This window comes from Pleurodeles waltl, chromosome 4_2 (genome assembly GCF_031143425.1).
Source record: "Pleurodeles waltl isolate 20211129_DDA chromosome 4_2, aPleWal1.hap1.20221129, whole genome shotgun sequence".
Taxonomy (NCBI): domain Eukaryota; kingdom Metazoa; phylum Chordata; class Amphibia; order Caudata; family Salamandridae; genus Pleurodeles; species Pleurodeles waltl.
This window is the reverse complement of record NC_090443.1, coordinates 112,936,480-113,008,568: the sequence shown is the minus strand read 5'-3', so window position 1 is coordinate 113,008,568 and position 72,089 is coordinate 112,936,480. Positions and strand designations below refer to the sequence as shown.

Here is a 72,089-nt window from a genome sequence, read left to right as displayed (position 1 = left end):
TGTTGTGGAGCACCATGTTTGCTAAACTCTTAATCAAGCCGAGTCTCTCCCCGATTGGCTAAGATGCTCTGAGAAGATGGCTGTGTAGAGGGAGCTCAACTTTCCCAGGCCTGATATCTCAAGTGCATCTCTGGGTTGTTTTTTCCCATGCCATGGAGGGAATAGAGCAGTGACACAGGAATGGCATTCTAGTCACGCATAAGATCAACTGGATGTCGGACAAATTCCAAGAGAGTCTTGATGTAGAAGTTACCATGGTTAGGAATTTGGGGCCTCATTACTAGTGGTGGCGGCGATGGTCCGACTGCCATCGGCTTGGTGGCCGGACCACAGTATTATGATGCTGGCGGTCCCATAGAGGAAAGTACGGGTCCAGACAGGCAGTGCAGACCGCCACAGTGGCGAGGCAGGCCAAACAGGCCGATGGAGCCAGGGTTCCCATCAGACACATTATGATGTTGCACACTGCCAACATGACTGTGGTGGTCCAACCACCATATCCCAGCAGGCAGAAACGGAGAGTATAAAGGAAGTAACTCACCTCCAGGGAGCGTTACACAATCTGTGCCACCATGGAGCTCATCACACACATTCTACCACTGCTGCTGCTCTTCGATGGAACCCAAAATCCACACCACCATGCATGCAACCGGCGATAGGAATACACACCCACCTGTTTCTTTGAGCTCAACACAGATCATTGTGCCGTCATCCACATGATGTGGGGCTCACACTACAGGCACCAAGCACACTTGTCATTGTGTCTACAGTTGGAGTCACTCACAAAGAATGAAACATTCACAGCTATCAAACACCTTCTTTGGGCAGGTCAGATATTGCACCGCCACACTCCACAAAAACACACATCTGCCCATCTCAGGCACAGGGACAGTAAAGTGTACAGAACATTGTGTCACACAACAGCAACATCACAGCAACATCACATCTACCAATTCAACTGACACCCTCACATCCCTGGGGCTGTTTTCAAATTGGTGACACATATATGGATGTGACATGGAACACAAATATCACTTCCATGAAAAATCCCTGTAATGGACACACACATTTCACACACATTGCAACTCAATGGAAGGTAATTGGGATGCACAATAGTTTGTGAAACAAATATCCAAAGCTTACAATGCAAGCAATACATGCACAATAAGGGTGGTGTCATTAGGAGCACTCATGGAAGGATGCTGCCCTGGGTCACGTTTCACTTTGCACATGCCCCTAAAACACCATTTGCACAGAAACGGGCCCTTCATGTATCTCAGGGACAAACAATATTTGAGCCAAGTGACATGCCTATCTGCCAAATGTGTAACTGCAAGTCAAGAAAACATATAATACAGCAACAGCATGGGTCATACATGTAGATGAAGCAGCTGCAAGGTACACACATCAACATGGACACATAGTCAGTCAAATGCAAAAGAAGTTAGCACAGCTGAACACCCTCCATGTGTAGAAAAACAAATCTCTAGTTCCCGCACATGAGATGAATGTACAATCCATATCAGGGGGACACACAGTGCTGACATTGGCCAACACAAGATGAAACACTTACCCTTGCAAACATAACACAACGCAATGATGCCCCAATTGGGTCTGTAGGTTGTGAGCTGTTGTCTGGTGGGTGTGGTAGATGTATCACTGGGTGTTGTGGTGGTGTCTGTGGGTATGGTGGATGTAGAGTGAGTCGGTGAGGGTGGTGGGGGTGTCTATTGAAATGGTGGCTGATGTGGTGTCCATGGGTAAAAGTTGAGTGCCTGCATGCTAGTGTGTCTTGTGGTGTTTGTGTCTATGTGTTCTGCATGTGTGTGTGTGCAGATGTGTCTGTGTGCTTGGGACAGGCAGGGGAATAGGGAATTTGGACTGGGAAGAGGGAGGTGGTGGGGGATGAATTGTGGAGGGTGGATGGCTGCCGACATTGAGGAGGCCAGAGCCTGAAAATATCTCTGTAGGGTAGAAATGTCACTATGAATGCCTTCCAGCAAAGCATTTGTCTGCTGAAGTTGGCTTGCCATCTCCTGGATGGCATTCACAATAGTAGTCTGCCCCACAAAGATACTTCTCAGGAGGTCAATTGCCCCTTCGCTCAGGGCATCAGGGATAACAGGGGCTGGGGCTGAGATGCCTGGGGCAAAGAAGATGCCCACTTTCCTGGGTGAGCGGGCACAGCCAACTGGGTGGGAAACAACTGGGAGGGTGGCTGTAGAACTGGGGGGGTGGGACAAGGATGGTACAGGAGCAGGTCCTGATGGGTCCGCCACCACTAAGGAGTGGCCACTGGAGGTAAAATGCAAAGATGATGAGGTTGATCCTGTGCCCTCTGTGGCACTCCTCTCACCCTCTGGGCCAGTGGGTTCCTTCGTGTCGGTGGTGTCATGACCGGAAGTACCGTGGCCAGATGCTTCCCCACTTGGTTGCACCCTATTTCCTTCACTTGTCTGGGATGATGCTGTAAAGACAAAGAGGAAAAGGGTCACCACATGTTCCTTATCACACTTAAAAAACAGCTGCGATTAGCACACATTACCATGACATCAAATAGGCCACAGCAACAAACTACATCAAAGTGGCTCCTACATGTACCATACCACATGCATGTATACCACATGAACTGTCAGCAGCTGCCCACAGGAAAAACATGATCTCAGACAACTCTGATTGCATGGGTGAAGTTGTGCAATGACAGTAACCATTGAACAAGTAGGAGACCACATCATCTTCAATGCTTTGCCTCATGGAACATACCTCAGTTACTTGTTGTCATAAATAGTAGGCCAGTGCCAAGTTCATTGTCACAGATCCCACACAAAGTCATGCAGACATCTATTTGTCACATACAATATAAAAGAACAATAAGAAATGATGCTCCAAACTCCTGCCATTTTGCTGAAAGCAGTACAGTATCTTGAAGAAGGTGACTAGGAAATATTCAGATCACACAAGAAACATATCAGAAATGCACCCTTCACCATGTGTAAATTGTCCAAATGGAGTCACGGAGGTAGTACTAATGTTGCTCAGATATACCACACATCTGGCACGGAAATGAACATTGTAGACAAAATGTGCACATTGTCAGGGAGCTATATCTCTAAAACCCACAACAAAATGAATCAGCTAGCCCCAGAGAAATCACCACTACTTTATGACAACCCTTACAATGACATACTCTGATTGTATAAGTAGAAGCCATTCACATTGGTATGCTGGAGAGGCCCAGGGATTTGCAAGTACTTGTAGAAGGCCCTCAACATGTTGCCCAATGGGACGCTACATTACTGTCTTCCTTTTGGTCCTGCAAACCCAAATGTCAGTGGATGAATAGATGTACCCAAACACATATGATTCCAACATAATTGCAAGTCAATCCATGATGCATGCCAACAGTCAGGTAACAAACCTTTCCCATTTCATACGTGCAGTGCACTTTGCCACATGATGCCGCAGCAATGGCATGGAAATGCACACTGTGTGTAAAATTACTAGTCCTACCTGCCATGTCCCTCATTGCTACTGCAGTTGCACATGCCAAATGATATGCAATGATGGATGAGGGTATATGTGAGCCACCCATAAATGGTGGTACACTCTGCCTGTGGCACCACATGAAATGTAGCCCCATTACATATGCCCAATTCCAAACACAGGTTTCCATTCTCATATATGTGAGGGAATACAGAAATCATCCCATGAACACAGGTAGACCAAGCATTAAACAAGTGTACACATTTTGTCAAAAGAGAAAGGGACACATGCAAACATGTCGGCAGAAGGAATGGTGGTAACAGTGATGGGTTATAAATCACTTACCAGGGGAAAGTATTGATATGTAGCTGCACCCAAAAAACAATGTATGCTCTGTCACATGTATGATGACCACCTTCATATGATGGACAGTAGTGAGGCATCAGCCCTTGTCACACACTGAAAACAAGTGTCCTCTGAGGGGCAGATGCCAGTTTACTCACTTGAGCAGACACATGGCTGAGGACAGTGATCCATCACTTCATTTTCTTTGGGCTGTAACACTCAGGAGTAGTAGTCTGCTGCACAGAATTTAGACCTACTACAGCAACAAACATTACTTGATTGACCAATATACACAGCCATGTGTTGTCCCTGGAGAACAATTGTTTGTGGATTGTATTCAGTTGTGTCCTAGGTCCCTGGGCAAGTAGGCAAAGCACATCAGTATGCATCAAATTACATAACTAGACAAACAGTTACTCATTTTGTGTGTCAGTCATTGCCCATCCCTAATCGTCAGGGGGAGATGGCCGAAACCTGACACATCAATTTTGCTATGTGAAAGGCAGGAATATGTGGCTGCTGTGCTCCCCTTAAACGTCCATCAAGGTCTGGGCACTCCAGCACCAGAATGCAGGCCATTAGGGGGTCATGCTCCAATGTGCGCCCCACCCACTTTGGGAGGACAGCCCCTGCTAGACCTGCAATCTTCCAGGCCTAGCATCTCAGGTTCTCCTACCTCTTGAGACAGTGGGCTCTCCACTGCCTATTGACCCACAGGGTCCACACCTTCTGGGCAATTGCTCTCCAAATCTCCTTCTTCTGATGGGCGTTTACCTGTATGGATGCAAGATACAAATCAAGTGATTACAAACACAAGTGTCTGCCCAAATGGTTGCGCCACACACGTCAGAAACACTAGACACACAATGGGCAATTTGTCAACACATCACAAGTATAAAGCAAACATGCCAATAAGTAAAGGGACATGACTACACACTTTTGGATTCATCTGCAGACTAGCACACTACCCTGCTAATGGCCTACAATGACTAAGCAAGCCTACTGACATCAGGTAGCCCATGCTCCAGCAACATGTACAATGAAACAACGCCAATGTGGCTTCTAAAGGGAAAACTCCTTAGGCCTGACTGGACAAACACATTTACAATCTGCAAGATTTACTCAATGCATACATTTCCTACAGGAAACTACCTTAGTACAGACTTCACCCTTACACTTGGGTGACAATAAAAGGGCGGGCATGGTGGGTACGGAAAGTGTCTTCCTTGTGCATGTGTGGACATGTGGCCTACCAAATGCAGACTCATGCCATTTCAGCGTGGGTTTCTGTGGTATGTACCTGTACCATAGAACACACCTTTGAACATGTTTCTAACTTACCTGGTATCAAAATACAAAGGTATGCATTGTACAATTTCTGCTATGTAACCAAGCTACTGAGTCATATGTCATGGCCTCTCAGGAACCTATACACTGCCTGCACTGTGGGCCTATCATTTGTGCATTAAGCCTGTACAGGACACATATGACTTCTGTAAAGGTGACAACAGAGCTGTGGGAGTAAGGGACCTGCCATGAGTCAAAGACACACATTGACAATAATACAAAATACACATATGGACTAGTTCTGAGATTTACCTCAGTACCCATTCTTAATCTAATCAATAAACAGAGGCATTCATGGCAGGCTTTGCCACTAGAGCCTCATATTGGCCACATGATAGGATCTGCAGGTCAACAGGGAGTGGGCAAAGTGCCACCGCGACTCTCCAAGAGCCTGGACTATGTCCCCATACTGGAAGATACATTTGATAGGCCCTGGTCTCTGCAGGCTGAGAAAACAGAACTTACATGACACTCACATTTTCCTCACTTCCTTGCATGACAGTACATCATGTACCTATCAGCAATGTGGCTTGCGGTTTGTGTGGCAACCTGAAGGACACAGTGAGCCATGCATGATGTGCCTTCCAGACAACAGTTTGGCAAGGCCAGATGTGTGGTGAAAGATCTTTAGCACAATACACAATACTTACAAGATCCTCAAATGACTGAGAAAAGATGCATACACAGCTTGTGCTGTCATGCACATACATGTTGTCTAACATTTACAACGATCATAAACAAAGAAATGTCATTGGATGGCAGTAAAGTGTCCTTGCCTAGTTATGTGCATCCAACACAAGGAGGATCTAGGGCCAAAAAACATCATACATCACAATGTGAATGAACACAACATATTGGGGCTGATTCTAACCCCGGCGGTCTTCGACCGCCGGGGCGAGGGTCGGCGGGAGCACCGCCGACAGGCCGGCGGTGCCCCGCAGGGCATTCTGACCGCGGCGCTTTGGCCGTGGTCAGAAAGGGTAAACCGGCGGTCTCCCGCCGGTTTACCGCTGCCCTCTGCGCCGCCATGGGGGATTCTGACCCCCCCTACCGCCATCCTGTTCATGGTGGGAAAGCCGCCATGAACAGGATGGCGGTAGGGGGGGTCGCGGGGCCCCTGGGGGCCCCTGCCGTGCCCATGCCAATGGCATGGGCACGGCAGGGGCCCCCGTAAGAGGGCCCCGCAAGGTATTTCAGTGTCTGCCTTGCAGACACTGAAATACGCGACGGGTGCTACTGCACCCGTCGCACCTTCCCACTCCGCCGGCTCGATTACGAGCCGGCATCTTCGTGGGAAGGGAGTTTTTCCCTGGGCTGGCGGGCGGTCTTTTGGAGACCGCCCGCCAGCCCAGGGAAAAACTCATAATACCCTCTGCGGTCTTCTGACCGCGGAGCGGTATTATGGGGGCGGAATTCTGGCGGGCGGCCTCCGCCGCCCGCCAGAATTAGAATCACCCCCATAGTACTGGTCTCCAATACCTGCACTATGTACATCCCATTAATGCCACACAGCCTGCAACAACAGGCACACAAGACATCTAACTGGCACACGAGCACATTGTAACCTTTGAAGAGGGAAAGGATGCTGTTGAACAGAATCAATTGTGCCTATGAGGTACTTACCTGCTCCTCTGGTGGGCCACAGAGCTGACCATACAGGTTAAGGACTTCGCTCACAAGCCTTTTGGGGCCCTTTCACCTGATGGACATAGAATTATTGCTCCCAGAGGCAGCCCACAGCAGCTGAAGTGGTGGAGGTGTTGATGGCAGCAGGGTCAGGAGTCAAGTGACTTATTTTGCACAACGCGGTATACACGTATGCCACATATGCGGTCATCACTGCCGACGGACACGGCCATTGGGCCGTGACTGCCACAGGCCTATGGCTGGGTCTGCAGCTGTTGGAAACACCTACTGTGTGGATGACTTCCGCTGTCGGCAGCAGGTGGTTCCTGATGTTCAGTGGATTAGGTCAGGCATCCGTCATTTTGGCAGCTTGAAAGACTGTATATGGCTTTGTTATATGCGTCACAAAGTCAATATAAGTGTATAATCATCATAAATATCCTCAATCTGTCTTGTTGTGTAGGTCCGACTACACAACCACCAGTGTAGTGTGTTGCAGGACACAGATGGCATATGATGGTGGTGCACAGGCCAACACCGCTGACGCTATTTTTGGTACTCGGAAAATACAGTCACATTTCAAGAGGCAATTGTGTAGCAGATAGTTGGGTGTTGCCCAAATCCATGTTGTGGACACATGTTCACAACCATGGGGCTATATTTGACCCTAGTGTAGTTGCGAGCTGTGATGTGTACTGGGTGTTATGTATATCCAGTCAGAAATGCTTTGTCACATGATATTGTTGCATGGATCAAATATTGCTGTGGTACCAGCAACTATTGTTCCAAATCTTGTCTTTCACTTACATGTACCCTGGGAGAGGGAGGATGCGCTCCCTACTGTCTACTGTCCATTGGAAGACCTTTAGACCATGGAGGAATGCAGCGCCATTCAGCTCTACCGTCTGAATAGTCAAACAATAGTGGATTTATGACATCATTTTGAGCCTGATCAGATGCCAGCTAACAGTAATCCATACTGCATAACACTGATTGTACAAGTAATGCCAGTATTGCACTTCCTGGCAACAGGGTTCTTTCAATATACAGTTGCCCTATCTGGTGCTATGCCCCGACCTTTGTTCAGTCTGGTGTTGAAAGATTTTCTATCAGCAATGTTGAAACACATTGACAGCTATGTCAGGTTCTCTCGACGTGAGGATTTAGCCAATGTGAAGGTTGACTTTTATGGTTTTGGCTGCATCCCACATGTGGTGGGGGCCATTGATGGCACACATGTTGGCTTGGAGCCACCACAGACCACTGAGCAAGTCTATTGCACCAAATAAAAGCTTCCATCCCATCATCTCTACGTCTCAAATGTGTGTGCTTGCTTTCCTGGATCAGCCCATGATTCCTTTATAATGTGGAACAGCACCAAGCCCAGCTGATGTCACAACTGCAACCAGAGAGGGCCTGGCTGGTTGGTAAGTCACATCTGTACTGATTGTGTGTGAGCAATGTCAGGTGCTACATCATGAAGTGAGTGACTCATTGTTGCACTTATGTCCATTCCTTAACAGGAGACTCAGCATATCGTAAGTGTCCTTGGTTATTGATGCCGCTGAGAAATCCAAATATGCCAGGGAAAGTCTGCTTCAATGGGGCCCATGGAAGAACATGGTGGGCAGTGTAGTCGGCTTTTGGGCCCCTCAAGGCCAGATTTTGCTGTCTGGACAGGACTGGTGGAGCCCTCCTCTACTCACCTGGGAAAGTGTGTCAGACCAATGTGGCATGCTGCATGCTCCACAACATTGCCCTGCAGAGGAATATACCATAGAGCCTACAGTGGCACCTGGTGAGAATCCTGAAATGCCAACTGAAGATGAAAGTGATGAAGGGGAAGTAGCAGACTTGCGAGAAGATGTGATGTCATGACTGTGGATGCACAATAAAGTGTAGTTGTGAGAATGTGTGGAGTTTAGTGTTTTCAAAACAGTGAGGGCGCTGATACTCTGCAAAAATCAGCCAAAGACTGATTCATTAAAAAGCTTTTGATACATCCCCACATTGATGATGTTGCTTTGCTTGTGTCAGAATTGTTGCAATGTACTTGGTTTTACTGATGCTTGTTCTATGACTTTTGTCATATGTATGGTTTCAAGCCTATACTCCTTTATTGTTCTTTGTACAGGTACCCTCACCATGACATCTTCATGTGGGCATTGGCATGTATGTGATGCTGTTATAATATACAAAGTGGACATGGATGGTTACATAGTTTGGGTGTATGAGACTTGTGCCAAGACAGCTTGCACAGTGTTTGGATGGGAGTTCAGAAGTGCCCATTTGACTTGTTTTGTGTTCTGTGGTGGGCCTGATGCATCATGTGTGTCATCATGTGGTCATAAAATATGTAGTCCTAGCACACAAGCAAGTCAGTTTCCATTCACATTGGCTAAACACTATTTTTGCATGACATGTATATACCTGTAGATGTGTTTCATCATTGTAGGCCACAATGCCTGTGCCAAAACACTGACACGTTTGTGTCATACCACCATAATCATGAGCATTGAATTATAAGGGCCCTGTGATCAGGAACTGTTATATTGCCATCTGTCTGAATCTTGGATTATGTGATGTTGGAATACTTTGTGTGGTATGTAATAAGGATAAAAGCTAGTGACTTCAACCACTTCCATGTTTGCCTATTCTATAGGACAAGGTCTGACAAATTTCTTCCTTCCGTCGTCTGGAGGTTTGTACCTGTGAATATGTTCATTTACTCAGTATGAGTCAAATATTTATGATTTCCAATAGTTCAGACATATTGATAGCCTATGTCCCAGGCACCTCCGTGCTTTCTTACACCTGGGGACACTCGCGGGCGCTACAAAGCACACCGTGCAACACCGCTGCCTCTCGCTAGTGCCTGGTGGGACTCCAAAGTCCCAGGCACCTCCGTGCATTCTTACACCTGGGGACATTCGTGGGCGCTACAAAGCGCACCGTGCAACGCCGCTGCCGTTGCCTCTCGCTAGTGCCTGGTGGGACTCCAAGTCCCAGGCACCTCTGTGCTTTCTTACACCTGGGGACACTCGCTGGCGCTACAAAGCGCACCGCGCAACGCCGCTGCCGTTGCCTCTCGCTAGTGCCTGGTGGGACTCCAAGTCCCAGGTACCTCCGTGCTTTCTTACACCTGGGGACACTCGCGGGCGCTACAAAGCGCACCGCGCAACGCCACTGCCTTTTGCTAGTGCCTGGTGGGACTCCAAGTCCCAGGCACCTCCGTGCTTTCTTACACCTGGGGACACTCTCGGGCGCTACAAAGCGCACCGCCGCTGCCTCTTGCTAGTGCCTGGTGGGACTCCAAGTCCCAGGCACCTCCATGCTTTCTTACACTTGTGGACACTCGCGGGCGCTACAAAGCGCACCGCGCAATGCCGCTGCCGTTGCCTTTCGCTAGTGCCTGGTGGGACTCCAAGTCCCAGGTACCTCCGTGCTTTCTTACACCTGGGGACACTCGCGGGTGCTATAAAGAGCACCGCCGCTGCCTCTCGCTAGTGCCTGGTGGGACTCCATGTCCCAGGCACCTCTATGCTTTCTTACACTTGTGGACACTCGCGGGCGCTACAAAGCGCACCGCGCAATGCCGCTGCCGTTGCCTTTCGCTAGTGCCTGGTGGGACTCCAAGTCCCAGGCACCTCCGTGCTTTCTTACACCTGGGGACACTTGTAGGCACCACAAAGCGCACCGCGCAACGCCGCTGTGCGGGACGCGTGCGGGCCAAGGGCGGGCCCATCCTCCGCCCGTCAGCGACCGACTGAGGCCGGGCCGGGCCATCCTTCTTTAATCTTCGTTTGGGGGCCCTAGTCTTTTGGTTCTGGATACCACGCAGTCAGTAATGGGGAAGCGGAAGGCAGATGATGTTCCTGCGCCACACTCCGGTGCAAAAAACACAAGAAGAGAGCTAGTAGGAAAGCAGACGTTCCTCCTAAGCCCATTAGGAATCAATTTCAAGCTACTGACTCCTTGTTTGAGGAAGTAGAGGCAATATTGAGGAGTCCATCTATCACTGCCCCCCCCCCATTTCTGCCACTTTGACCCATAGAAAGATTCCGGATCTATTTAATAAGAAACTGCAGACACCTCACTTGTCTGTGAAAGTGGACCGCCATTCACCTCCCATATCCCAGGCTGCAATTCTTTCACCACCAATGAGGCATACTTTGAACGCTGAAGTTGTAGAATGTACCCAATCCAGGGACTCTCAGCACTCAGGCTCCAAGACTGTAATTTCTAGTGATATTCCCTGTTCAAACAGATTTCAACCCCTATCTACTTCTAGTGGGAGCCTAGGTTGCTCTCCACCTTTAATTCCAGTGGAACCTGATACAGAGGAATTGGACTGGCCGACCCAACGTAAAAGGTCACTTGAACTGGAAACTGTTTCCCAGAAGCTGGATGACTTAAAATCCTTGGTAATGGTAATTTTGGGTAACATTTCTGGACTATCTGATCAGAAGGTAATATGTAATTGTAAATTGCCCAGTACGAATGACCACATCCCTGAGCTGACCGGGGGGTCCAATGCGCTAGCAACATTAGACACTGGGGATAACTTAACTTCTTTTCCCAAATGCCTAAAGTTGGGGGCGAAGTCCACGAGCATGGCAACAAATAAAAAGGGGAGTTGTCTATTCTTTCCCGTCGACAACCCCATTGATACCGGCTGTATGCTTAATCCTGCCTCAAAAAATAATGATCAGCGTCTTCCCTGTATAAATCCCTTGTCCAAGGAAGCCAAGGACGGTAAGGGTGCACAGGTGCCTGTAAGTCCACTCAGAGTTTTACATCAAGGTCAACCTAGACTAACTCAGGCGACTGATTCAAAGGGGAGATATGACCAGAGTAGGAAGGATGCTTACATTTACATGACAGGGGTCCCCAGGTTGTATGATGGTCAGAGAGAGTCTCACGAATCTCTCATTAATAAAGTTATTTATTGGATTCGCATACAGAGGAAATGTCTGTCTGTTATCCGTTCTGATATTCAGGAGGTACGCAGACATGCCCAACCAGGCTCAGATTTTGATTATATTTCAATTCTTCTTTTCGATACCTCCATGGTCGATAATCTTATGGCTTTCAATTTATGGACCAGTTTTCTGAAATCTGGTAGAGACATCGGAATTGGCCTCTGTATGTATTCTCCGGGGGATGAGACATGAAGGATTGATAGACCATCTAATGTCCTTGTGGGAGGGGTCCAGGGTCCACTCAAGAGTAATCGACCAGTTTTGACCGAGATCCGTTCCCCCCGGTTATCTGATTTAGACTGACTAAATGCTGTTCCTCCCTCAGTGTTCCCCATTGCAGTTGCTACGGCCACAGAGGCAAACGACCAAGGGCTTTGAATTTCACTGTACCCCTGAGAGCAAGGCCCACATTTGTGCTTCCTGAACTTAACATTATGGGGGTCATTCCAACTCTGGCGGTCGGTGATAAAGCGGCGGCCAACCCGCCAACAGGCAGGCGGTCAAAAAAAAGGTATTCTGACCCTGGCGGGAACCGCCAACACAGCCCGCCACTTTAACACTCCGACCGCCAGGGCGGGACAGACAAACAGCGCGGCGGTCACCGCCAACAGGCAGGCGGCAGACAATGTACCGCCCACTCTATCACAACTCACCAATCCGCCACCTTTTCCGGGGCGGGAGCCCCGCCGATAAAAACACAGTGGAAACAAACTACGAACGGGAAAACGCTTACCCATACACACTCCACGAGGACGGAGAACAGCATGGAACCCGAATTAAACATCCTACCAGCTATTGTCTACCTGCTCATCTACCACGAGTACGAACGCCGGCGCAGACGACAATGGTGAGTACTGCACCTACGACACAGGGGAGGGGGGAGGAGGAAAGCTTACGGGCACACACATAAGCGCCCCCCCCCCCCCAACTATCTACACACCAATGCAGAGCACCAAGTCACAGTGACACCACCCAAACCCCCCAGAATAATGCAAAGACATAATTAAAGTGAGAAACAACATTTATGTATAAAAGAGGTTCTTTGAAGTCATGGTAAAATAGCAAAATGAATTGTAAAAAACAAGTAAGAACATTGCGAAACCGATAAACATAGGCAATAAGTCCTGCACAGTCACTTAAATTTCCACTGTCCGTGGGCCAAAGTGTATCAACACATGGGCAAAGCCCACACAGGAGACCTGAGTCCGTTGGAGAGAACACTGCTGGGGCATCAGATGACAAAACTACAGGCACCTCAGGGGGAAAGGAAGGGGGGGCACCTCAGCCACATGAGTCCACGACGCCAGATCCACGAAGGGTCCACCATGCCCACTGTGCCATCCTGGGGAGTGCAAAGCCACAGTCTCACAAGTCTCTACAGTGGGTGGTCTGCCCACTGTGCCATCCTGGGGAGTGCAGAGACACAGGCCATCAGGTGGATCACAGACTCCACAGGTAATGGAGGAGGCAGGGTGCCCCGAGTGCAGCGTGAACACTAGCTCGACACAGAACCGGCACTGTCAATGGGCCAGCGGTGCTTGACAGGAAGGGCCCAGCGGAGCGGTGCTTGACAGGAAGGGTCCAGCGGAGCGGTGCTTGACAGGAAGGGTCCAGCGGAGCGGTGCTTGACAGGAAGGGCCCAGCGGAGCGGTGCTTGAGACGGCGGGCCCAGCGGAGCGGTGCTTGAGACGGCGGGGCCCAGCGGAGCGGTGCTTGACAGGAAGGGCCCAGCGGAGCGGTGCTTGAGACGGCGGGGCCCAGCGGAGCGGTGCTTGACAGGAAGGGTCCAGCGGAGCGGTGCTTGACAGGAAGGGCCCAGCGGAGCGGTGCTTGAGATGGCGGGGCCCAGCGGAGCGGTGCGTGAGGCGGCGGGGCCCAGCGGAGCGGTGCTTGACAGGAAGGGCCCAGCGGAGCGGTGCGTGAGACGGCGGGCCCAGCGGAGCGGTGCTTGATAGGAAGGGCCCAGCGGAGCGGTGCTTGACAGGAAGGGCTCAGCGGAGCGGTGCTTGACAGGAAGGGCCCAGCGGAGCGGTGCTTGAGACAGCGGGGCCCAGCAGAGCGGTGCTTGAGACGGCGGGGCCCAGCGAGGCCCAGCGGAGCGGTGCTTGACAGGAAGGGCCCAGCGGAGCGGTGCCTTTCTGCACGGCGGGCCCTCTTCAGCGGTGACTTTCTGCACGGCGGGCCCTCTTCAGCGGTGTCTTTCTGCACGGCGGGGCCCTCTTCAGCGGTGCCTTTCTCCACGGTGGGGCCCTCTTCAGCGGTGCCTTTCTGCGCGGCGGGGCCCTCTTCAGCGGTGCTTGTCCAGTCATTCAAGGGAGCCAGACCTGGCCAGGACTCCCTGCTTAGTCGCCCTCCGACTGTGCAGTTGCTGGACCCTTCTGTGACGGAGTCCTGGGCCCGTGGGTGTCCTCCCTCACACCCGGGATGGGGCTTGTGGGGCCCTCCTAGTCCGCGCCCCTGCTGGCTGACTTCTCCGCCCTGCTGCCCTTGCCCTCCTTCGATGAGGCTCTCTGGCCCTTGCCTCCCCTGGATGTTGTGGCAGGTGACGGCCCAGGACTTTGCTCCTTGGGGGCAGCCGTGTCAGTCTTCTCGCGGCGGCCCTTGATTTTACAGGTCCTCTTTCCAGGGGGGGGCTGGCTGTCCCCTTGCTGCTGGCCGATGTATCAGTGCTGGGAAAGGGTGGACTCCAAAACCCGTGCACAATGGTGACACTTGAAGCAGGGCTGGTGGTGGCTGAGGTGCTCTTCGGACTCTTAGCAGATGGATGGGGTGGGTCAGGTGGGGCAAAGAGGTTAAGTTTGGAGAGGTAAAGTTTTTTAGGACCAATGTAAAGGGTAGGTGTACTGGGAATGGGAGTGGAGGAAGAGGATGTGGTTGTAGGAGAGTCAGGTGTGCTGTCTTTGGGTGCAGGTGCTTGTGACGTAGGCTGTCGTGAGGTGGTTGGCTGTTGGTTGGGTGGCTGCCTGCGTTTGTGTGTCTTGGGAGAGGGGGTGACAGACACAGTGGGAGAGGAGACAGGGGACGTGTAAATGGCAGTGGGGGTGGTGACTGCACGTGTGCGGACTGTACTGGAGGGTGTGCTGGTGATGGAAGTACTGGCTGATGGTGGTGTGCATGCAGGTGTGAGTGGAGACGTCACAGGGAGGGAGGAGGGAGACGAGGAGGAGGGGGACACAGGGGTGGTAGTGACTGTTGGCATGTCTGCATCTGGGTGTTGCTTGGGTGAATGCTTGTGTGATCTGTGGTGCTTATGTCTGGATGAGCTGCCCTTGGGTGTTGAGGTGTGTGCAGGCTGGTCTGATGGTGTGGATGGGATAGGCTGAGGAACAGGAGACAGAGACAGGGTGGAGGCAGTTAGAAGAGGGAGGCTGGAAACAGGGACAATGGCTGCCGTCAGTGCTGAGGCCAGAGCATTGAACGATCGTTAATGGGCAGCCTGACCCGAATGAATGCCCTCCAGGTACGCATTGCTCCGGTGCACCTCCCTCTCTACCCCCTGGATGGCATTCAAAAGGGTAGACTGCCCAACAATGTTGGTCTGTAGGAGGTCAATGACCTCCTCACTGAGGGCAGCAGGGCTAACATGGGCAGGGCCTCAGGTGTCTGGGGCGAAGGAGATGCCCACCTTCTTGGGCGAGCGGGCACGGAGCGAAGGCTGAGGGGCTGCTGGGAGGGCGGAGCTGGTGCGCTGGGTGGCGGCTGTACCTGTAGAGGCGGGGGGCCCGGATGTTTGCCGCCACCGCTAGGGAGCTCCCTTCCGAGGACGTGTCGGTGTCGCTGGTGTCACCACGGGTCCCCGTTGTGGTGCTCCCCTCGCCCTCCGTATCACTGGTGACCTCAGTGTCTGTACCATGGCCCACCGGGGCCTTGTGAGTTGCAGCTCCCTCGTGCTCCGTTGCCAATTCTCCTCCGCCTGATAATGCTAATGCACACATGCACAAGAAGATAAAGAAAAAGGGTGGGGGGAGAAATAAAAACAGGTTGAGTGCATGCATTGTCAACACCGTTGGCGGAGAGGACAGACACAGGAGCCTCATGCACTACGCCGCACAATCGGGGTACACTACTCAGTACTTGTGACTAGGCCAACAGGTCTATGGACAACAAATGCGCACATGGGTGATGCTGGACCATGGATTGCTGTACTTGGCACCCTACAGAGGTGGGGGGCGGGGGCACAGGGCCATGCCTAAAGGAGGGGACTACACTACAGAAAGCGCCCTGGCCTAATGTCACCCACAGCCCTCCTCCCCCACCCAGACGCCTCCACTGCGTGGAAAGATAGCAGAATGTGCTGGTACTCACCCCCTTGTGTCTGCTGTGATGTCCTCACGCGCCCATCCAAATCGGGGTAGGCCACCGCCAGGATTAGGGACATCAGGGGGGTCAAGGTACGACTGGCACCCCTCCTACGTTGGGAGGCCATCCCCAGCAGTGACTCGGCGGTCTTCCTGGTCCCGCGGCGGATGTCCTCCCACCTCTTTCGGCAGTGGGTGCCCAGTCTGTTGTGGACCCCCAGGTCCCGGACTTCCTTGGCGATGGCACGCCAAATGTCGACTTTCTGATGGGCGCTGACCTATTTGACATGCACAGGGTGGGAAAGGAAATTTCAAAAATGTTCTGCATGTTAGATGTGATTGCCCCCCCCTCCCCAACCCTGCCATGTGGCACATGCTCTCATCTGTCGTGCCTTGCACTCCTCATTCGCTCCCCACCCCACCATCTTACATCCACCATACACAACCCAGGCATAGCCCATTCAACGTGCACCCAGTGTACTTACCTGTTGGTCTGGAGGACCGTAGAGTAGTGCATACTGGGGCAGGACCCCATCCACAAGTTTCTCCAACTCTTCTGAAGTGAAGGCAGGGGCCCTTTCCCCAGTCGCAGCAGCCATTGTCTCTTCCAGACCGAGGTCACAGCAGCACTTGCAGTATAGGTCCTCTCCTGTGGATGATCAGGTCTCGAGTGATTAAGCAGATAGAAAATGGCGGTCACGCCCGCGGCGGTGCGTACCGCGACCGCCGGCACACATCGTCATTGGCTCCTGAGACCCATAGGGTTCAATGTTAACCAATGCTGCTTTGCGCCGCGGTCTTCGACCGCCTACCGCCACGGTGTGCCACGCCAGCGCAGTGACCTCACATCCCACTGTCACACTTCACAGGTCAGGCAGCCGCCATTTCAAGGGCCCACATGGCATGATTTCTACTGCGTCACACAGGCCTAGGCCTTGCATTGCCACTCATACAAGCCTTTCAATGCATAGCGATTCGTGTACTGTGCAAGCTGTGGGAACGAACCTGTGGGTGGCTTGACTCTGTGCTCCATGTTGTCCTTCCTAGGCACCGTCCGCTGGGACTTGCGAGGAGAAGGATGAATCCTCCCGTGTACCGACCGCTGGTGGACCTGTTGACAATGGAAGAACGACATATTATACTTCAATACCGACTTGACCGAGCCACTATACATGAACTGTGTGCCCAGCTGGAGCCAGACCTGATGTCCCCCATCCGCCAACCCACAGGGATTCCCCCTCTGGTGCAGGTTCTGTCAGTACTCCATTTTTTGGCAAGTGGGTCTTTTCAGACAACAGTGGCCATGTCATCAGGGATGTCTCAGCCTATGTTTTCTAAGGTTTTGTCCAGAGTGTTGTCTGCCCTGATGAAATACATGCAGAGATACATTGTTTTCCCTGAAGAGGGTGATTTGGCCCCTGTGAAGGGTGATTTCTATGCCCTTGGACATATCCCCAACATCATTGGTGCCATTGATGGGACCCATGTGGCTTTAGTACCCCCAAAAGACAATGAGCAGGTGTACAGAAATAGAAAGAATTACCATTCGATGAATGTCCAGGTGGTCTGTTTGGCTGACCAGTACATCTCCCATCTAAATGCCAAGTTCCCGGGGTCAGTGCATGACGCGTATGTCATGAGAAATAGCAGCATCCCTTATGTGATGGAACAGCTACAGAGACACCGTGTGTGGCTAATAGGTGACTCTGGTTACCCCAACCTGCCTTGGCTATTGACCCCAGTGAGGAATCCCCGGACCAGGGCAGAGGAACGGTACAATGAGGCACATGGGCGAACTAGGAGGATTATAGAACGGACCTTCGGGGGCCTGAAGGCCAGGTTTAGGTGCCTGCATATGACAGGGGGATCCCTCATGTACTCACCAAAGAAGGTGTGTCATATCATCGTGGCCTGCTGTATGCTTCACAATCTTGCATTCCGACGCCAGGTGCCTTTCCTGCAGGAGGATGGTGCAGATGGTGGTGTTGTAGCAGCTGTGGAGCCTGTGGAGAGTGAAGAGGAGGAAGACGACGGGGACGACACGGACAACAGGGACACAGTTATACAACAGTATTTTCAGTAGCACACAGGTAAGAATCACCCACGCCATTTTACATTTACTTCTGGCCTCCTGCATCTCTACTTTCTGTGTTTCCCCCCAGTTCCTTTTCACTGATTTTTGACTTTCCCTTCCCTTTTCAGAGCTGTATGACCCACAGCGTGACTTCTGCTTTGTTTGCCCATGGACTAATGCTTATTGACACTGGTATGTTGTCATCACAATGTAAATGAACATTATTGCACCGTTATGTGTAATACATTTGTAAAGAATACAAGCAGACTCCTGACATTTGAAGTGCAATTGGTGATTTATTTTAAGTGCTGCGTATAGGTCCATGGTAGTAAAACGGTGATGGGTGGGGGTGGAGTAATGTCCATGGTAGAGTCCAGTTCTCAGTAGCAGAGGTGCATTGCCCATATGCCTGTGGAAGGATGGAGCAGGGGCAGTTCAAGGTTGGACAGGGTGACAATGTGGGACAGTGGGATGACATCAGGGGGTATCGTTTGCTGGCGGGGGTCTTGGCATCCTACTCTGTCTTCTTGTGTGATCTCAGGTTCCACTTGCGGGGTGGTTGATCTTCAGCAGGAGGTGGGGTTCTGGTGGCCTGTCGTGGTGTGGGGGCCTCCTGTCCACTTGCGCCGGCGGAGGTGGTAGGCTGTTCGTCGTCCGGGCTGGTGACAGGGGCCCTTTGGGGTGCCACATGGTCCCGCAATGTGGTGACTATCTGGTTGAGGGCCAGGACGATGGTCCCCATTGCGGTACCGATGTTCCTGAGTTCGTCTCTGAACCCCATGTACTGTTCCTCCTGCTGTGCCTGGATCTCCTGGAACCTGGCCAGTACCGTCGCCATCGTCTCCTGGGAGCGGTGGTATGCTCCCATGATGGTGGTGAGGGCCTCTTGGAGAGTGGGTTCCCTGGGCCGGTCAACCCCCTCTCGCACAGCAGCCCTCCCAGTTGCCCTGTTTCCCCGGGCCTCTGTCCCCTGGACGGTGTGCCCACTACCACTGCCCCCAGGTCCCTGTTGTTGTTGGGGTGGTGGGTCAGCCTGGGTGCCCTGTAGTGGCGGACACACCGCTGATTGACGCGTCCTGGAGACAGAGGCATGGGCCCGCTGGGTGGGAGCTGTGCTGGTATTCCCAGAGGGGGTTGGGTCTGCTGTGGCCTGTGTCTGTGTGTGGGGAACCGACTGTCCAGAGGTCCCCGATGGTCCGGGCTGGTCATCAGGTTCTAGGTCGACAGAGCTGCTGTCATCACTGGGGGCCTGTTCTGGGGGCGGGATGGACAAATCTGGACCCTCCTGGCCGGTGTGTTAGCGTTCGGGCCCTGCAGGGGTAAAAGAGTATGGTTATTGCTTCTGTGTGTGCCATGGCGTGCGATTTGTGGGTGCCCTTGTCCCCCAGTGCTGGCATTCCCTGGTGGGAGGAGTTGTGAGGGTGGTTTGTGGGGGGGGATGGGTATGTGCAGTGGTCATGCTTGGGTGATGGGTGTCCATGGTTTGTGTTGGCATTCAGGGATTGGTGTTGTGTTGGGTGGGTTGTGCTGGTGAGACATTGGCAGGGAGGATGTGTGCTGGGGGGTTGGGGGTGAGGGTGGGGGTGAAGTAGTTGGGATTCGACTTACCAGAGTCCATTCCTCCGCCTACTCCAGCGAGGCCCTCAGGATGCAGGATGTTCAAGACCTCTTGCTCCCATGCTGTGAATTCGGGTGGAGTGGGTGGGGGTCCGCCGCCAGTCTTCTGCACAGCGATGTTGTGTCTTGACACCATCGACCGCACCTTCCCCCGTAGGTCGTTCCAGCGCTTTCGGATGTCTTCCCGGTTTCTGGGATGCTGTTCCACAGCGTTGACCCTGTAGACGATCCTTTGCCATAGCTCCGCCTTCCTGGCTATTGTGGTGTGCTGCACCTGTTTGCCGAATAGCTGGGGCTCTACCCTAATTATTTCCTCCACCATTACCCTGAGTTCTTGGTCCGAGAACCTGGGGTGTCTTTGGGGTGCCATGGGGTGGTGTTTGTGGTGATGAGTGTGGTGTGTGTGGTGGTGTGTGGTGTTTTGTGCGTGGATGTAGTGTGGGTGTTGATGTTGTGTTCCTCTGTGTGTTGGGGTTTTCGATAGCTGTGCTCTCTCTCTCTCTCTCTCGCCTTCTCTCCGAATTTCTAGTAGTGGGGGTTTGTGGGTGATGTGGGTGTGTGTTTTATAGTTGATTGGATGTGTGGGTGTGGTGTGTGTATGTGTATCAGGTGTGTGTATTTCGAATTGTCCAATGTGGCTGTGTTTTGTAAAGGTGTGTGTATTTTGACTGCAGCGGTGTGTACCGCCAATGGAATACCGCGGTTCAAAGACCGCCGCGTGGATTCGTGGGTCGTAATGGCATGGGCGTGTTTGTGTTGGCGTGACGGTGGAGGTTTGGTCATCTCCAGTTTATCGCTGTCCGCTGATGAGGCGGCCTTCCGTGGATGTCGGGTTTTTGGCGGTTTGGCAGTTGTGGGTCAGAATGACCGTGGCGGTTTACCGCGGCCGCGGCGGTAGAATGGTGGACTTCTGACCGGCGGTAAGAGCCTTTTAACGCCGAGGTCAGAATGACACCCTATGTCTTGGAATGTGGCTGGAATAGAGAAAAAGATGGGAGATCCCGGATGGGTCAACCTTATCACTAAGCAAGATGTATGTCTTTTTCAGGAAACCTGGGCAGAAGAGATAATATTTGTTGAGGGGTTTACAACATATTTTGTCGCAGCTCAACCTGCCTCTGTAGGCTTTGGTAGACCTATGGGTGGGCTCATGATTTTAGTGAACAAGAAATTGCAATGCAACCATTCTGCACTATCTCTTAACTTGTTAGATTTATTGGGTGTTAGACTTACATTTCAGCCTGGTTTTATTGTGATTGTGGTCAATATGTACGCGAGGTCCGTCCCCCGCAGCATGGAATCTAGGGTACTTGCTCAGCTAGCTGAGTATATGGAACTTTTGCATCCATCTAATCATCTGGTGATAGGGGGCAATATAAACTGTTCCTTCGTATTCAAGAACCTTATAGGCAATTTGACAACTGAAGAAGATGAATCTTGGGGTATTCCCCAAACGAAGGACGATACTCTCAGCATCGGTTCTTGTGTTGCCATGCAGATGGCCTCCCTCTGTTTACGTTTTGGACTCAGAGAATGTAATGGTCGCACTAGATCTGATCCAAATCGTGCCCCCACTTTTAAGCGTGGGTGTTCTTCCAGCATTATTGATTATTTTTTGGTCGACATTAGGCTCTGGTCAAACACTCTGGATATGAAGGTGGAACCCCGTTATGATAGCGACCACCACCCCATATGTCTTACTTTATCCAATAAAGCTTTTGGGAGAACCCAACATCTAGAGACCACTGATGTTCCGATACCTTGCCTGAACCTTAGGCAAACTCGCGTCAGTTGGCCAAAAGTTACATCTAATCCATTCCTGATCAAGCAAATTTATTCTTCCTTTCTACAGCTGTTCTCCAGTTTTGATGAGCAAGAGGTCGATAGTATTCCAATCTTGAAAATCCACGTCGAATTGACAAATATCCTACAGAACTTTTTCTATAAAGAAACCACTTTTAGGTATACTCTCGATACCATCCGATCTAGAGAATGGTTCAACAAAGATTGTGACCTTGCGAGGCTGCATCTCAAATTGGCACTCCATAATCACTCACAGGAGGAGATCAGGGCCGCAAGATTTAGTTCCACCAAGGCCCTGGATCTAGCAAAGAAAAATTGGGAATTTGAGATCTGGCAGAAGCTGCTGGAGGCAGTCAAAAATCGAGACGAGGGCTCTTTTTGGAGGTTGCTGACCAACAGGCATAGAGAGGGTAATGTCACTTTAAATCTCCATATCCAGCCCGAAAGATGGGTGGCTCATTTAGCCGAGATCTACACTCCATCCATACAGAAGGACCATGAGGACCATAGGGGCGATGAACGCAGACCTCTCATTGAAGGATCTACGGAGGACATTGTTTTGACAATTGCTGAAACCACAGCAGCTATTAGTTCTCTGAAATCCACTAAGGCTCCTGGTCCTGACAAGATACCGGGAGACCTGTTTAAGTCAGAACCCGTTATTTGGGCGTGGTATATAAATACATTATTGAATGCCATTGCAGCAGGTGGCCCTATTCCGGATTCATGGCTCGGGCTGAAATTATCCCTATCTATAAAAAAGGAGATGTGGGACTGCCCGTAAATTACCGCCCAATTAGTCTCATTGACAATCTACAAAAGATTTTCTCTAAGCAAGTCCTAGGCAGGCTTATGGACTGGGTCCAAGCCAACCAGGTCCTATCCCCCCTCCAGGCTGGTTTCCGTTCAAGAATTAGTACTATGGACCAAGTTTTTAGATTCTTCCTGCTACTCTGGAAATATGTTACTTTGGCTAAACAAAACTTGTATGTTGCTTTTGTTGACCTAAAGTCTGCTTTTGATCTCGTTCCAAGAGAGAAATTGTGGGAAGTCCTAAAAAAATTGGTGTCCCGAGGAATCTGGTGCACCTAATCCAAAGATTGCACAAGAACACCTATACTCGAGTAAGATGGGGTAGTCAGGGGCTGTGTCCTGGCACCCACTCTTTTTTCCTTGTTCATTAATGAGGTGGTGCAAGTTGTAACTGATTGCCAAAATGATGCCCCTTCATTGAACAATTTAAAAGTTCCAATTCTCTTATTTGCTGATGACTCCCTCTTGATCTCTAAAACACCCATGGGCCTTCAGGTTCTCCTGGATAGGTTCAGTGTGTTCTGTACAGACCATGGATTGGAGCTCAATTCTAGTAAAACTAAACTTATGATCTTTGGTCTTGGTCGCACCAAACGATGCAATATCTTATATAATGAGGTTCCTCTGAGCAAGGTATGTTCTATTGATTACCTAGGGGTGAGAATCAGCAATGACATGAACTGGCAGGCCCAGGTAGGAAAAAGTTTAGCTCTTTTAGCACATAAGTCAGGGGCAATTTTGCGTTTCCAAAAGTCTAATACTGTGAAAGTTGTTTCCCCAGCTATTAAAATGTATCTAGCAAAGGCTCAGAGCGCCGCGGTTTATGGCGCAGAGGTTTCGGGCTGTTTCAAAACTAGTAAGTTATCTGTGGGGGAAAACAACTTCGTAAGATCGCTCTTGGCAGGTCCTCGTAGTACCCCCTTGGTTCCAGTGTTTTTGGACTTAGGGTTCCCCCACATTTCTGATGTAATAGCCCTTAGGCCTCTAACTTTTTGGGTTCATATCTGGACCACCTCTCAATTAGTCCTTGCAAGATTTATTGGATAGACCGAACGTACTTTCTATCCCTTGGTTTAAGTACATTTCGGAATGGTTTCACACCCTGGGACTTAGTGACTTTTGGAGCCAGCTAAATAATTTAAGGAGGGCTCACAAGGATCATTTAAAATCAGTTCACTGGTCCCATGTTAGGAAAACATATCTGTTATGCACTTCATATGGTAGGTTGATGTCTCAATTTATTGATTTCAAGTGGTATCCCCACTTTGAACCCTTTTTAGATTTGATTACCGATCAACTAAGCAAAAGTTTATATGTTCGGTTCAGGTATGGATGCCTCCCCCTGAAGTCTTTTACTAGTTCATGGTGCTCTACTCCGCTAATCGATCCATTCCCAAGTTGTAACGGCTCTGCAGAAACTGTAGTGCACTTTATGTTTATTTGTCCTGCCTATGGCCTTGTCCGGCGGAAATGGCTCCGTCCCGCTTGCAGGAATACGGGGTTGAGAACGTGCAAAGATGCCCTAAGGTTGATGTTGAGAGACTGCTCCCCCTTCCTAACTTGTGCGGTCAGCAAGTTCCTTGCGTCCGCATGGCATATACGTACACATTTCTTAAAAAATCATAGTGATTTGCTATTAATTGAACCTTGATCTTAACTTATTTAATCTAATTAATGTTCATACGATAGTTTTAAACTCAATGAATTTTTTATCAAATTATCAATGAGGAAGTTAAAGGTAGCTAAAATTTGACGATTCCTCCTCATATATAGGATGGGAGACATATGTGAAGATTTATATCAACACCTTTTTGTACATTCGCAGATCTTTTATTTTATCCTCATTATTACTTTTAAACTTTTGTTATTATATATTTATTATGTACAGATCATGGTTTTATTGTTGTAAGTTATTGCTTTGATGGTTTAATTAGACCGAATAAAGCTTGTGTGACTGTGATAGCCTATGTGCTGAACACTGTAATATATTATTTTTTAAATATTTTTTTTGAGTTTGAGCAGACACTTCTATGTATGTGCGGGATAGTTGTAATCCTGAGCTGGAAGTTGTGTGCATGCAACATATTCCATCTTGAACAAGTACCCTGGACCATCATCGTATGGTTCACATAGTCTGACATATCTACATGGCTAAATATGAAAACAAAATCAACAGGCCAATGAGTCAGTGAGGGGTGACTTTATTGTGAAGCTAAGACTAACAGAAAATATAAGTGACATGAATCAACCAGAGAAAATATGTGAAGGGGGCAGTTATGATGAATGAAATCATTGGAGTAGATGATACAACATTGGAAGTCCAGAGTACTCATGCCATTGGAAAAGGAAGGTGGTTCTAGATCAGTCAACAAAGTGAATGTGTAACACACAAAAAAGGACCTTAAAGAAGAGGGTTATTACAGGCAGTAATGGGTATCTTGCCATCTGCACCTCCTGGATTCTTTGTTGGAAGTCACCGCTTGCGGGGAGATCAGCTGCTACAGATGCAGGGGTGTAGCTGACTGATTTCCCGGAGTTTGGTTGATACATGGCTCATCATGCCTTGGGACTCCCGAAAGACCCCTAAAGATATGACTGATGGTGCCTTGGCCAAGGGCAGCCCCAGTGGCCTAACCCCGCTGGTCCATAGCATCCCTACCTTCCACCCTACCCCACGGGCCTGTGCCCTTTACACACTTCACCTTCTCCAACTTGTTCTTGGACCCTCATTGTCCTAAGTGTTGCGCTGAAACTCAGGATCTAGGACTTGGGGCACAAGATGGTGGAAACTGTGCTAGGTATACAGATGGGAAGTGCAAATGATTTCCTGTGATGTTGAAGTAACATGGCTAGGAGGTGACGTTGTGGGAAGAGTGTGACTCACTGTTGCCATCTGACCAGGTTGCCCAGATGGGACAGACCCATTCCCGAAGTCCACAGGTCCAGGAGTGTTGCGGTCATTGAGGGGTTCATCCATGGGGTAGTGGTAGTCTGTTCTGTGGCCTCCGTGTGCCCAGCGGCAGAGCCACCTGTTGATGAAACGTACATTGGTACTAGTTGAATTGGTAAATCTACCTACAAAGGTTTTGTATTACAGTAAGCAGCAACCTTAAATAAAGTTATGTTGTAGGTAATCGAGTTGTGCCAAGTAACCATAGTATCGGGTGATTTGACATGATGTGTGAAGCATGGCAACCCAATATGACTCAAGCAGCTGATGAGACGTGCAGATCAGTTGCACTTTGGAAGATGGCCTGAAAATGACATTTTACCACAAGTGCAGCCAACACAGTGGAGAGGCAAGGAATGGCTATGACCATTTGGAGTCCTAGTTGAGTGGGATGCAGGCAAACCCAGGGCTTTGTTGTATATGTGACTGGAGTCGTCATGTGCACAATGCTGCTTCAATGTGTCTGCTGCCAATACCAATCTGATGATGCAACCGTAGGCCTTAGAAATACTTGCTGTACACACTGGGTAAGGTGTCATTCCTATCCTCAATAGATTCATCGTGGGTTAGGAAGTCAAGATAGAGCTAGGTAGACAGACGTCTCTGATTTGAGCATGATCTATATCTTGATCACTCCCAGGTGAGTAAACGGCAATTGAGAGTTCACAAACAAGGGTATTTGGACAAGTGAACATTGGGCTGGTGTTTGGAGTTATTGAAACAGTCCTTCTGGGTGTTTCAGTCAGTTCACTCTCTATACTACACACTATACAAATGGTATCCTCACGGTTGAGTACACTTCATTTGGGAGTTCATAAACAAGGGTATTTGGACAAGTGACAATTGGGCTGGTGTTTCGATTTGCTGAAACAGTGCCTCCTGGGAGTTGCAGTCCAGTCACTCCCTCTGCTACACACACTTTAACAAACTATACCCCTCTCCTAGGTGAGTAAACTTCAAATGAAAGTTCACAAACAAGGGTATTTTGACATGTGAACACAACCCTGGGCTGGTGTTTGGAGTTACTGGAATGGGGCCTATTCTGCTTTGCAGTCAGATCACTCTCTATACTGTACACACTATACAAATGGTTTCCTTTCAGGTGAGTACACTTCTATTGAGAGTTCACAAACAAGGGTATTTCACTGGGATGGTGTTTGGAGTTAGAGAAACAGGGCTTTCTAGGAGTTGTAATCAGGTCACTCTTTCAGGGAGTACGGAGCTGGGGTAGGTGCGACTGACAGGTCCGTTGCCTAACAAATGTCCGTTAATGACTGGACCACTGAAGTTCTCCGATATCTCTATGGGGCCCATCCTTTAATGTGTGGAGGGTTCCTGTATTACACTGATATTATAGCCCATTAGTGCAGTGAGGATTAGGTAGGTGATTTATAGTCCTGATGAATCGCACCAGATCTTTATTGACTATTTGAGCGAGAAACATGTTGACCTACTTGATGGCAGTATAGGGATGACCAATCCTGCCTTTAATAATTCCCCAGAATATAGGGTTTGTGGTCACTCGACATTGTATAGAAATAGGGCAGAATAGACATTACTCTATTTTCCCCGGACTCATTGTTTTTAACTACGACAGAGGGTTTCACTTTTTTCAATACATTATTTCATTTTGACCTCTCCATCTAGTCATTTTTAACAGTTTTCTTTACCAATCCCCACATTCTTGCATTCACTTACCGGCAACCATTTTTCAATAAAAGATCTCTGGCAAAGAACCCCCCTGAGGGACCTGTTGGGCATTGCAGCGCCAGCCCGACGAGGAGCAAAGCCCGATGATGAAGCATCTCACCAATTGGTGAGTGAGGGCTCTTGATCCAGAATTTGGATATTCACAGGGACCTGTTTTTCTCTTTCCTTGTTCCCTCATTTGGGCTTAATCTTCTTTTTTTCGTGGAACTGTGCATTTTTGGAGTTTTGCACTCTCTCTACTCCCCAACACTTGACAAATGTTTGGTATTACATATCTGTATGCAGGCTGCATTTAGGGTTAAGCCTAAGTTTACATTTTAGGAGATACCATGAACTCTGGAATGTGTTTTTGTTATTGTGAGATTTGATTTTGAGTCACCATGTGGACATATGGCACGTGATGGGCATTGGTAGCTCTGATGTTGGATCCAATTATACAATACAGTATTAAAGCTCCGATACTCTGGGTATTGAATGTGGGTGAGGTACATGAACAGGACAGTGGCAAAAGCTGAGCTGTAAACATGCATGACATTGAATTTTTGTGACAGTTGTTTTTGTGTTGTGACTCCACTCCCCCAGGTATTCTTGTCAAGCTCTCAGGATGGAGGACGGCCGAGACCTTCTCCTTCCAGGGAATGAATCTTAATAGGGCACTGGGGGGTGGGGGCACCGCCAGTCTTCTTGGCCTCCAGCTGCTGCTGGGAGACAAAGGAACAAATCTTGCCCCGAGGTCGTCCCACCTCTTTCTAATGTCCTCTTTTGTACGCAGGGTGGTGCCTACAACATTCACTCTTTCCACTATCCTGTCACACATATTAAGTTTCCTGCTGAGATGAATGTGCTGGACCTGGACTCCAAACAATTGTGGCTCTACGCCAATGATTTCATCCACCATGACTGTCAACTCATTCTCTGAGAATCATGGGTTTTTGGCTTGTGAAATACTGCAAATTAAAAGGGGGTGACAGTGACTAACTTAACCAGACATGTGAATATGAGTGAAAAATAGACGATGTGTTTAAAGGGTGTGAAATGAGATGGGGTAAAAAGGGCTGCCTTATGAAACAAAATGGATGAAATGATGTGTAGTCTGTCTTGCTGTGCTGCAGTGGAAATGCAAAGGATTTCAAAGGATTGTGGTCTGTGAAGGGGTGTGTTATATAGTGTTCTTTGCGGGTGTGTGCACTTGTAACATAACCTAAAAGCCCAGCTTGAAACAAAAGGAAAATGTGGATTTTTCTAAAAGAAACCCTCACCCACTAGGGTTACCCCTTGGTGGCATGCTTCATCATTGGGTCCATCCTGTTCCATTGCGGAACGAGGCATGCTGCGACCAACAAATTACGTGAGAGCACTTTTTTTAAATATAGGGACTACTTCACTAAGATGGAAGGAAATAGGATGGCAGTATGATTAAAAAGTGGGGTAAGTGGAAGTGGGGTATATATTATGTACCTGCTTTCCTGGTCTACATGTTTCAAAGCGTACCCCTAGGCTTATCATTGAATTAGGTGCTGCTCATTTTCTGAGACCCTTTAATTGGTCTTGACAGATTGACAGATTGATTTGATTACTGGCTATTAGGAGAAGACTGTGGGTCTGATTTAGAGTTTGGCAGATGGGGTTACTCCATCACAATCGTGACGGATATCTCAACCGCCATATTACTATCCCATTATATCATATGGGAATCGTAATACGGCGGACGGAATATCCGTCAGATTTGTGACAGAGTAACCCGTCCGCCAAACTCTAAATCAAGCTGTTACTGGAACTCTATGGAAACCTATGCTTTTTTCTTTGTTCTGATCATAAAACTAACATCCAGAAAGCACCCAATAGGGGTCAGCTGGACTGTGCATTGCCCAGCGGTTTTCAGCCAGTTGAAGGCGATTTTCTGTCAGACATTAGTTTTTAGGATTACCGGGTAAACACTTGACCTTTAGCCATCACTTTTCCTTAATTTTAGCTTTCATTTAGGTGTTGAGATGTTACTGACTCGTAAAACAAGTCCCTCTAATTTAGTTGGAGGATTGTGAGTCATTCTTTTGAAATATATTAATCACATTCAATTATCAGTAGTAATCGCCCATTGTTTGCACAAATTGTTTAATGCTTTCAACAGTTCTGTTACTGCAATATTGTGACATCCTGTTAAACTTCAGTGGATTATACTGGCATTCATTAACATCTAGCGACAACGACTATTATATAGTATATATAATTGTGGCCCCTGACTTTAATGCTGTATCATTTTAAATTATTTGTGTGTTGTTTTGCATGCTTACCACTTTCCTATACGTTTACTTTTTACGTTGCTTTGTTATCATTCAAGTGTTGAGGGCTCAGTACTCTAGTAGGTCACTCACATCCTTGTTGCAACATCTGATATTTGTTTTGTGCTGTACCTAGGCTTTCCCTACACCACCTCTCTAAATACTGTTAATATGTGTTAGTATGATGGATGTTTTGCTTTTTGTTCATAGCTACGGCTTATATGAATTTTAGGATCTTACAATGAAAATGTGCAGCGTTTGCAAAGACTGGTTTGCTAAAGCAGTAAGTATAGTGATTGATCCTTGCAAGAATCTCCCTACAACTCAATATTCTTATCAGAAAACACAATAGAAATTATTTGGCTGTTTCTGAGTCTGTCGTGCTATTTTTCAGCATTTGGAGCTGTTTTAGTTGATTTGGGGGCTCTTAACAATTTTCGGTGCCTGGAGCATCAGCAGAGCGTCCGTTACCGCTGTCGGCAAGTAGGAAAGAGGAAGAAATATGAGCTTGGCATCCCAGCCGGCAGAATAGCGAGTGCGGGGGTGCAGCGCCGTGAGGCCATGTTCCATGCAATCAGTCACCAGAGAGAGGTTTGAGTTAGCAATCACGTTGGCCCCTTCTGCCATCTTGTAACCTGGAAATAAATAAAATAAGAAGCTAAGAAGGCGGTACAGGGATGCTAAGCAGCATTTAATTTAATTGAAAGGCTACTTCATTTTTACAACATTTTCACTAAAGCACTGTTCATAGTTATAATAAGTGTATGCACAAATTGGATAACTAAAAAAATCGACAAAGATGATGGAGGAAAAAAAGTTCAAAACTGCCTGATTAAAACACATGTTGGAGGAACTAAAGATGGAGGTGGAGCAGACAAGTGAACAAAGGTGGATTGAAATTACAAGCTAGTACGTAGGACATAGCAAAGAAAGAAAGATGGCAGGAGCAAGATGGCATTAATTAACCACCACTGCCAAACTCAGGAAGGCTGGCTTATGTTAACTGTTTGCTATTTGTTGTAAATGCTGCATTAACAGATACTGCAATAACCCAGAGTAATATGAGTGCAGGCATCAAATGGCATAGTGACAGGCATCAGTGATTCAATATAGGGCAAGCATGGATAGGCTAAATAAGGAAACTAAGGGGCAGATTTCAGAACCCCTAGTGTCATTTTGTTTTATGCAAATGTGGCCCAACGAGGCCAAAATCGCAGCGCCAAATTGATAAAGTAGCGCAATGCATGCATTGTGCCACTTTGTAGCCCTTTGTGCTAGATTATGCCTGCGCCAGGCATAGGCGTTCCCCCGTACTTTTCATAAATCTGCTCCTATGTGCCCCCAAAGAAGTCTTACATTAATGGAGCTAGTAGAAGGGGGCATTAGCGGCCCCATACAATGCTTGCATCAAAGAGCCTAGGAGTGAATGTTACCTTTTTAATGAAAGTAGCTCTTTCTACATGAGTGTTCATGTGTGAAGGAAGCAGTTCGCAAGGGCTGTGTGAGGGGATCTTATAAACAGGTTCTCATGGCTTTTTGCAAGAAGAGCAGATCACAAGTGAGATGTACTGCAGAGCAAAAGGTTCAGAGTAGCTGCACTTCTAGCTGTGCAGCAGCAAAACGCATATGATAAGCAGGTACCCAGTGTCCAGGCAGGAAGGCACCATATGAAAGATGAGTAAGTCACGCACAGCTGCGTTACAGGGTATACAGCAGGGTATAGGTGAAAAATTAGCAGGTCCCTATGGCCATGTGCACTCCGACCAGGTAGCCAGCCCTCTCTGACTGATCATAGGCAAGAAGAGAATATCACCTGGGCCTTGTGCGGGCGATATCATGTCATCAGGGCATGTGCAACAAGTGATCAGGTGCGACCTGAGCAGTTCACCACGACCACAGACACATAAAGGTGCCCATTAGTACCATGTGCACCAGCTGGTCCGTAGATCAGTGCACATCATGAAATCAAGTGTAAGAAGAGATGGCCTACATAGCCATGTGCAGCAAATGAGCATTGGACAGGGGAGCAACTCACCTGCAAAGACCTTTTGCAAAAATAGCAAGTCACCACTGCTTTGGGCAACAGAGGATTGTGTTCACAATTACGCTAAGACCCTGTCCGACAAAAAAAATAATGATAAAAAGAGTAAGACAGCAGGGGCTTGTGCAGCAAGAGATCATGTGCAAGAGAAGCATGGCACCACGGTTTTGTGTGGAAAGTGCAATTCCTCAGAGTCTATGAAGTAGGATATTAGTTGCCAGTAAGAAAGTTACGATGACCACTTTCAGGTGCAGCAAATTAGCAGGTACGTATGACAGTAGGAAAAGACCACGTGCAGCAGGAGATTGCCGCAAGAACAGCTTTCCAGGCCATGTACAGGAAGAGCACGTGACCAGGGTTCTTTTCATCGAAAGAGCGTCTTTAGGAATAGCAGGTGACCACAGCGAAGTGAGGCATGAGCTCATCTGAAAGAGACATTATGCAAAGTGGAATTAAGAGGTCCACCGAACATTTTCGGAGAGAGGCCTCCGAAATTCCCACAACCCACCCCAGAAACGCCAGCAGTAGAAGACACTCAATCTGGTAATCTTATGGGGGAGGATGGAGGCTCAAGGTACTTCCCATGCACTGCAGGAGCTAATGTTGTGTCCCTGGCAAGAGCATGTCACCATGGCCCTGTAGCAGATCACGTGCAAGAGGATCAGATAATTGTCATGTACGGAGGTGCAACAGCACTCTTTTGCACTGCATTTATGCTCCTGTGGCTCAGTATAAAGTGAAGGGAGAAAGAATTACCCAACAGAGTAACCTGCAAACCAGCCTCCCCCAAGCTGACAGCGATGGTGCGCTGCTGCTGTTTCACACATGTGGGCCTTTTTGTGAAGGAAGTTTTGTATTACATATTGAATTGTATTATGGTATTTGTATAGCAAGTATGTGGGATGCTGAAACTCTTGTCCACATGGGTAACAAGCTAAACTGTGTGCTTATGTGGTTGGGAGAGTGTTGTCTTTGCTTTGAGACAATGCGTTAAGAACTGTGCATGATGACCACTGAGGTGTGGTTATCATGTTTTGGGATTCAGCATTTAACGGCCTGATGGATGAGGAAGTGTAATAGACAGATGTACATTTTTTTAATATGTGTCATGCTGGCATTTCTGGTTAGCTCTACAGGTCCCATTATTGTGTTGGTAGTTTAAATTTTAGGCTCTAAGTTTGATTTCCTATGCTGGCTGTTGCAGGATGTAAGCCATGTTTGGGCTCATGGCGAGGAGGGGGAGGAATCTGAGATATGCCTGACTAGACTTTGTTACAGTCTTCTTTTATATGTTTGCCATTATGATATGTCAGAGTGAAGTAATATTCCTTTAACAAGTTATGGAAATTCGATCACTGACTCATAATCTATCTCCAAACAGATTTGGATTTTTTTTCCATTCTAAGACAGAGGTCTTGCTGTAACCTCAGGGAAGGATCACGTGTAAACCATCTGTTTCTTAGCCAAGATTACTTGAGCAGGTTATCATTCAAGTTTTGCTTTTAATTTTAGTTAAAAAGAAGGAAATGTTTTTCAAAGAATGGGCTCTTATAGTTTGAAAACAATTTGAATGGTCTGGTCAGTTGATGAACTGAGGTTTTGCTTTGCATGTAAAGGGCAACTAGCTACTGAATGGCTTAGACATTCATCAATACACTTCATGCCAGGCATCTGGAGACAATGATACCCTGATCTGCATTATTTTGTTACGTAGATTTTCTAAATGTCCTTATATCAGTTTATCAAAATCCTCTCGCCATACACTGAGGCCCTCATTACGAGTGTAGTGTTCTGAAGACTGCCACACTCGCAGCAGCGGTCTTACCACCACCGGGCCAGGGGTGAAGACTGCTGTATTATGACTGTGGCGGTTTGGCCGAAGCCAAACCGCCACAACACCGCCAATACCGCTAGGGCAGTCAGACCGCCGGGCCAGAGGTGAGCACCTCTGGCCCAGCAGCAGCTGCAAAATTGCTGGCAGTATTACGAGTCAGCACACTGCCAGGCTTTTCGTGGCAGTCACACCACCATGAAAACCCTGGCGGTAACACCCCCGGTGACAGGAATCCCCATTCCTGTCACTGGCAAATTCACCCCCACACGTCCACACACTTGCAAACACCGCCCACCCATTCACACACTTGCAAACACCCCTACACCTGACCCCACCCATCCACACACTTTCAAACACCCCCTCACCTGTCCACACACTTGCAAACACACACACCCACCCGACCGCACACTTGCAAACACACACACCCACCCGACCACACGCATACAAACACCCCCACTCATCCGCACCCCTTCATTTACACACCTCCACTCATCTGCACACCTTCATACACGCACCCTCATTCATCAACACACTCCCTGACATACACCCCCACTCGCTCACATGCACCCATACAAACACCCCTACCTGCATGCATCCCAATACACACACCTACTCACTCGCACCCCGACACCCCCCTCCGTTTCCATTCAGACACACATCCTCCACACACACATACATACAGACACACACTCATGTACATCCATACCGCTACACATACACATACACGCACACAACACACACATGCAAACAACAACCCCCTTCCCCCTTTTGGACAGTCCACCTACCTGTTTGGGTGACGTGCCGTATTACGTCTCGTAATATGGCAGGCAAAGTCCTTTTGGCGTGGCGGTAGAACCGCCTCTCACCCACTGTCGGTCAGGCTGACGGTATCGGATTTTCACCCTTATATGGGTGGAAATCCTTGGGTGACTCCAAATATGGTGGTCTTTGGACCGCCAACATTGGCGGTCCTCGGTCGCCCGTGATTTTGGCGCGCTTTCAAAATGACCACCATAGTCGAAATGAGGGACTAAGGGGGTCATTCTGACCCCGGCCGGCGGCGGTAGCCGCTGGCCTGGCGGGGCCCGCCAGAATACCGCTGCGCGGTCAAAAGACCGCCGCGGGTATTCTGGGTTTCCCGCTGGGCTGGCGGGCGACCGCCAGAAGGCCGCCTGCCAGCCCAGCGGGAAACACCCTTCCATGAGGATGCCGGCTCCGAATGGAGCCGGCGGAGTGGAAGGGGTGCGACGGGTGCAGTTGCACCCGTCGCGATTTTCAGTGTCTGCATGGCAGACACTGAAAATCTTTGTGGGGCCCTGTTACGGGGGCCCCTGCAGTGCCCATGCCATTGGCATGGGCACTGCAGGGGCCCCACAACACCCCATACCGCCATTCTCTTCCTGGCAGCCAAAACCGCCAGGAACAGGATGGCGGTATGGTGCTCGGAATCCCCATGGCGGCGCAGCAAGCTGCGCCGCTATGGAGGATTCCCCAGGGCAGCGGGAAACCGGCGGTACACCGCCGGTTTTCCGTTTCTGACCACGGCTGTACCGCCGTGGTCAGAATGCCCATGGGAGCACCGCCAGCCTGTTGGCGGTGCTCCCGCGGTCGTTGGCCCTGGCGGATTTTACCGCCAGGGTCAGAATGACCCCCTAAGTCTGTGTGCTCGCTGTAATTTGTTTTTCAAGTAGAATATCCTTGTCACCCTCACCCCTTAACTTCAATCCCTAACAAATTTTCTGCAGCAGTTTCCAATGTCAAACAAGCAGTGGCAAAGCCAACAGCTCTTGCATTCAGGATCCCTTGTTTTTCAGTCATTTGTCACAACATCCTCGATGCTGCACAGCATATCAAAGATGAAAAAAAGGCTATGATGCGGTAAGCTGCATCCTTTTGTAGGCATGCAAGCAATGTACCTCCCTGCCTTCAAAATTATTCCAGCATTTTTTCCTCTTATTTACCGACCATAGTTGGATCGGTAAACAAAAAACAAAAAAGTACAACTAATATGAATAGTAATACCACTACTACTACTACAACGATGACTAAAAATAACAATTAGAATAGTAATGGCAAATAAAAATATACATAGATTTGTGATCATATTACTGATATGATGCACTAACAATGATACTGCATTTGTTGCTTCAATACAGTGCTTCCCTAGAGTGTTGTAATGAGCATAGCACAGGAGATACTATGCAGGGACCTATATTTATTTATTTTTATGTGACACCTCAGACAGCGCCTACACCTGTTGCGGCTCGCGGGGTGCGGAAGAGGCAGGGCAGCACACAGAGGAGGCATAGAGGGAATAAATATAATTTTTAAAAAACATTTATCTAAATGCCGCACGCTGCTCCGCTCCTCCATCTCCTCTGTCTCGTCACTGCACGCACAGGCTACCAGCCTGCCCTGCGGCCAATCCTGATTCTGCACACAGCAGCGTCAGGATTAGCTGGGAACACCCAGCCAGGGCGCTCCAAGGCACACTGGGAGCCTGTGCAGGCTCTCTCCAGCCGGGCAACTGTGTTGCTGGGTTGGAGAGAGCATACTGAGCATGTGTGTTTGGTTGGCCCAGACCATCCCTCTACCAGAAAACTATATTAAACTCAGTTTATTATCGTTTTCTGGTAAAGGTTTTGCAGTTGCTGCTGTTGGCAGTGGGGGCGAAGCTCCTCCACCCTAATGGGGGAGCTGTCCCTGGCCTACACATCAAGAAGTAATGCGGTTAATTCCATTGTGCCACTCACTGCAAACTGCAATGTTCCATTTGTGCACGAATACCCACCATAATGACAACTACAAACACAGCCATGTAAAGCTGTTTTTCTTGCACTCATTTTGCTGTGGGTGAGTTTGTGCTTTGATTACTCGTGACTGCTGTGGCAATGGGCTGGGTCTGTGTCTTTGTTGGCCAGCAGGTTGCATGAGTTGTGAGGACAGTTCTACAGCTAACTTGTGTGGGTCCGACTGCCTTTTTAGGGTCGAGCTTGCATCGCATGCGCTTGTGCATGTGTTTCGCTTGCAAGATGCTTTAGGAGTTAGAAAAGGGCTCGGAGCCCGGCCCTCGTCACGTCAGTGTCTTTCATTGGTTCATGGGCTTGCCTGTTAAAATCAGCTTGATTTCATTAGTGGAAGTCACGCATACGTCATGCCTTTTCCAGTGATTAGCCCTCCTCGAGCGCAGCACCCAAGTACTGAAAACATGCGAGGCTCGCTGTTTCCCATCAGGTTTGTGGACTACTTTTTCTCTTTTGTTTGCAGCACGATCTCGCTTGGCAGAAGTCGAGCGCTTTGCATGACATCGACCCTGTTACATAGTTAATTGCACTTTTGCCGGTTATGTAAATAATTGCACTTTTGGCGATAGGTTTCATTACGAGTGAACTGTAGCAGCGCGATTGTGCTTTTTTTTTTTTTTTAGATTGCCTTGGCTTGTGTTTGGAATGGTGTTTGTTGGCTTTCTAAAGCAAACGGGTGCAGCTGATGTTTTCAACCACAAGTATTTTTTTTTGGGTCAGTGGAAAAACACACTGGTTACTTGGATTGCCTTTGGCTGATGGCATTATTTATTTACAAACACACTGTACACGGTGTGACCCGGGGATCCTACTTAGAGCATTTCTTTGTTTCCTCTGAGATTAAATGTCAGACGTTTTCCGAGGGTGCCTGTTCCATGCACCAAACTCCTCCCAATTGTTTAACCTCTCGGGCTGGTTTTTCTTTGCCATTGTTTCTTGCTCATTCAGCGCTCATGGCTGCTCCTAGCTGCTCGTGACTTCTGTGACTGTTCATCTTACGGTTCACCCTTGGCCAGGGCACTGCTCCGAGTTCACTTAATCTCCCTGTGCAATTCCCATCCACCACTACCTCCCATTGTGTCTTGTTTCACTTGTTTTCTCAGTGGTATTGCCTCCGCTCTCTGTCTTGGAGATCCTCTACAGTTGCATATTGCCTGTGAATTCCCCACTACACTCCTTTACTAGATCATATAGTGACCCCCAGCAGCTTCTTTAATGTTGCCCGATTTAAAGCAAGCCTAAACCCAAGAGACTAGAGAGAGCTGAGTAGCCTAGTAAGAGGCAAAACAAAGGGTACTGAATGCCTGACGTTTATGAAAGGAGAAGGGAATAAATATCACATAATAATAAATGCAATACTAATTTCCTATTTCTGTTTGTTTTGACTTCGATGTCACCGTGTTCCAAAAGGGAAACTGGAAATCGCATTTCTGGGGCTCTGTAAGGTAACGAATACGTACTGCGTGATATTCAGCGCAGGCTGCAAAAATCGAATGTACAACCGAGAATATTCGCTGCACTAGGAACGACTGAAGATTCATACAGCTAAAAGATAGCAGCCCCAAGTGCAGTCTCCGTGATATACAACACACAAGATACAAAATACAAAGTCCCAGAATTACAGGCTCAGACACACAATACAAAGCAATCTTCACCAATTGTACTAGAGATCATGAACTATGCAAGTATGTTACGTGAACTGAATATATCTTTTCTTTTTATAATTAGAAATAATTTCTGCACATACTGTTGAAATGTGAAAAACATCTGGCTTTGCCAGTGCTTGTTTCTATAGCAAGCACATTCCTAGCCTTGTTGGTTGGTATTTATGGGAGGGTTTCATATCAAATTTAGTGTGTTACTTTTACTTTTTCACAAAACCTACATCTTTAAAATTGGAAACAGCGACTTTACAGGATCCTACCACATGTGATGCATTTATCTCATTAGTGAGTGTTTTCCTTCAAAACTCCTTTGATGACATGGGACTTTGTTGTCCCACCTTGGGGAGGGTTTGTAACCGCATTGGCTATCGCCCCTATTGCATGGCTAATTGCACTTTTGCTGAAAAGTTTGACTGAGAGTGAACTTCTTTTTCCTTTTGTGTCTCACCTTATAGCTGATGCTCATGGCGGCCGTGGCACTGTGAATCGGCTCGCTTATGTGAAACTGTCTTACTTTTGATTATCAAGTTATGTGGCAAGAAAAGTCTGGTTAGGAGTTTAGAATGCTGACAGCCCTAATTCGAGCAAAGGCGGGACCCATCTCATAGCAAATGCTCATTTATTTAGTGAAAATGGTCGTTTTATGGTACAGTGCTGCCAAAAAGTGCCCAAAAAGCTAAATAAACTTCTGCATGCTACAACCCAGATAATACTCCTTAGGGCAGCGTGGGAACAGCTGAACACAACCAAACAAAGCAAAGTCCATTGTGTAACGCGAACACAGCAAGCAGCCTCTGTCGCAGCTGAGAAGAAGGAACCTGGGAAGGGGCCATACTGCATACTGATCAGAGTTAGAGAGACCATTTTAAATTTACAAGGATATTAAGGTATCTCAGTACAGACTGGAAGCTGACACGGGGAAGCGCGAGCGACAGTGGAAAAAAATCTGCAAAAGAAGGAAAACTAAGGATTAAATTAATAATAATTTGGATGAGAGATATAGGATTCACAAAATGGGAGAAAAATAAAGCCTGTGAAACAGCTATGTTTTTATATACATTTCTGAGTTACATAAGCAAATACAAATGTGGGAAAGCGTGTTTTTTTCTTTTTTTAGCGATGGTGGATCAGCTTCAAAGGAAGGTTTGAAGCGAGGGGAGGGCAGGGTGAAGCACCAGAATAAGGCAGAGGAATAAGAAAAGGGAGCAGAGGATCACACAAGCAAGAGAGTGACACGATGCATGAGGGAGTTTGGAAATTTATATGGGCGACAACTGAAAATTACATGTTTTCTCATGGAGTGTTTCATGCAGAATAAAAATATAGTTTCTGGAGACCGAACACTCGTGAAAGAATACAGAGCTGCCAATAAGAGAGGTGGTAAACAAGCTATGCTCCACGGAGAGGGAGTGGTGGGGGGACAAACACAAGCTGCACTGGCTAAAACAAACAAAGGCAGCCAGCAGAACAGAAGCAAACCTGAATTGCAAAAGGCAAAGCAAATGGTAAGCAATGGGCGGAATATATATCTAGGCAAGCTTTCAGCATGTCTCCAATATGTCTTTCACAGCCAGACAGATGTGTTGTCTGGTAGGCTTCAACCTAAAAGGCTAAAATACCCAACTCTGCTGCTTCTTTGAAACAGTTATGTGTATTGAGTAGCACATGTTCTGAAGAATGCTACGGGACTGTCATGAATAACCTCCAACCAAAGAATTGTGCCAGGATGTTTCAAACACAGAGTTGCCACTCAAGTATGCTTTAAGCAAGAGGAACAGATGTAAAAGCCCAGAAGACCAAGAAGGGAGAAATATTAATTAATTTGAGACTGTAGCATTTTGGATCAGCTCTAGAGCCCTTCTTGAATATGGGTATGATAAGGGAGGTTGATCAATTAGGAGATACAAACCTGGCTCCTGCTGCATTAAGAACTTTGGTTAAGAAAGGGGCCCATAGATTCGGTTCAGCACTATATACATCCATTGGGACCCTGTCTGGTCCTAAAGCCTTCCCCTTCGGGCTGTTATTAATAGCCTTCACCACCTCATCTAAGGTTAATGTCATAAGGATGGGTTGTTCGGATGCCCATAAACAAAGGACTCCCTTATCTGGGTTGGGCTGGTAAAAGATTGAACCAAAGTAGTCACCCCATTGGGCTGGAGTAATCACAGAATCCAAGTCAGGGTCTATTCCCTTGGTCAAAAGAGGGGTATTTATGGTTCTCCAAAATAAATCACTGTCTTTGGTTTCAGCGGCCTGTATCAGGCTCACCCAGCCCTCCCCATGTAGGGTTTTCTTGCTTGATTTTATGGCATTATTCTAGTTTGCTCTAGCTGCCATGAATGCCTCTAGGTAGTTGGTTTAACATTTTAATCATGTGATTCCTGGGCTTAGTGCATTTGGTATCAAACCAATCCTTCCTCTACTTTCCACCCGGTTTAGGCCTCGTTGTCAACAATTGATCAATTGAGTTCAATATTATGATATGGGTATCTCTTTAGTTGGATTCTGGTGCCAACCCCACCAGGATTTGGTACAGGTTTTCTACCAAAACGTTCTTTGAGAAGTCTGTTGGATTAACCCCTGCCCATTTAATTTTGGCACCATTCTGACCTAAAGGAGCGATATTAGCAATTTTTCCTAAGGCCAGGTTCTTTGGGAGGTTAAGATTTCAATTTAATATCACTAGGTTATGATCACTAAAACAATAAGGACCTACCCATAAGTCTAGGACAATTCCCATGCTAGAGTCCCCAATAAGAATATGGTTGATAAAATTACTGCTACCTCTCCCGTAAATGTAGGTATATGGTGGAAATCACCAGAGCCACAGCATTTCACTAATTTCAGATTCCATTTGAGCATCAGATTATTAAGTGCTAAGCCATATGAACTATGTAAGAAATGTGCTAAAGTATTACCCTGGAGTTCATTGTATCTACATAAACGTTTGGACTTGCTAGGACACTCCGAAATATTAAAATCCCTTGACCAAATTATAAAAAATTCTGATTGACAAAAAGCTCCAAATCTGTTTCAAGTTAATTGAATACCTTCACTTTAGGAGAATAAATTAAAGTTCAGACCCATAATGGTCTTGGTACCAAGTGTAAAGGTGACAAATTGGTAGTAGGTAGACTTTAAAAAGCTCTTCTTAATTTGTGGGCCTAATCTAGTCGAAACAAGAGTCTACAAGACCCCTTTGAGCCTGATACTATCTGATGGGGCGGCAGGAGAATATAAAGCTACAAAGGCATCCTGATGAACACTATTTAATGGCCATGTTTCCTATAAGCACACACTGTGTGCAGATTACACATAGGTTGCCTAGTCCTCTGACTCCATTTTGCTGCCTATGCCAGCAGTGTTCCAAATAGCAACTATTGTCCCCAGGGCATCAAAGGCTCCTTGGCTATATTTGGGCCTTGAGTATCTGTAGTAGGATTATTGTTGTTTGGCAAAGATTGGCGGGGGGACTTGGTTAGGGAGTCAATCTTGAGAATCCGAGTCGAGAGAGAAATTGTTAAGTGTTGGCACTTGCAGAAGGGAGGTGGCAGGGGCAATAGACACAGCACTCTGCGGCTTCTGAAAGAAGCCAAGATGTAGGGATTCAATAATCACAATAATGGTCATCGTGAAAAATGGATCTTAGACAATATATCCATAGCAACTAACCTATCCTTGAAATTGATAACAATACAATATCTGTGATCAGGTTTTGGGGACAAGTCCACCCAACCATCCCTCCATGCAAGGTTAATCTGCTGATGCGAGAGGACCTGGTCATCGAGTCTACTGTTAACCCAATGGACAACTTTAGTCATGAATTGAGCATGATCTTCCCTATTGCTTTGGCTCATTGGGAGTACCACCTTCAAAACCATCATGTATGGAGTAGCTTGTAGAGTGGGGTGGAAAGTAGGTAAGGAGGTGAAAGAAGAAGAGGAAGTGGGCCCTACTGGAAGGTTGCCTATTTGATTTGGGAATACCCTTGTAAGGTACCCAGAAACGTTTGGGTTATTAGGTAGACAACCCTCCCTAACCATGTGTTGCCCAGCCAAGGAGGAATGAACAAGTCTCTCTGGGGCATTAGGAGGAACCATCCCAAGCAAACAGGACCCCCCGGTGTAGGCTCATATGAAGCCTGCTCCCCTGATATAACTTCCCCACAATGCTCCCACCTTGGGGGTGATTGTATCACAATACTCCTCTCCCGCTCTCTCTTCCTCTGCCTTTCCTTCTCTCTGCAGCCAAGTCTCAGCAAGCACTTTGGGTTTTGACACCAGGACCTGTAAAGCAGGTCCTGCTGTCAAAATCTTAAGCTTTCATTTGTGTTCCCTGCACTCATGCAGGGAACAGAGATGAAGTGCTTCAGCAAGCAGGGAGCTGCTGTCAAAGCAGCTCCCTGCTTGCTGAAGCAAATGCACTGGGGGGAGGCCCGCGTAGTCTCAGATCGCCATAAAGGACTGAAAAACAAATTAAACAAAAAAAAAAAAGAAAACATAGCGCAGTGTGAAGGTTGCAGACCTTCACATTGAGCATTGGGGGTTCGAGTCCACCTGCACTCATTTCCCTTTTGTTTTTTAATAAAAACAAATTATTATATTTAAAAAAAATTAAAGATACATTTGTTATTTTAAATTGTACACAAATATCTCATTCTAAGTATATCAGACATCAAAGCCTCTCTCCCTCTCACTTTCTTTCTCTCTTTTTGTCTCTCTTTCAATCAATTTCTACCACTCACACACCCACTCAGACATTTAGGCACCCACTCACATACCCACTCATACTTTCACTCACAGACCCACTCAGACAGTGACGCACCCACTCACAGACCCACTCAGACCCTCATGCACTCACTCACAGACCCAGTCAGACCCTCACGCACTCACTCACAGACACACTCAGTTACGCACCCACTCACACACCCACCCAGACTGTCGAACACCCACTCACAGACCCACTCACACCCTCATGCACCTGCTCACAGATCTGCACACAAGCTGACGCACCCACTAAAAAACTGATGTACAAACTCCCACACCCAGCCAGAAAAACTGACAGCCACTCTCACCCTCAGATACACCCTCTCAAACCTATTCTTACACCCAGAGAGGCAGCGGACAACTCATGACGCGCAGGGCCAAAGGGCAATACACAGCATGGAGTTCAGTGGTTAGGGAGGTTGGCCAAAGGGTCTGGCTGCGGGCGGGGTCTTGCGAGCAACCTACGGTGCAAATGGGTGAATGCCGTGCATGGTGTAAGGCTGGGTACTTCTAGGGGTTGGCCGGCCAGGCCCTATGGCCAACTGCCACCTCGCATGGCCAAAGGCTATGTGCGGTACTGGTTGGATTCATTTATAGTAAGGAGAATTACTATACATTAAAAATCCATAGAAATTCACTAAAAAAAACAAAGGTTACAGGGACGTTATAGTTCAGCTCACATTCTAAACATACAAAAACTTAGAAATTTGCCAGTTATAGTTAGAGTTATCTCAAGTAACTATAACTCGTGCCCTGAGGTAACTATAGCTAGTGCCCTCACCATGCACTGCTAATTACCAACAAACTATGGCACTCATGAAATCTTTGATAACATCATTGATAATATCAATACAATATTTGAAGTAACATTTTTTAAATTAAACTGTGCATGGTGGGAGCACGAGTTAGAGTTATCTTAGAGCACGAGTCTGCGATCAGGCCTGAAATCTTCCTGTATTTCACTTGCACATTGCTCTTAAGATGGCGGCTGGAGAGGAGAGGCCTGTGACTTGAATGGGCTCTGTGCATCCCGACTCTGAGTTCACTACACTATCCGTCATACTGCGGCAGCCCGCTTATACATAGAACAGCGGTGGAGATCACCCCAATACACCGCGACACAGGTGCCCGGTGGGGCAAGGTGCTGCTGCAGACAAAGTCTGGGCCAGAGCACGTGAAGACTCCTTGCACTACTGGATACAGGCCAAGTTTCAGACGTTTATCAAGGAAGGCAGACGGGACCCTACTGCTTTGTTTAATAACGCCTGGTGCAAAATTGGCCGGTGGCCCCGGAACAGCAAAGTTGAGTCCATGGTGGGGGTGCCTCCTGGGGCCCTGGGCTGGGACCCTGCCTGGTTATAGCATGATTTAATAACACAGACTAGTGCGCAGGGGAGCACCAAGGTAGAACACGCTTGTCTTACTACGGTGATGCTTGCTGCTTGAACACATGTATGAATGCCTGATATATGCACCTGGGGGCCCCTAAAGACTGTATGTACCTGCTTCAGCTGCCTACCAGTACCCGATGCTGTATAGCGCAGCACAAGCATAGGGGCCTGAATTCTGCCAGACTTTAATGTGCAGGCGTGGGCCTTAGACCTAGCGGCAGTGTCCCCTCCTGCAGCATCCTCGTGGATGGTAGCTGAGCTCAGAGACAGACTACACGAAGGACTCAGCATCTGGCACCCTTGGATGTAAAGAAGTTGAGTGTGACACGTCTGCCCTGGCGGTTGCACGTATTAACCACAGCGCAGCCACACAGGGTGCCTGGCCTATGCAGATATTGCTGAAGCCATCTTCTCTCCCCTACTCCAACATGCTACAAGGCAGTCGCAAAAAACGAAATGGGGCGTACCAAGCCAAGACTGTTAGTTCCACTACCAACTCGAGATCAAGGTCTCAACCATCTGATCTGGATCCTAGTCCAGGGTTATTTAAGGGTTCTCCATTACTGACTCGGCCGGTCGCCGGCAGCAGCTCCGAGACTGCCTGCGATCCAACAGTGAACATTGGATCCTCTTCTAGATCCCTTTTTCCTTTGTTTGGAGGTGGGAAGAATCGTAAGGAAGATCATCCGGTATCAAGCATCTGCTGCACTCCCCCTCCGCAGGTGGATGACTCAGCTTCATTGTCAGCAGAGGAATTGATCAATAGAGATGGGGCAAACGTGGTAACTGAATCTTCTACCCACATTTTCTCCTCTACTGCTTCTCCTATTGATTTGGCTGGGCATAATGTGCTAAGGGAAGCTTCTACACAGGGTGTGATAGTTATGGCAGATGCCAGTGTTCCTGCGGACAACCTACTTCTGCAGATTCTAAGGGAGTTGAAAGCGTTAAAAGTCTCCCAGGTCGATGCAAATCTGAGAACAGAATCACAATTGAACCTGATTTGCAGTAACATCCAGCAACTTAACTCACGAATTACAGTTATCGAACAACGAGTCTCTGATCTTGAGGATACTCGGGCAATGATAGAACCATCTTTGGCAAAGTGCCAAGCTGACCTGCTAGATCTACAGATCCGTTTGGACGACGCTGAAAATCGATCACGTAGATCCAATTTGCGATTTACAGGAGTCCCTGAAGGGCGTGAAAACGGTCAGACAGTCACTGAGCTGATAGCAAATCTTATTAAAAGTCATGGTCTAACAGGGTTCGAGGATAAGTATCCGGATCTAACAATCATGAGGGCCCATTGGGTCCCGGCGGTCCAACCGTCAAACTCTAAATATCCTCGAACTATACTAGTGAATTTTGGTGACTTTCGTATCAAGGAACAGATTTACCAGAAGGCAATTAGAACCAAAACTTTTCAGATTCCCGGGGACTATGCATTTTAAGATTTTCTCAGATATGTCAGTGGTGGCAGCGCATCAAAGAAGAGAATTAAAGGACATGATTCCAGCTTTCCAAAGAGCAGGGGCACAGGCAGGCCTCGTGCAACAATCGAAACTTAAAGTGTTTTTTCAGGGTAATTCTAATTTTATTCATACGGTTGACGCTGCTAAATCTTTGTTGCATGTAATTCAGAACTCCGAGCAGCCGGCACGAGTAAGGGTGGGCGGGGTGAGGGGAGGAGAAGGGTAAAGAACTTAATAAAGACTATAAGGTGATATATTGAATACTAAAAATGACAGTATCATAGTAGGGTCCCCCCCCTTTTTTTTTTCTTTCTCCACAGCGTATGGACAGACTATTCTGATTTTCTCTCTCTAGCCTCTGGTTTAGGGTGCTATGACAAGGCACCTCGTTAGGGAAGAAGTGGGACAGGGGGTGGGGGAGGGATGTGGCCCGGGTCGTCCAGGCGGGAGGGCTCCAGGTGTGGGACACTGAAGGGAGGGGGAGAGAGGGGGGAGAGGCATGGATATCTGGATCTGTTTCTGTCACTGCAAAGGATTGTTACGATTGATTAGGGTATTTTTCTCCAGACTTAGAGGGGCCATAGGCGCACTAGCTCAAGATTTAATCAAATGACAAAATCTCTTTTTCCTTTAAGATTTTTATCCTGGAATATTAATGGATTAAATAATCATAGGAAAAATCCGCTATCGAAAAGAGGGTAGCTGCTCTTAATCCCTCAGTTATATTTCTTCAAGAAACCCATATTCCATTTCATAAAGTTTCGAGCTTTCAAATGTTCAAAAAAATGGCTGATTTTAAAGTACTTGCGGCAGCCTCAGCGGCTCATAGAGGGGTGGCAGTTTTTTAGCTAAAACCCTGAATGCACAACCACTAGACTTTCTCACCGACCCTGAGGGGCGTTGGTGCTGGGTTCAGTGTACAGTCGCAATGGAGAGATTCATTTTAGTTCGTTTCTATGCCCCTCTGACGGATGATCCAGCCCCGTATATAGGCCTGTTTTAGGTGACAGGGAAATTATTGGGGGGGATTTCAACTTTCTTCAGGACCCAGCTCTAGACACTACCGTAAAGGGCAAAAGACAGTATAAACCTAAAGTAGCCAAGATGTTTTGAGATTATGTTAAGGTTTTGGCGCTATGTGATCCCTGGAGGACAAACACCCCTGATGTGAGGGAATATACCTGTATCTCTTCGCGGTATAAAAGTTACTCGCGCATAGATTTTTTTTTTTATCTCTGAAACGTTGTGCTATCAATCTCAATCGGTCAAGCATTCTGGTCTCTCAGATCATGCCTTTTTGCTGCTGGAAATTTCACTCCACTCTACAGTTCATCTATCTCAGATCAGAAGGTGGAGTAAAAAAAAAAAAAAAAAAGTCTCAACCATCGGAGGGCACCCCTGTCTAAACACCAGAAGACTATATACCCTCCACTTCCACAACACCACCAATGGATAAATTGGATGTCATACTTCAAGAAATACGTTACTCATGTTCGGCTATAGAACAGTGATTAGGGGCCAACACCACATATATCAGCCTAAAGAAAGACGAGCATTGTAAATTAGTGGACAGGGTAAAGACAAACAAAATGGCGCTCGCTGCCCTGTCATCGGGTCACGAAGACTTCACTATGCAACTTGCCAACTGTGCCAACAGGTGGACCAATTGCAGGAAAGGACTGAAGCTGCAGAAGTAAGAGCCCGGAGAGCTCCAATGCCACCCAATATATAGAAGTCTGGCTCCAGAAGATGGTAGCTCCGACTGGACTACCTGAGCTTTTTGCAGTACAAAGGACGCTTTGGGACCCTACAAGAAAACCTGTGCCTGGAGCTCCACCGAGGCCCATCGTGGCAAAAAACCCTAAGCTTCAGAGATCATGACATATTGCTTCAGGGGGCTTGTGAAAAGGCACCCATACCTGCTGATAACTCAAAGATCTCCCTGTTCCCCAACTACACCATTGGGGGACAACGGAAGTAAAAACACTTACGTTTGGTCAGCCTCTCCTACGCTCTGCTCTTTCCAGCCAAACGTAAAGTAATTCATGACCAGCACACCAACTTTTTTGAGATCCCAGAATGAGACTGCTAATGCCCTTGTGGAGTGCTAGTTGTGAGTACTAGGTTCCTCATGCTCAGGTAAGTGAAAATTAGTATATTACATGTAATTATGGATTCTGTGGCCTGACAGTACACCTTATCTAGATACATTCATTGTCTTGTAACTTTCTTTTTCACTACTCATGGTCATTATCAGTACAGTGTCATATTCCCCAATTCTGTACCGAGACCGGGCTGAACAGTACTGCTATGAATTTGGTCCCTGGTCAGGGTAGCTTCCGTAGGAAGATATGCACATTCTGCCAAGAGGCAGTCCCCATTATGAGATCGAACGAGAATGTCCCATTTGCGTAAGCAAACGGTCTTCTATGTTTACCCTGTTCTCAGTTTTTTTCAGGTTTGGTCGAATGACAGAGTACCGCTGGACCGAGTATTTGGGAATAGTTTCTTATGGTTTTTGTTTTTTAGAGTCACCTCATGTACTGGGTGTAGCAATGGTGCAGGTTGGGGGGGGGATCATGTTTTACTATTTATTTATTTTTCACTAAAGTGTCAACTGTAGTTGAAAACTACAAAACTGTTACTTGAAATGTGGGGGGATGGGCTCTGTGCATAAGAGGCATAGAATACTAGCACAACCACATAGGCGTCACACTCAGGTTACATTCCTGCAAGAAACACACCTTGTAACTCTGAGGCCCAGAAATTCCAGATGAAGTAGACGGGTCAGCACTTCCTATTGTGCTTTCTCAAGGGGAGCCGCAGTCTGGCACTGGGTTGGGGTCCCATTTGCGATGTATGAATCAAAGATCGACATACAGGGCCGGTAAGTATTACTTATGTGCATGCTAGATAGTGAACAGGTGGTGCTGGGATGCATTTGCACTCCCAATACTGAACAGGACGCCTTCCTAGCCAAACTGTTGACCATGCTGGCAAACTGGACCCCCTGTCCAGGGGACTTTAACGCGGTACTGGACACATCACTGGATCACTCCCAACCGCCCCTGCCCGGGACATGGGCTGAGCAACACCCCCGAACAATGAAACAGTGGGTGGACGGATAAGGCCTCTTAGATACATGGTGTAGCCGCAATAAAGCTATGAGAGAATACTCTTTCTACTCTTACCCCCATACCTTCCACTCTCATCTTGACCACTTCCTCAGCCTCCCCACCTCCTTTCTAGTATAACAAATGCTACCTATTGGAAAGATAATATCCGACCATAAGCTGCTGGAGATGACCATCGCTCGGGGTCAAGCGCCGGCCGAGTTCCCGACCACAGTATTCCAAGAAACCCTGGCTACAGCCATCAATACATATTTTGCAAAAAGTACGGGCACTGCCTCCTCGCCGTTGCCAAAGTGGGAGGCATTTAAGGTGGCAGTGCGAGGTACATGAATTGTTGTGGTGGTGGAGGCTAGAGGGGAGATTCATAGAGAACTAAAGCAATTGGAAAGTAGACTGGGGCCCCTTGAGACGAGGCAGCTGAAACTTAGGCAGCAGTCCCTATATTACAAGAAGCCAGTATTACATATGCTGAACTCCTGGAGCGCCTTTATGTACTAAACTACAGAGCCTATTCACAAAAGTACATACATAGGCGGACAAGTTGAGTATTTGACTGGAGTTGTTGACTTAAGCAGACCCAGGTTCTACTCCCATCTTATTGATCAACACCCCTCCTCATGGGCTGGTCATAGCCCAACTGGGAATTAACATGGCTTTCTGTGAGTTTTACACTACATTATACAGAGCCTTGCCATCCCCCGACCCAGTAGAACTGTTGACATTCTTGTGCCAAGCAAGACTCCATACAGTGTCGCCAGATGTTGGGGAATCTCTGAGCGCACCATCAGGAAGCATGAAAAAAGGGTGGCAATCAAAGAGATCACCCACAATAAAATTCTTGGCTCTGATGGCGGCTTAACAGTGGAATTTTATTCTAACTATACCTCTCGACTGGTTCCACACCTGGTGAAGCTTTATAAGTTTTCTCTTGGAGCGTGCTCCTTAACCGCTACTGCCAAAGAGGCACTTGTCACCTACCTCTTGAAACTTAGCAAGTCACCAACTGAACTGATCACCTGCAGGCTATTTTCACTGCTAAACACAGAATACAAAATCCTCAGTAAAATACTAGCCAGCCGACTGCTCTCAATACTCTCATAGTTGGTACACGCGGACCAATATGGATTTATCCACAGACGTAACACCTCTTTGAACAGACTGTGCTTATTTTAAGTGATGGGTGCAGCTTGTGACCAGTATCCACATGCTGGTTGCTTATCCCTGATGTTCACCAGCCGTTTGACACCCTCAGCTAGGAATGTATGCTGGCGGCTCTACCTCAATACGGCATACCCCCTACCTTCATCCATTGGGTGAACTTCTTATATACAGAGCTAATGGCTTTAAGATCTACTGCATAGCTGGACAATTACAGTGACTGGTGTATTGGCTAGCTGGCCACTATTTACCAGAAACAGGCCACACATTGGCTCAATTTTGCAGGGGTCGGCTGCATAGGCTGATTTCTCCAAACACTGCAACGTTGCACACATGTTCCCTTCTACTATACATCGCCTTATACTACTGGAAGAAGACATTAAGATACACTTCGGCGCATGCGCCGTATGCATCAAATATCTTACTCTGCGGGTTACCCACACCCTCCGGTACATTAACAGCACAGAGGTTAAACTGTTTGCGAATGGCACAATATTGACTCACACTCATGCACTGCCTGAAACCCTCTTTCTCACTCATGCTAGAATTATCCGCTATGTTCATCAGCATTGGGCATCAGATGGAAAAGAACCCCAAACGCATGGGTTGCTCCAGGCATTACATACTATCAGGCACGGTAGGCATTTAGTAAAATCGCTCTACAGAGGACTCCATGGGCAACTTGATGCCCACTCAATTCCCTCAAAATCACCTGGGGGCCGATTTGGGCAAGGAGGTTACGGATAAGGAATTAGCCTGCTTATTAGAATACCTTAAGAACGAGTTGCGGAATTTGAGGTTTAAATTCATTCAATTCGCTGGTCTACATAGACTACTTAACTCTGTATAAAATGAGTAAAATGTTTCTAACAGCCTCCTCAGCATGTCCATGATGTCATTCTTTGGACACCGATCTCTTGCATGTGATGTGGTCTTGTCCTTCTTCGGCCAAATACTGGAGGGAGATATCCATGGTGTTGACAGACGTAACAGGCCTGGACCATTGGCCACACCAGACTAGTGTATTTTAGGACTGTACTAAAGGCCCAAATGTCCCAAGGTAGTGACACACTTCCTGGACTGGCATTGTTACTAGCGAAACGATTGAAACCCAACACTGGAAATCCCTGTTGCCCCACAGAGGGGTCAGATACCGGGAGGAGGTACTACACTTGGGACAGGCGAAAGCGAGTCTTAAAGGCGTGGAAAATATATTTAATAAACCTATATTGTTGGAGTGGGATGCCATGCTGGAAGGCTTTAGGGTTCAAGACGAGTCCTCTGAGGCCGCGCAGTAGATTGATGTTACCAGTGTCATTGTCCGAGTATCCTGTCTGAGAGTAGTTCCATTCCCATATAGTCTTCTATGCATAACAACCCATCCCCACTTCCTCTATGCTGTTCCATGGCTTTTGATATGCCACAGTTGCACCACCAATGCCCCTTCAAGAACATTTATTGACCCTGGCACAATAGGCTACCCCGGTATGGTTCTGTATATGAGGTGACTGTTTTGGTTAAACGATGGAGGGTTGGGAAAATTGTATTTTGCAGATGTAACACTTTATCCAAATGTTAAAACATAGATCTTTATTTCAAATCAATCTTACTGTTGTGCATAATTGCCAACCCTTGCCATATCTTATTTGTCCCAGTATGATTACCTATGCAATAAAGTTTGTTTGCCACATTACAATGCTGGCGGTTGGACCACCATCACACCGCTGTCACCACCAGGAACAAAGATCCCGACAGGTTGGTGGCTGTGAAAGTCATGGTCAGCTACAGTGGTGCAGAGTTGGGCACCTCAGTAATGATCTCGACTTTCATTTCTGCCAGCCTTTTCATGGCGGGTCCCCACCATGAAAAGGCTGGCAGACAGGCAGAGTTGGGGTCAGAGGAGGGCCCCTGCATTGCCCACGACCATGTAATGGGTAGTGCAGGGCACCCCCCTGTCAGCATCCTCAGAATGTGTACTGTCTGCTATGGCATGGTATGTTTCCACCAGCCAGCCCGGCTGAAACATTGTAATACAGCGGTGGGGTGGGCACCGGCTTGGTGGCTGCCTCCCCACCGCTGTATTGGAGTTCAGGCAGTCCGACCGTCTGACTCGTAATGAGGCCCATAGTCTGACATTGGACCTCTGACTTCAAACAGAAAATTTAACAGAGTAAAAACAAAATGCAAAGTAATCTTTATTGCTCATTCACCTTCTGCACATTTATGTGCACTCCAGCACGTTTATTTTGGGGGTGCTGCAGCACCACCACACTTCTACTTTCAACTCCTATGGGTACAGATAGTCATGGTGAACATACCAAACAATCCATCCACGAGAGATGCAGCACAACCTTCATAAATAGAATGATCCAGGCAGCCAAAGTATATGCTTCTTAGCATTTATCAAGGAGCAACAGAGGAACAATAAATACAAATGCAATGCTTAGCAGCAGTCAGGATATATGCTCTATATCGTCAGCCCATTAGTTAAAGGGAGAAAGCACAATAGTGGGGATTTGGGGCACACTGGTGTAATGGTGTCAGTTGCATCTTAATTTTATTAAATTAATATAATTATTAGGTAAGAAGAAGAAAAAAAAGAGAGGGAGTTTAGCGGAGGAAAGGCAACAGAGAGTTATTAAGCAGGAGGGCTCCTGGTCGTAAGCCTTAATGACTGAGTAGTAGGAGAGCAGAGAACAGGCAAAGTACAGGTCATGACTGGCGGGTGCAGTAGCTCCTATGGCAAGAAAACACAGAAATACCTATGAAAGGTAAACACATCTGGTGCCGTCTTGCGAAACAAAATCTAGCAGATTTTCCAAATAATTCACAATACACAAAGGCCATGAGCCCACCAGCCTGACACACCAAGAGCAGACCATTCTACCCGCGACTAGCTCACTAGGCTGGGAACAGAGTCAGAAGTGGATCTCACCCCACATTAAGACCCAGGAAGACAGTGCTCTGTGTATGGAAGAGAAGCCAGTGGTTCAAAGATGGGAGAAAGCAGGAGAGTTAGGCAAAGTACAAGTAATGACAAATGTGTGGAAGAGAGCCTCTGACAGGGAAATACACAAACACCTCTGGACTAAAAACACAGGCAATGCTGGCCTATGAAAGTGCAATTTGGTAGATTTTCCACTTAAGTCGACGCACACAAAAAGGCTTGCTGATCTGACAAACTGTGAGTGGGCCGCTCTGCCAGTGGCTTGGGTGAAAGTTTGGGAATGCAGGCAGAGGTGAGAGGTTCCCTTCATTGATGTGCTGGAGAATATCACCTGGTGTGTGACAGAGTGGCCAAAGGTGAGAGTACAGAGGGCAAAGTATCAGTCATGAGCGCTGGGCGAAGGAGGGCCTTCGGCAAAGAAGCACACAAATTCCTGTGGACACGAAATACAGCAAGTACTGGTTGGAGATGAGAATATGGTTTGTAAAAACATTGTCTGTAAGAAATATTATGTCCTAATTTTGTTTACAAATCTATTTTTTTTGTTTAAAAACAAAAGAGTTACTATATGTAGGTTTAATGGTACTCAATTTACCGACCTGGAAGGAAGAGAAGACTGGGGGAGCCTTAGAAATCCGAAGATGTGACATGTGAAGATGAACAGTAAGTCAAAGAGCTATCTTGCCTATAATGCAATGTGTGAGATGGGTGGACTAGACTTTTAGAGATTGACCTATGACAAGCTACCTCAAATTGAGGCCCTTTATCATAAACTTTGCAGTTTACAGCTCTAAATGGCAGCACTTTCAGCCTGCTATAAAAGCACTGAGAAGCACTGCCGGTTCTGTATTTATTTACAAAACTCACTTTTGTCGAAGTAGTGCTGCCCATAGCTCTGTTTGATCTCAGGCGAGGCCTGCTTCCAGGCCCATACAATATTATCCTGATGAATCTTACAGTCGGTGACCGTCGTCTTGAAGAAGCCCGGCTCTATTATGACAACCTTCACTCCAAAGGGGTTCATCTCCCGTCTAAAATGAAAATAAAAACAAAACGCCATTGTTGCTTTGGTGGGTTAACCCTTTTCATTCCATAGCCAGACCTGCATGCTAAACCTCTGTAGTTTCATACGCAATTTCACCATGCAGCTACCCAACAACCAGCTCTCAGAGTATAACCTACTTTCAAACATTAATTGCCTTTTCATACCCCACACTGTATCACGGACTCCCTGTGACTCAGAACAGAAGCTGCAACGTACTTAAGATACCTAAATACACTGAAATCAGTTCTGGGTTGCTTGTGCTCTGGTCTAGAGGGGACCTTACCTGGCAGTTGGGCTGGACCATTCGTATTAGAGCACAACCGACGTGGTGATCCGGAGTGAATGGAGGCCATGGTGGTGGACACCGCCACCACCATGGACTCCATCCACTCCGGATCACCATCGGACCCCTGCCCACACCATATCTTCAATAAGGCAAACATCATCATCGCCCCCGACCTCTGCAAAACCATCAACAGCTCCTTCGAGTCAGCCACCTTCCCAAAAAGATGGAAGCACGCAGAAATCAACGCCTTGCTGAAGAAACCAAAGGCAGACCCAGACGACCCCAAGAACTACCGGCCGATCTCCCTCCTCCCCTTCCCAGCCAAGGTCATCGAAAAAATCAGAAACAGCCAACTATCCCGGTTCCTGGAAGATAGCAAGGTACTCAACACCTCCCAATCCAGATTCTGCAGAAACCACAGCACCGAGACTGCACTCATTGCTGCCACAGACGACATTAGGACCATGCTCAACGAAGGAGAAACAGCAGCACTCACCCTCCTGGACCTCTCCGCAGCTTTCGACCCGGTATGTCATCACACTTTCCACACACGCCTCCACAACATTGGAATCCACGACAAGGCACTCGACTGGATCTCGTCATTTCTCTCAGGCAGAACCCAGAGAGTCCGCATCCCACCCTTTCTGTCAGAAGCCTCCAGAATCATCTGTGGCGTTCCCCAAGAATTTTCGCTCAGCCCCACGCTCTTCAATGTTTACATGGCCCCCCGGGCCAACATCGCACGAACCCACCACATCAACATCTTTTCCTACGCAGACGACACTCAGCTCATCCTCTCCCTCATGAAAGGCCCTACAACTGCAAAGAACAACCTGCACAACGGACTTCACGCCATCGCCAGCTGGATGGAATCAAGCCACCTCAAGTTAAACACAGACAAGACAGAAATCCTCATCTTTGGCACCAACCCCTCAGCTTGGAATGACTCCTGGTGGTCCACCTCCCTAGGAACCGCGCCCTCACCCACCACCCACGCACGCAACCTAGGCTTCATCTTGGACTCAACACTCAGCATGACTTAGCAGGTCAATGCCCTCTCCTCTTCAACACTCTCTGCATGCTCCGCAAAATCTTCAAGTGGATTCCCGTTGAAACCAGGAAAACTGTCACCCACGCCCTGGTCAGCAGCCGATTGGACTACGGAAATGCCCTATATTCAGGAATAACAACCAAACTCCTAACAAAGCTGCAAAGAATCCAGAACGCATCCGCCCGCCTCATTCTGGACATCCCACGCCGCGACCACATTTCCCCCCACCTCAGAGACCTTCACTGGCTACCAGTATCAAAGAGGATCACCTTCAAACTCCTCATCCACGCACACAAGGCCCTCCACGACACAGGCCCAGCCTACCCCAATGACAGACTCACCATCCACACCCCCACCCGCAATCTTCGTTCCGCCAGCCTCGCCCTCGCCTCCATCCCCCGCATCCGCCGCACCACCGCCAGAGGAAGATCCTTCTCTCACCTAGCCACCAAGACCTGGAACTCCCTACCGCTCCACCTTCGCCAGACCCAAGACCTCTTGACATTCAGGAAACGCCTCAAGACATGGCTCTACGACCAGTAGCTCCCCCCCAGCACCTTGAGACCCTAACGGCTGATTACTGCGCTCTATAAATCCTTGATTGATTGATTGATTGAACCGACACTGAGTTGCATATGCTAGTTCCTGTCTGAGATAGCATGGTGAGCAAAAAAACAAAGAACTGGGTTGCGGCTGAAGAGTAATTACAAGTGGCTGATATTAATTCAAGCGGTCTGCCCACCAGGTTTTTGCTTTCCTCAAAATACAAAAAGACACCATTGTATCTGTGGTGGATGAACCCTTTCTATTCCACAGCTAGACTTCAGCAGCTTCATCTGCAATTTCATAACAGTTACCTAGCCCGATTCTGGGAGAATTCCCTCCTTCCTTTAAATCGATAAATTGTCTTTTCATATCCCAAGTCCTAGCACACACACTTTCCACAGTCTTGTTAGCCGGAGCCACATCTTCAAATGCAGCACTTCTGCCTTATTGCCTCATCTCGTCCTACAAAATATACACAGACACACAGTACCAATCTGCTGCCCAGACCCACTTGCTTCTACACAAATATGTTCAGCTCATAGATCAAATGGACTACAGAACCGAAATACATGTTGCCATTAGTAATATCAGGTTGCGAACCTCAGGCTGTCGGAAAATGCCTCCACTCCATATTTGGAGATGCAGTAACCTCCACTACAGATGGTGATCCTTCCAACAACGCTGGATACATTGATGATCCTTCCCCTGGCCTTCCTCACCAGCGGCGTCAAACTCAGTGTTACATCGATCAATCCCAGCAGGTTCACATCCAGCACCCGCTGGAAGTCCTGTTTAGACAACCACTCGCTGGGTGCTGAAGGTACTGCAATCCCAGCATTGTTCACTAGACCCCAAAGCCCTACAAAAAGATAAAGAAAGAATAAACATATTAAGCGCATTGCAGAAGCCATCCTGCTTGCCACACATATACTCTTGCATTCTCTTAGTCTCTTTTTTCCAACATAAACATACCATTAAGCCTTTGACCACCTCAGTTCACACAGCAAATTCTAGGACATATTGTCACTGCCTTGTAGACTGAGCATTGTTTTCTTCTGGCACACAGGGGAGGGATCTTGGGTGCCCTGCTAGGGTGCAAAATTCAAACTAAAGTTCATAATTCCACTGGCAAGCAGGCACTAGAATAACTCATGGGGTGGCTGCCTAGAAAATAGTGCAGTGAAGAATTTGAAACTCTCCAAAACGTGAATCCTGTGTTTATTTATAGTTTGTTTTCTTGACATGCAAACATACCCATTTGAGGTTGCTGAACACTTTGCAAAGATTAATTTATAAAAGGACTGGCAAAGCTATTTTGGAGCAATAACATAAATTACTTCCTTTTCTGAGAACTTGGTCAGTACGAAGCTGGATACCAAAATGCTTGGAGAATTCCACGTGAGGTTGACTATATACATACATTTACATTGGAGAACTGCTGATTTACATTCTGTACTAAATCAGATTTTTGTGACGAATTAGAACGTTTTGCTATTAAATTCTCACATTCAGAGCTTGGACGCCAGGGCATTGGATGCAGGGTATCTTTATAGGTAGTAGTCACCCAATAAATATGAAGTATAAATCAAGTTAACCCCTGGACTGTGATCACAGCAAGGGTTTATTTTTTAACGTGTCAGGAGGGTGGTCATTGGTAGGAATGGGAGAAATGAAGGCTACACCATGCCATACCTTAAGGAGAACCCTATCATACTGAAGCCCACCTCCAAAGCAAGGTCACCGGACACCACTTACTGTTGCAGAGACTGGACAGGAAAAGTGGGAGGAAAGCAAGCAATCCAGGACAGAGCAGTCAAAGCATTGCATGGGTAGAAATGTCCTTCACCAGAAGCAGAGTAACAAGTAAACAGGGTGGGGCACATAAATATAGATTACTTTGCAACTTGCAGTGTGATCATTCAATGATGGTGCTTTCGATATGGTATGCCTCACATCTTAGTTCTACTGTTAGTAGGAACAAAGGTGAAACACCACTTTCAGACCGTCTGAATAAAAATATGTGTTCACACTGCAAAACACACACCCTGAAGGACCTCCACCACTTCCATTACAAAGTGTTGTACCGAAAGCTTACTGTGTTGACTGCATTTTGCATTCCAGTTTGCGTCAACAGAACATTTCCACCCATGCTCCAAGATTTGTTTGACCTTATGTCAACTTCCATGGGCCCCACTAAGTAATGATGGTATTCGCTTTCTTATTTGACGCTATAAAACTCTTCTATGCACATAAAGAATGGTAGGACGACTGCTTGCAAAAGCCAACAATGTAAGTTTGTGTCTTCTATGTCACAGCTTACTTGGCAGGCTTAATAAATTGCAACCATAGTATAAACGTTTTTTAGAAAACAAATCAGAAATCTGCAATCACGAAATGCCTGCTTTATCTTCTACAGAGATACAGAGAAATATAAAAGAATATATAAAAGAATCACAAACAGAGAGTATTGTACTCACCTCTGTCTCCCACTTGCTCCTTTACCCACTGGGCTGCAGCAGCCACACTGTTGCTGTCGGTGACGTCCAGGATTACCGTCTGAAGCCTCTGGGTGGCGCTCTCCTTCAGTTGATCTGCTCCCTTCTGCGTCAGGCATGCAGCAAGGACGCGCATTCCGCAACCATCCAGCTTTCGTGCCAGCAGATTCCCAAAACCGGAGTCGCAGCCAGTTATAAACACATACTTATCTGGGAGGTTCGGTACCACTTCTCTCTCCCGGTGCCAGCGGAAGAGAAAGTAAAGGCCCAACAGGATTACCAAGTACAGCCACATCACTGGCCCTCTGCCTGATGAAGAAGGAAAAAAGAGCAAAAACATAATTAAAAATTATCCAAACTTGTGTATACATCAAAGTCCTAACTTCTTGACTTCTACTAATGTAAATATTAAACACACATCCCTTATTGACGGATGTTTCTTTTTTGTCATCCCTTACATTCTGGAGTTGTTTCATGAATCACATCTCGGGCTAACACAAATAAAAGTGTAGTGGTTATAAATTGTTCCATAGAAAATAAATGCAACATTATTTAGACAAGTGCATATCCATGAATCTTCATATTTCAGGAGTATAAAAGAATTTAGGGCCCGATTTAGGGTTTGGTGGATGGGTTTCTCTGTCACACCATGACAGATATCTATGTTACTACAAGTACATCAGGATATACTGCATTATTAATAAATCGTACAGGATATTTGTCATGTTTGTGGCAGAGTAATTTCATGGCAGACTGTAAATCAGGCACTTAATCTACTGTGATACAGCATCTTGAGTATATATGTTGTTCCTATTGTTCCTAACTCGATTGAATATATCCCCCAAATAATTTGCAGCCTTATTTGGAGTCTGGCAGATGCGATACTCTGTCAAAACGTGATGGATAGTCCTTCCACCATATTATAAGTGCTGCAGGCTACAATGCGCTGGTAATATGTGGACGGGACACACTCCACGCTTGTGATGGAGTATCCTATCTACCAAACTCTAAATAAGGTCCATACTATGGTATATTCAATTTTTGTCTTAAAAAAAAAAAAAAAAAAACATTTGAAAGTAACAAATATCAAGCGCCCTCATTGGTCCCCACCACTAAAAATGAAACATACATCTTTAAAAATACCGCTGTCTTTAATAAATGACAGTTTTGATTGATTATACAATAAGTTTCAACATGTATATGGTTCCTTTTTAACAACTAAGCATGTTTTTAATGGACCTTGGGCTGTGTATTTAGTTTATGATGCCCTTGTTTTTAGATCGGTTAATGCTGGTGCACCACATAGAGATGACAGAGCCACTAGCTCCGGGTTTACTCTTGTTCCGCATTTTGGATTGCGGTCCTTTGTTCTGGTTGAGTGCTTACTAAGGTTTGGCTTTTCCATTTTTGTCAGACTCCAGTTTTGTAATATCTTTGGTTGTTTTGCCGAACCTGTGCACATTATTCACATCTGCATAAAAATAGCTCCTTAACTCTATTTATTTTGCCTGCACTTTAGTGCCCTGTCAAATTATATGTTTTCTGACTCATTAGGGTTGAGCCTGCGAATGCATGCGCTTTAGCATGCGTCTTGCTTGCGAGGCTCTGTTGTGTACACTAAAGGGCTTGGAGCCCGCCTGTCACTTATCATTTGTTTGCTTGCATTGCACTCTTCTTTGCAGCCTTATAATTTGTCACTGCGGTACAAACATAATTTCCGTTCCTATCTGTGGAGCAGGGACCAAGCACTGATTGATTCTACTTAATCAGTGCCCGTCTGCTGCTCCTTATGTGATTGGGGTACTATGTTGTTCTTTTTAACGTCTAGTGCCCTGCAAACAGAAAGCTTGTGACTTACAAAAGCATGCCCAGCAAGACAAACAAAACTGCAAAGGTGAATTACTTATAGCTTAAATTTCTTTTATTTTTCCAAGTTGTCTTTTCTCATATTCCACTCATGTTTTCTTTTGTTTTTGCTTGTGGGCACGCTTCTCAATTGTTTCTTTATTATGGGTAATTTCTGAAATTATGCTTTAACACATAATCATGCAGTACTCCCCCAATACACCCCATTCGAGTACGCCCCACTACAATCCACCCCACTATACGCCACACCAATCCACCCCACCCCACTTCAATCCAAACCACTCTCCCCACTCCAATCCACTTCAACCCCCCCACTCCAATATTCACAACCCACCCAAATCTAATACGCCCCACTCCAATTCACCCCACTCTACTCCAAAACAATCTGTCCCACTCCAATCTGCCCCACCCCAGTCCAAAAAAACTATGTCCCAATCTAATAGAAAAAACAATCTGCCCCACTCAAATTTGCCCGAATCTAAAACATTCTGCCCCACTGCAATCTGCTGCACTCCAATCCAAAACAATCTTTCTACTCCAATCTGCCCCACTGCAATCCAAAACAATGTGCCCCACTCGAATCCAAAACAATCTGCCCCACTCCAGTCCGCCTCGCTCCAATCTGCCCTACTGCAATCCAAAACAATCTACCCCACTCCAATCCACCGTAGTCCCATCTGCCACACTTCAATCCAAAACAATCTGTCACACCAACTCTGCCCCACTCCAATCTGCCCCCTCCTGTCCAACAAATCTGCCCCACTCTAATCTGTCCTACTCCAGTCTGCCCCACTCCAATCCAAAACAATCTGTCCCACTTCAATCCGCCCCACTCCAACCCTAAACAATACGCCCGACCCCAATTCAAACCACCTCACCCCAATCCAATCCACCCCACTCCAATTCACCCCACTCCTATCCAAACCACTCCAATCCAAACCACTCCAATCCAAACCACTCCAATCCAAACCACTCCAATCCAAACCACTCCAATCCAAACCACTCCAATCCGATCCAAACCACTCCAATCCAAACCACTCCAATCCAAACCACTCCAATCCAAACCACTCCAATCCAAACCACTCCAATCCACTACACTCCAATCCACTACACTCCAATCCACCCGACTTCAATCTAATCTGATCCACCCACTCCAGTCCTCCTAATACAATCAGCCCCACTCCATTTTGCCCCATTCCAATCTGCCCCACTCTAATCCAAAACATGATGTCCCACTCCCATCCGCCCCACTCTAATCTGCCCCATTCAATCCAAATCAATCTGCTGCACTCAATTTTGCCCCACTCCAGTTCAACACACTCTGTTGCACTACAATCTGCCCCACTCCAATTCAACACACTCTGTCCCACTACAATCTACCCCACTCTAATCCAAACAGTCCGCCTCACTCCAGTCTGCCCCACTTCAATCCAAAACAGCCTGTCCCACTCCAATCCTTTTCAGTCTGCCCCATTCCAATCTGCCCCAGATTAATCCAAAACCATCTGCCCTACTCTAATACAAAACAACCTGTCTCACTCAAATTCCAAACAACCCACTCCAATCCAAAACAACCTGCTCCACTCCAATCCACCCCACCCCACACCAATCCATCCACCCCACACCATTCCATTCCAAACAAGCCCACTCCAATCCAATCACTCCACTCTGGTCCAATCAACCACACCCCACCCCACCCCAATCCAATCCACGTCACCCCAATCCCGTCCACCCCACCTCTATCCGATTCAATCCAATCCACCACACTATATCCAATCCACCCCACCCTAATCCACTCCTCCCAATCTAATCCATCCCACTCAATCCAATCCACCCCACTAAATCCAATAAACAGCACTCATGCCATTCCACTTCACCCCAATCCAACCCACCACACCCAATCCAACTCAGCCCACCCCACTCAAATCCAATCCACCCCTCCAGCCCCACCCCATTTCAATCCACCCCACCACACTCCAATCCACCCTCAAGTCCAACCCACCCCACTCCAATAAGTTTCATACAACCTTACTCAAATCCACCCCAATCCACCCCATCCCAGTTCAGTCTACCCCACCCCACCCCAATCCAATCCAACCCATCCACCCAAAACCAATCCACACTACCCCACTCCAATCCAGTCCATCCCATTGCAGCCCACCACACCCCAATCCAGTCCACCCACTCCATCCCAGTTCAGTTTACCCCATTCCAATCCATCCAGCCCACCCCACTCAATCCATCCAGCTCCCCAATCTAATCTACCTCAACCTACTCAAATCCAATCCACTCCACCCTGCTCCAATCCAATCCACCCTACTCCAATCCTGCCCACCCCACTCCTGTTCAATCCCCCCTACTTAAATCCAATCTAATCCACTCCACTCCAATCCACCCCTCCCAATCCAATCCACCCCTGCCTTATCAATCCAATCAAAACCACCCACCAATACACCCCACTCAAATCCACACCAATTCCATCCACCCCCATTTCAATCCACCCCACTCAATCCAATCCACCCCACACCAACCTACCCCACACTACTCCATGCACCACACTCCACCCAATCCAATCCACCACACTCTACTCCAATCCAATCCCCCCACTAGGTCAATCCACTCCAACCCACTCCACTCTATTCCATGACACTCTCTGACACCGAACCACTGAACGGTACTCCCCTCTACTCAACTCTACAACACTGTACTCCTCCTACTCCACTCTACGACATTCCAACAAATCAACTCTACGACATTCTAATCCCCCACTCCACTCTGACACTCCACACCACTAACTTTTAGCCATGCTGAACAGCAATCACACTGGTGTACAACATGGCAAAAACACCTTGCCAAAATCAGTATATCTTGCATATGCGAGAGATATTGGCTTTGCCAATGCTTGTTTTTGTTTTTAAAACTGCTGTTATAACGCGTTTAGTTGACATTGTAACATTGTAGATGACTACAATTTGAGTACTGCGTTAGGTGATGATTTTTTTGTTTTATTCGCAAATAATGATAATACACTGCAGTACTGAAAGGTTTATTACAAATACGTTATTATTTTTTTTATTGTTTTATTGCATGTGAGGGTCCATTTTATTGGCACATGGTTTGTGTTGTTTTTTTTTGTGGTCTATTCTGCAATTAAAAAATAATAATAATGTAACCATTGCACCAGCTGGCCAAGGCCAGATATATTGCCTTTGCTCTGGTTGCCACATGGTGCGTGCTGCCATGCACTCTGACATCACGAGAGGTAATGAGCTGTCAAAATCCCACTAAACCTTTCACTCCCACTGCACCTCCCTGGATTCTCCCAGACTGATGTGCCGGGAGGAAAATATTTCAGCCATGTATACTCATATTCTTGAAGCATGCCCTAACACAGCTTTCTGCATTCTGTTACTGCTTTTCACTGTTCAGGCCAATAGCTGTCCAAAGCAGTGATAACTGTGTTATAACCCGGCTGATGTGTCCTTGTACTTTATCACTGCTGCTGGGCACAAACACACACTGGTGTTACCTGAAGGCACAGCGAGCAGAGCTGCCAGCCAGGGTTGTGCTGACATGTCACTTTTTTTTGGGGGGGGGGGGGAATGAAAAGCACGTGGTACGATAAGAGAGAACAGATTGCAAACGTGACTTTTTGCACTCAAAACATTTCCTGCCTCGTGTGAGTTCAGAATAGTTGTTATAAGGTATAGAACCTCTTAAACCCAGCCAGACCTAGGATTCTGGAATCCTAGATCAACCTGATAAATGGTGTCTGTGCTGAAAGTGTCATGTTCACTTTTCTCTGTAAACAGCTGGGGATATTGAGCTCATATGTATTCAAGAGAAGCTTCTCCAGAAAGCATCAAGGTGCGTCCAGTGTAAATCAGGCTGGGATTTCTTCCAGAGACTATATTGGGGGGTCACTGATTTTTAGTGTGGAAAACTGATTTTCCTTTCTTCAGATTCTCTTTCTATAGATTGAGTTGTTTTGGTTGCCAGGGTGCTGGTTCCATTGTGGAGGTCCTTGTGCAAAGCACTAAGGGTCTTGATGACCACTTCCCAAGTCAACGCCGGGGCTCCTGTCACCTTTTCCCCAGTGAGAATTATGTTCTCCGCTGGGTCAGTGCTAGGGATTTATAGGTCAGTGCGGAGCTCCAAAGGAAAAATATGCCTGTTCCACGACACAAGATGGTATCTTAGAACTTGGTGAGTCCAACCGAGTCCAGACTAGAACATGTATGGAAGAGTAATAAGAAAAACGATGGGTGATGAAAATCACAGGTATTGTGACCGAGGGATTATTAAAAATACCCAAAAATTACTAATCTGTTTAGAGGAAATTGTTGAAGCAGAAAGCTCTAGAAGTGGAAATGCAAGGAGCCCTGGTCTTGGCTGGAACCAGGTGGCCAGGAGATACTGAATTGGGAGAAAGGAGTCAAGGTGAAAATTAGGCTACAGAAGATTATATGAAAGGATGTTTCCCACACTGCAACTGGGAGATAACTACATTGTGAGAGCACATAAGAGCAATATTAAGATATTTATGAAAAAATATAATTAATTTAGCCTGTCACATGCATTATTTGGACCAAAGACTTTAAAGAGGGGCATCGGCATCCGAGTCAGCCACCATCAACAACGAAGAGAGGAAAATAAAATGTCTGACCAGGCGTTTTTGAGTGTGCAGGCTGAACAAGGTTACAGAGACACAGAAATGCAAAGTGTGGCTATAGGGTTGGGTCGGGAAAGTTCCTTCCGGGCAGGATTTTTCCGCTGTGCAAGATGTCAGTCAACTCGGTGGTTCAGAGGTTTATGTTTGATTTTGGATTGGTAGATTTCAGTCACTGATGCCTTATTTCAGACTGGACAGGCTAGAACAAAAGAGGTTTGTGGGAAGGAAAGCAGGTCAGTAAGTGATGGGATGGGATGGGTTGCTCAGTGAAACATATTGGAAGAGGTTGTGCTGGTAGGCCCAAGAGCTGGACTGTCACAAGGGTAAGCACTGCGGCTATTTGTCCCTTACTCTGCTATTTGCGCGACCTCACACTGCTCATCCTAAATGTTTTTTATGGATCAGCTTTTGGGAGATATTCTTAATGTGATAGGTAACATCAGCATCCACTGGTTGGGGTCATATGTTTGCGCTGCCGCCAAAGGTGACCTCGGTCATTGTTATTTTTTTCTAATATTTTGATCATGTGTTCATGCTACCAGAAGACTGGAAAGGGCCCCACATGGCATTTGTTACCTAGGCCTAAGGAAAGCTTCTGACAGGCTTGCCTGGGAGGGAGGGAATTTATCTGCAATTGAAAGTTATATTTAATAAATTAGGTACAGTATTTATTTTAAATAAAGCAGTAAGCCACTAGAAACAATGTTTGTATACTCACAGTTATCACATTAAACCGTTTTTTTTACACACTGCTCCTGTTTTAATAACTTCCTGCTGTCGTCCACGGTACCACGTCTAGCCTCTATGCTGCAGTACACTGGAACATCTATGTGTGCTCTTGGTAGTCCAAATGTACCCGTCCAAGGGTGAGGCTGCATCAAGCAGGCACTTAGCACTTCCATTGTGCTTCTCGTGGCTGTCCTGTGCTGACATGTTAATGTAATTGTCACAGCCTGGACAGTATTTCACTACTGACAAGACTGGCATTTTGGTATGCCCATGCCAGTAAAAAAAAAAACTTAGCAAACGTGTCAATTGTTTTCTCTTTTGAAATATTTGCTTAAAATTTGAACTACACAGAGAAATTGTTTTAAAAGCATTTTAAGAGCTGTGTTTATATTCCTCGATGATTATTAAATCAATCGGACACAAAAGTATCTGGTTAAAAAACGTACAAGTGGTTTTACAAGAATTTTAACTTAGGTGCTGGCTAATGGCTCTTCGAGAATCCAAACGATCTGTATGTTTCTTTGAAAAAGACGGCCGTCACCCAACCTTTATTGTACGACTTCTCACGTATATCTATCACCTGCACCGGTTGCTGGATGGAGTGTGACTAACTTACACCATTGTATTAAAGTAGCATTTATACGGCACTGTTTTGTTCCTAACTATATCAAAAGAGATTTATTTAAGAAAAGTTTTGTGTCGAAGTGCAAAGTTTTTCAGCAAATCGAAACAACAATGCTTGTCATACCATCGAAACTAATGCCCCTCTTGAAATAAGATCCACCGACCATATTTTCCTGAAACTTTTAAACCGCCAAAATTACTCAAGCTTTATGCTGGCTGCCTTGTTGAGCTAAACTAACCCGTACTCTAGACAAGAGGGGAGAGAAATTCATGCCTCGCTGGTAGCGCGAGTGCATGGAATGCGTTCGCTTGCGCTACATGGGAAGTTTCGCTGACGAAGGACGCTCAACACTTAGTAAAAATAATAAATTATGGATCCCACTGTACTTACCTCTTCTCACATCCGGTGAGGAGACCTGGCACTAAAAGCTGCCGGCCGCGAGTGCCGGAGCTATAGGGTGGCGAGTCTGGGTGGGGGAGGTCACGAGTCGACCGTCTGTCTACGGGTGCGGAGCAACAGTATGCTCAGGTGGGGTGTTGAGGTGGGAGGCGGGGCTAGAGGCGAAGTCCTCTCCAAGTTTGGGTAGCATAAACAGCACTCGAGGGTCGGGCTGGAGAGAAAACGTGACGCATGAGCGAATCAGTTAGCTTTAAAAGTGTCCCACATTTACAAACCAGGGCAGGTTTGAGCTTGTAAAGAGAGCTGGAAAGGTGTTTTGGAAGAAGACATGATAAACTGTATTCATGTTATTGTTGGTGCAGGCAATGTTTGAAGCACTATTACTAAAATCAACAGGAAGAACTTGCCCACCAGAACATAAACGGTCCGCAAACTGACACAAAACTGGCTCTAACACTGACTTGTCAGACTTGCTCTTCTGGCGGGGCCACATTGCTCTTTTGACTAGTTCGACCCTGCAGCTCTCTTTGACTGAATAACACAGTAGAACTGAAGTATAACAATATGTTTAGTCGCATCCCATTTGGTTAGATTTTTTATGTTAATTACTTTTTAGGGCCAAGCCTAACAGACAGCACTATTTCCTGGTTACTAAAGACCAGGACATGCTGAAAGCTTCCCAAGAAATGTATTCCGCCCTTTGCTACACATAGGCTTTGCCTTCTGTCATTCGTATATATATATTTTCTGTTTGCTGCATTTTGTTGTGTTAGCCTGAGTAGCCTGTGTTTGTCCTTTCCATGAAGCAAAGCCTGTTTACAACCTCTCTCATTGGGCGAGAGGGCACAGCACAGACCACTGACAATTTGTAGTGTGAAAAAAGCCGCTTTAATGAAGCAGGTGCACATTACAAATTATACACATAATCCTAGGCAACATCGCCTTGCGAACTTTAAACACCAGACTATACATTGATATTTACCTACCCCCTACCCTTAAGTAGTATCCATGAGCTCACGCAGCTCAACTGGCAATGACTGTACCTATTCCTTGCATCCTAAATTTTATCTACTTCATAACACTGTAAACATTCAACTTCCTCCTTTCTGTAAGAGTAGCTTACTACCACCCGCACTTCAAACTGCTTTGTGCAATCCAACTGGAAATGAAACCGCTTCAACCTATGAAAACCTCCCGGCAAGCCACCAGCCAAGCACCTGCTCCATCAGTGACAAAACCCCTTACTCCTTCCCTACGCACCTGATTCATCAAAACTATCTTCCACTCAGCATCTCCACAACCCTTAGTAAAGGGGGAAGGAGGGTGGTAAGGGTCTTAAAACTGAACCTGCATATAACACTAGCCACTATGTACCCTTCCAACAAATGCTGGCTGGTAGCTCAAATGACCAAAAGACATAGCTGGCTCCCCACCCCTGCCCACCAAAAGAGCTAATCTCATCCTGCAGTCTCCTGGACTGGACCACCCTCCCAAATCGCCCAGGGAACATACCGCCCCAGACTGGCTGCCCTCAAATCCCTATTAGGCGAGATGGCAGAGCACAGATCACTAACAACTTGTAATGTGAAAAAGGCCACTTTAGTGAAGCATAAGCCTAGTCCAAATTGCCTTACAAATTATAAACACTTCACTATAAATTGATATTCACCTACCCCTCATCTATCCTTAACCCCTAAATATCACCCACAAACTCCTCCCAAATGAACTGGCCATCACTCTACCAATTCATTGCATCCTAAACTTCACTTAATAACATTGTAATCCTTTAAAGGTTTGCCTTCCGCAAGTGCAACTTACTGCCAGCCCCTCTTCAAACTGTTTTGCCCTTTCCAAATGGCAATAAACCCAAGCTGCCACTCAGAAAAATCCTGTTTAAGGAGTTTTCTCTACCCCCCAACTGTCACATATACATCTCGCCACACCCAGCCAACCAACCTCTCCTCAAATGCCTCATGTAGCTACATCAAAGAGATATCCATTGTTGGAAATGGCCCTTTCTGCAGGGTTATCTACCAACTTTTTGCCTTTTTCCTATTTTTCTGATCCTCTTTATATTGGCTTTAGGACTCTGGGCACTTTACTACTGCTAAATAGTGCTAAAGTGCATGTGACCTCTCCCCGAAAACTTGATATGATTGGCTTACACCTGTTTGGCTTATTTACTTTACCTTTAAGCCCCTTGTATAGTGGTATACCATATACCCAGGGCCCGTAAATTAAATGCTACTAGTGGGCCTGCAGCGCAGATTGTGCCATCCACAGAAGTAGCCTTTCAAACTTGTCTCAGGTCTGCCACTGCAGTGTCTGCATGCACATTTTATGGCCACATTGAAATGGCAAATCAAACTACTTTCCAAGGCCGAAAATCCTTTTTTGTATTTCACCTAAGTCACCCTAAGGTAGGCCCTAGATAGCCCTATGGGCAGGGTGCTGTGTATGTAAAAGGTAGGACATATATTTTCATGTGCTAAATGTCCTAGTAGTGACAAACAGCCTGTTTAATTTATGCTGCTCCTTTCATAGGATTGCATTCAGAATTCTCTTATTCTCTTATGTGTCAAAGTGGTTATTTCTGGTCTGTGAGGAGTAGCATGGACACGTTTGGTATGTTTGCAATGCTAGTGAGAAATCCTGCTTAGTGGTGTAGGTGGATTTTATATTACTATTTTAGAAATGCCGCTTTTAGTAAGTGGGCATTTCTCTGTGCTTATAAATCTAGTGCTTTGCAGCCTGACTTCAATCCATGTCTGAGGCAGAGTGACAGCTCCACTTAGTGCATACTTTCTAGACAGCCATCACACAGGAGGGGCTGGGTGTGACAGAAGATCAATCAATCAATCAATCCAAAAATTTATAGAGCGCGCTACTCACCCGTTAGGGTCTCAAGGCGCTGGGGGGAGGCGGGAAAGGGGGTCACTGTTCGAACAGCCATGTCTTCAGTTTTTTCTGAAGAGCAGGAGGTCCTGGGTCTTGCGGAGGCCGGTGGGGAGGGATTTCCAGGTCTTGGGGGCGAGGTAGGAGAAGGATCTACCTCCTGTGGTGGTGTGTTTGATGCAGGGGACTGTGGCGAGTGCGAGGTCGGCAGATCGGAGGTGGCAGATGTGAGTGTGGAAGTTCACTCTTTGGTTGAGGTAGACTGGGCCGTCATTGTGGAGGGATTTGTGCGCATGGATGAGGATTTTGAAGGTGATCCTCTTGTCGATGGGGAGCCAGTGAAGGGATCTGAGGTGTGGTGAGATGTTTTTATGGCGAGGGAGATCCAGGATGAGGCGTGCAGCTGTGTTCTGGATTTTCTGGAGTTTGTGTTTGAGTTTGAGTGTGATGCCAGCATAGAGGGTGTTACCATAGTCTAGCCTGCTGCTGATGAGTGCATGGGTGACGGTCTTTCTGGTCTCTATGGGAATCCATTTGAAGGTTTTTTTCAGCATGCAGAGTGTGTTGAAACAGGAGGAGGTGACAGCGTTGATTTGCTGGTTCATGGAGAGGGAGGGGTCGAGGATAATGCTGAGGTTGCGTGCGTGGTTTGCGCGGGTAGGAGCGGGGCCTAGGGCGATGGGCCACCAGGAGTCGTCCCATATGGTTTTGTTGGGTCCAAAAATGATTATTTCGGTTTTGTTGGAGTTGAGCTTGAGGTGGTTGGCTGTCATCCAGGTGGCGGTGTCGAGGAGTGCAGCGTAGAGATTGGTTTTGGCGGTGGTAGGGTTGAGGGTGAGGGAAATAATGAGTTGGGTGTCGTCTGCGTAGGAGAGGATGGTGATTCCGTGTGGTCGGAGGATGGCGACGAGTGGGATCATGTAAATGTTGATGAGGGTGGGGCTGAGGGAGGATCCCTGGGGGACACCGCAGATGATTTTGGTGGCAGTGGATTGGAAAGGAGGGAGGCAGACTTTTTGGGTTCTATTGGTGAGGAAGGAGGTGAGCCAGTCTAGGGCTTTCTGTCGAATCTACGCGTTGTGGAGGCGTGTGCGGAGTGTCTGATGGCAGACTGTGTCAAAGGCCGCGGAGAGGTCTAGGAGGATGAGTGCGATGGTCTCACCTTTGTCGACTCTGGTTCTGATGTCGTCAGTGCATGCAATGAGGGCGGTTTCCGTGCTGTGGTTCTTGCGGAAACCGGACTGGGAGGGGTAGAGTGTGTTGTTTTCCTCCAGGAAGTGGGATAGGCATGTGTTTGCTAGTTTTTTCCGCGACCTTGGTGGGGAAAGGGAGGAGAGAGATGGGGCGGTAGTTGGAGAGGTCGTCCGGGTCCACTTTGGGCTTTTTTTTAGGAGTGCAGTGATTTCTGCGTGCTTCCAGGGGTCTGGGTGGTGGCGGTGTCGAATGAGGTGTTGATTATGTCGCGAAGCTTGGGGGCGATGGTTGGGCTGGCTTTGTTGTAGATGCGGTGGGGGCAGAGGTCGGAGGGGGATCCAGAGTGGATTGAGTTCATAGTTGTTTCAGTTTCTTTGTCGGTGGTTGGGGCCCAGGTGGTGAGTAGGTTGGTGGGTGTGTGAGGGGGGGGTCTGTGTTGGATGGGTGGGGGGTGTGCAGTGGGTGTGTGTGGTGTGAAACTATTGTGTATGTCTAGGATTTTGCGGTGGAAGTGGTTTGAGAGGGAGTCACAGAGGAGTTGTGTGTGCGTGGGGTCTATGTTGCTGGCTTTGGGTTTGGAGAGCTCTTTGATGATGGTAAAGAGTTCTTTGCTGTTGTGGGAGTTGCTATCTATGTGTTCCTTGTAGTGTGCTCTTTTGGTGGTGCGTATGAGTTGGTGGTGAATGCGAGTGGTGGCTTTGAGGGTGGAGAAGTTAGGGTGAGTGTTTCTGTCGCCAGGCTTTCTCAGCTTTGCAGCATTTGAGTTTGGAGTCTTGGAGTTCAGTGGTGAACCATGGGGCATTCTTGATGATGCGGGTGGTGATGTTTTTTCTGAGGGAGGCGAGTGTGTCTGCGCAGGTGGTGATCCAATTTGTGGGGTTGTGGGCAGCGGTGTTGTGGTCGTTGGTGTGGGTGGGGGGTTCTGAGCCAGTTGGTAGTTCAGGTGTTCTGTGGGGATCTTGTCCCACAAGCAGTAGGGCGTGGTGTGTTGTTGGTGGTGTGTGTGGGGTTTGGCGAAGGAGAAATGGACGCAGTGGTGGTCGGTCCAGTGGAGTTCGGTGGTGTGGGTGTAGGTTATGTGTTGGCTCGAAGTGAAGATTGCGTCTAGTGTGTGTCTTGCTGAGTGGGTGGGTGCTGTGACCAGTTGTTTGAGTCCAAGGTTGGTGAGGTTGTCTAGGAGGGAAGAGGAGTTGTGGTCTTGGGGGTTCTTTAGGTGAAAGTTAAAATCACCAAGGAGGATGTAGTCTGTGGAGAGGAGTGCGTGAGGGCTGATGGTGTCGGTGATGGTGTCGCAGAAGGGGGGGCGTGGCCCTGGGGGGGTCTGTATATGAGTGTTCCTCTGAGGGTAGTATTATTGTTTATGTGGATTAGGAAGTGCATGTGTTCTGCGCTGTCGAGGGTGTCGTGTGTGTTGGTGGTGACCTTAATGGTGTCTTTGTGCAGGATGGCGATTCCACCTCCTGGTTTGTTTAGGCAGTCTTTGCGTTGGAGTTTGTATCCGTCAGGGGTGGCTGTGGCTATGTCAGGCTCAGATGAGTGGTTTGTCCAGGTTTCTGTGAGGAAGACGATGTCAGGTGAGTGTGATGTGATGAAGTCCCAGAGTTCTATGGCATGCTTGCATAGGGATCGGGTGTTGAGGAGTAGGCAGTTGGGATGGTTGTGGGGGGTGTTGTTGTTGTGTTGTGCAATGGTGTTGGTGTTGTTGTGGGTTGTGGAGGTGTTGTCGTAGAGTGTGTTGGTGT

General features: G+C 47.3%; 1 protein-coding gene across 1 annotated transcript; it reads right to left on the bottom strand.

Annotated features, from left to right (window-relative positions):
- Positions 1 to 24,573: 24,573 nt before the first annotated feature.
- Positions 24,574 to 66,413, bottom strand: LOC138292334 (retinol dehydrogenase 16-like). The gene is made up of 5 exons (XM_069230885.1): positions 66,250 to 66,413; positions 57,950 to 58,276; positions 56,073 to 56,331; positions 53,412 to 53,575; positions 24,574 to 29,962 (listed from the first exon to the last, which is right to left on the bottom strand). The coding sequence occupies exons 2-5, from the start codon at positions 58,260 to 58,262 to the stop codon at positions 29,736 to 29,738; spliced, it is 963 nt and encodes a 320-aa protein (XP_069086986.1). The 5' UTR covers positions 58,263 to 58,276; positions 66,250 to 66,413; the 3' UTR covers positions 24,574 to 29,735.
- Positions 66,414 to 72,089: the final 5,676 nt, after the last annotated feature.

Coding starts and splice junctions, on each gene's coding strand:
- LOC138292334 (XM_069230885.1), bottom strand. CDS start 58,262: ATGTGGCTGTACTTGGTAATCCTGTTGGGCCTTTACTTTCTCTTCCGC. Junction 56,332..57,949: donor GGAGCAAGTGGGAGACAGAG/GTGAGTACAATA, acceptor ATCTTTTTGTAG/GGCTTTGGGGTCTAGTGAAC. Junction 53,576..56,072: donor GCATTTTCCGACAGCCTGAG/GTTCGCAACCTG, acceptor TTTTCATTTTAG/ACGGGAGATGAACCCCTTTG.